The sequence below is a fragment of the Dermacentor silvarum genome, chromosome 3, assembly GCF_013339745.2.
Source record: "Dermacentor silvarum isolate Dsil-2018 chromosome 3, BIME_Dsil_1.4, whole genome shotgun sequence".
Classification (NCBI taxonomy): domain Eukaryota; kingdom Metazoa; phylum Arthropoda; class Arachnida; order Ixodida; family Ixodidae; genus Dermacentor; species Dermacentor silvarum.
The window spans coordinates 151,988,966-152,061,054 of NC_051156.1; the positions used below are offsets into that span (position 1 = coordinate 151,988,966).

General features: G+C 46.8%; 1 protein-coding gene across 1 annotated transcript; it reads right to left on the reverse strand.

Moving 5' to 3' along the window:
• Positions 1 to 11,671: 11,671 nt before the first annotated feature.
• LOC119445934 (translocation protein SEC62) lies at positions 11,672 to 52,124 on the reverse strand. Its single transcript, XM_037710239.2, has 8 exons — positions 52,018 to 52,124; positions 46,057 to 46,177; positions 41,827 to 41,932; positions 39,359 to 39,530; positions 35,236 to 35,307; positions 31,794 to 31,854; positions 24,358 to 24,477; positions 11,672 to 15,335 (listed from the first exon to the last, which is right to left on the reverse strand). The coding sequence occupies exons 1-8, from the start codon at positions 52,063 to 52,065 to the stop codon at positions 14,980 to 14,982; spliced, it is 1,056 nt and encodes a 351-aa protein (XP_037566167.1). The 5' UTR covers positions 52,066 to 52,124; the 3' UTR covers positions 11,672 to 14,979.
• Positions 52,125 to 72,089: the final 19,965 nt, after the last annotated feature.

Here is a 72,089-nt window from a genome sequence, read left to right on the forward strand (position 1 = left end):
AATTTCCAGAACGACATCAGTTTGGAGATATGCGCCATCAAACTCGCCGTAAAAATGCAATGTTGTTCCACTTACTTTTTTTTTTTTTTTTTTAGTAAATGCTGTTTCATACATTGAAGCACAAAAGTAACTGGAACGCCCATGCATTTCGTCCCGCACTTTGGGAAATAATATCTCGAAACTGGTGCCATCCTGGAAATTCATTTCAAGTGGATGAGTCGTGCAAACTCACCGGCTGCAATTCGTAAATTGCATGATGTGTCGTAAAGTAATCAACTAGGAAGTTCATTAGTCAGTTCTTGTTAATTAATTGAATATGTGCTTCGATTTCTCGTGCTACTAATGTCCGCCTCTTCGAATAATTATGCTACCTGCCGCAGGCGATATTTAAAAATTCCGTAAAGCTTAATTTTCAGCACCCTGTATATATACAAATATTGCTTCCGATTTTTCCTAATTATTGTCCACAATATCACTCAAGCTGTAGCTTCTAGTACGCTGAAATTTTCTTTGTCATTTTCACTAGCGACGTTCAAACGGCTGATACAGTGCACCATACACTTGATTGTCATCTTTTGGCGCTGAGACAGGGCTGCCTGTGCTCTTTTCAACGCCAGGGGTCGGTGAGTTCCGCGGCGCGGGTTTTGCGCCGCCTCCTTCGAGAGATGGCGCCACGCTGCGTGACCAGGCCGCCAGCGTCCGGCGCGGTGCGGATGGTTGTTTGGCCGAGACGAGACTTGCAACGGGGTTCGGCTCGAAACAGCTTCATTTCGGCTCAGTAAGTTTTCAGACCTGCGTCGCGGCACCAGTCTGCTTTTCCGGTAGCCATTTCATGCTTACATCGACTCTCGATTACGGGAGAGACGGCAGTATTTTTTCCCTATACTCCATCTCACAAGCTGGTGGCAGCACTGTGGGAGCTACACGAATTCTTAGCCCATGGGAAGGCCGAACGCCCCTCGAGATGTGCTCATCCAACGTACAGTGCCTAGATAGTATATTCTAGGCACTGTATCCAACGTTACTCGATTACCTCTTTCAGTTTGCAATCTCCGGCGCCGCGGATGTCACCCTTCCCTGTACCGGGGGCGCGCTCGTTGCCGTTTGACCGATTTGATGGAGGCACTGATCTCCACTAGGGAAACCTAGTGGAGATCGGTGGTCGGCGCTCATACTTCTGTTCGTTTGTGTGACTTCACTGACTGTCCGGGATGATTTTGCTGACGGAACATGCCGCTGGCGGCGGTCGCCGACACCGGATTTTCTGTGACACGGGACCCTTAACGCCCTGTCGCGTTAATACGAGTACATACAAATACTTTTCTGAAAGGCCCATAAGCTCACGGAGACCGAAGCCTGCGATGTTCAATAATTCGAGTATAGCGCAAGTATGGCTACTATATACAGTAACTCTAGCCGCAACAGCAGCGAAGCGCCATCCAGAAACCATGTGGAGATCAGTGGATGGAGGTATAAAGGCTAGAAGGGTTCCCTTCTAGCCTCTATAATGGAGGTAACGGAGGTGTCGGCCGGTGTTGGCGGTGCCTACAGCTTCTTGCCCGCCACGCTGGCGTAGTTAACTCAGGCGTGGTCTTGTGCCGGGTGTTTTTTGTTTTTTTTTTTTTGCCTTCAACAAGTCTAGTAACATTGCGTTCAACATTGTTGCCTAGTGATCGCAATCCCTGTGAGTCCCAGCGAGATCTATCGACGCAGCTCGTGCGGCGTGTGCTCCCGCTAAAACTTGTGATAAGAACGCACTTTTTCTCCCGAGATTTTAACCATGGATTAGCAAGCAAGGAAAAGATGGCTGCAGCAAACAAAAAAGCGCGTCTTTTGTAACTTTGGCTTTTGAAATGTGATTCCCAGTTGATGATTGTTGCATTGTTCAAAAAGTTGACAGTCACTTTAGCATACGCTAAAGAGAATGAATGCGAAAGCGTGCGCGCTCACGAGAAATTCATTATATTACTTGACATTCTCATTCGAATGCGCCGTGAGTTAAAAAAAAATCAAATTAAATTCTGATGTTCTATATGTTCCAAAACCACGATATGATTATGAGGCACGCAGTAGTGAGGGACTCCTGGTTAATTTTGACCACCTTTAACGTGCTTCCTCATACTTGTTCTTTCCCACCAAAGGTCGTGGGTTCGAGTACCTTAATTAAGTGTGCCCTAATGAACTTCTCTATAATTAAACCAAAGTTCGTGGGTTCGAGTGTCTTAATTAACTATATCTTGATTAAGTGCACCTTAATTAACTTCGCCTTAACACCAATGGTTGAGATTCGACTCCCACCAACAGTCGTGGGTCCGTGTGGCATGATTGACTATGTCCTAATTAACTATTTTAATTAATTTTGCCTTAAGGAAAACCAAATGTCCTGGGTTCGAGTGCCTTAATGAACTCTATGTTAATTAAGGTAGAGTTAACTTAGGCACTCGGAACCAGGACCTTTGTTGGTGGCACCATGAATTTAGGTGCCGTAACAGAGGACGTGGGATTTTTCGGCCCATGAGCCATCTACGTACGGTTTTCGCCTTAATAAATTGTTTTCAATTTGACTTGTGTTGTTCTCGTCGTCTTTCGCGTTTTGTAGCTTTAAAAACGGCCGGCTTTCACTGAAGTACTTCGGTATCTTGCTTTTAAAAAACGCGTATCCTGGCATTGAGTGTTCTCGAACAAGCGAGTGGTTCTAGGTTTCAATATTTTCGGCGGCATCAGATACTTATGTTCAGTGACCCACCGTAAACACGTAATCTTGTATAGAACGATGGACAGCTATGGGCTGTCCATCAGGCCCGCGAAGCAGCAGAGAGGCTCGGCCTTTCTATACCGAAGTGGGAGCGGCCCGCTACGTGCTGACGCGCGTTCCGAGGGACCGCAATCAAAAGTTTTATCATACCATCATACTGAACCCGATTAATCTTCGCAGCTGAATGAATGAGAGTCCCGCGTAGCACTAGCTAGATTGAGGCATCTCAGTCACATCTCTGCAGTGTGGAATCGCTCTAGTGGCTGAAAGGATACTCTAGTTGCACAATCGAAATAACGTTTGCTCACAATCTCGGAAATAACTCCCCTTACAGAGAATTAACTGCGTAAATTGCGTTTAACTCAGCGCGCATGCTCCATGACCATGATGCATGCGACCGGGCCAATGGAACCCTAGGCCAATGGCGTCGGAAGCACCACCTCGCGAGCGGGAACCGAAAGAGGCCACGTTTTGCCGCTGCATCCCGGCGTAGTTTGCAAACTGGCAAAGTAATCTAGTAACGGTGGCAGTGGCGCAGCCAGAAATTTTGTTGGGGGGGGGGGGGGGGGGGGGCTTACCTCGCAGCGCGGCCTCATCCTTACAGAATTTATCGAGGGATCGAATGTATTGTGACGGGGCGTCAAATAGATAAAAGAGGGACAGCATGTACAGGGACTGTTGGCCGAGATGGCCAAGATGGCTGAACGCGCGCAGCGTTTTTCGGCGATCGTCGTCTTCTTCCTTAATGCAAGGAGGCGGCCCGTAACATCTAACCGCCCCGGCGGTCTGAGCGCCGTCTCGGCGCAGACTAATTACACGAGGAGGCGACGGAAAAGTACGGCTTCAGACGGGATACGTGCACGACGTCACGAGATGGCAGGGTAGATGGTGAAGAACTGTTCAGTGGGGTGATTGGTGATTGTGACGCGGGACGCCTCCTTGCATTAAGGAAGAAGACGGCCCGTAACAATATGAATAATAACTGCGTTGCCATTGCCAATGCCATTTTATATTAGATGCTGCAAACAAATTGTTGAACGCTATGCACTGTCAAGACAAGTAAAATGTGTATTTTTTCATAAAATAATGTATTCCCATGTCCCAAAAAGTGTAGCTGGAATAACTGATATCAATGCTTCCACGTTTTCGTGTCTATTTAATAAGTAAAGAACATATCATGCGAACTTTAAACCTATATCAGTTCGAAACCTGCAAAACATTGCAAGCAGCTGATACGAAAAACGTAAAAGCCATGTAATTAACAAGTTGAGGAGAAATATTTTGATGAATCTATGTCATTCAAGAACCTTGTTTGTACATTTGGAACGGCCAATGATGCTGTCCTTCGTTGTAATGGATTGCGCAGGATCAGCTGTTACCGGTCGTGTATTGTGAGTAATTGCACTGAAATTATAGTCGCAACAGTGAGTACATATAAAAAGCAGGAGTTCTGCAAAATATACATTAGAAATGCGAAGATAGAATGGAATATAGAAATGCGAAGATACAGCTTGATAAAGGGCAAAAAAGTGTCGCTGAAACAAAGTTCACTGCTTGTATACACAAAATCTCGCAACAAGATGTTTCAATATACGTATAAGTCACCAATAAATCTACGTGTCTAATCAAACTTCACTGTATATGATGCGTCAAACAAGACAAATAAACATGTTGTGCAGTCATGGATAGTAAACTTAACGCATAGAAAGACAGACAATCCAGGCAAGAACAAAACTATGATCGCAGAAATCGTGATATGTACTTGAACCATCCTGCTCTATAAGGGTAGAATAATAGAGGAAGATGCCGAAATCAGTACGAAAATGTGTATTTTAACTGCCAGCACAGCGGCAACAATTATTCTACACCCAAAATTAAAGAAGGGTATTGCTTCGTTTCAAAAAAGACGTAAAGTCAGGTAGCTGAAAAGGAAAGAAAAGGCCAAACGAAAGCCACACATGATGCGGCAAGTTGAACTACCCAATATCCGAGTGTGTTTGTTGGGAAACGCTGCGTAGGCCGGGCTTTCAACGAACGAGGTCGGTCAAAATCGGCCATTAATGTCCTAGTAATTTTCAAATTTTCGTATTCGCATGATAATTTTAATCATGATGCTAACTATTACAATAAACGGCGAAATTTTCTGCGGTTTTAAAAGCTAATGAGCAGACATCTGTTTTCATAATTACGAGCTTATGGACCTGAAGGAACAGAGCTTGTTGAATTGATTTTTGTGGCTTCGCTATCCACAGTACAAACTTCACTCGGCAGAGAAGTTTAGCGAAGCGGTAAATGACTTCGCATACGTTGATGCCGACGTTTCTGTGGGCGTAGAGAAGTGCCAGCCTAACCATGCGTTCCTCAGACATTGTAGAGCGCAAGTAGTTTTTCAGTAATCTCATGTTTGAAAATATTATCTCTGCGCTGGCAGTGGTCACTGGAAAGGCGACTACAATCTTCAGCAGTTTGTACACATTTACATAGAATCTGCAGTCGCAGTGAGAGAGGGCATCTATTCCAGTGCTAAAACCTAAAACATTTGTTCGATGTCATTGGCATCCTTGTTTAGGTACTTTGGACAAACAGTAAGCTGTTCGATTCCAGCAATATACGTCGTTTTGTCAGCAAGTACGGAGAAGCAGCCTGCCGTGTTTACTTTTGCATCTAGCCTTTCTGTGACAATTTCACCACCACAAATTTCTATAATTTGGTTTTGTACATCTGGGTTTAAATACGAGGCATTACTGGGGCAACTTTCCAAATGGTTCTTCAGATATGTATCACCACAATCAGCTCGCATGCGAAGCGCTCTGAAAATACCAGTATTTTCAGCGGAGGCTTTGCTTAAATCCACAGGACCACTGTCTCTATGGCCACGGAGAGCCAGACCTTGTCGCCCTCAAAAAAGAAGTGTCTCAATAATGGGCCATTAACTTTCTTCTGTTTTCTCTTATTTTACTTTGCATGCCCTGATCCAGCTGATCGATCACATTGGGCGCGCTTCCTGAAAATGTTTGGAGAAAATTATCAGCTTTCAGGTGACAGTCACGGTGATATTTAGTATTTTAGTGTGTGTGGAAGATTTCGAGTTCGTGCTTCCACTTCTGGAACAGCTTGGACACGAGGGCTCCAGTGCGCGCATGTTGGCCCAATTTTATAAGAACAGTAAACACACAAAATTCCGGAATTGAAAATCTAAAACACGCCTCTGGAAATGTCAGAGCACCTTTCGCGTCAAAAGTTTGAGAACTTTATACCCATAAAGTTTCGGAACTGAAATCCATGCGCTCCGTAGATTCCGCTACCGCTACCTTGCGTTATGTGACTCCAGGAGCATGGGCATTTCCACGAAATCCAGGCCGAGTTCACAATGTTCGTTCGGAAATGTCTTTTCGAGCATGAAAAAGACATTGTAGATTAAATCCAGAATGATTGCCGGCGCCGGTGGTTGTTTTGGTCGGAGGTGCATGACAGCACGAAAAAAGTTCGGATGGGGGGGGGGGGGGCTTAAGCCCCCCCCCCCCCCCCCCCTTGGCTACGCGCCTGAACGGTGGTGCTAATTCCGCGCCGCGTCGTTTGCTTGCCATCCTGTTACATGATTGGTGAATTGACGCAAAAAATGTTCTGACACCGTAACCATAAGCTGCGTCTACATGCATGCGACAGCAGGGCTTCGCTTTACCTGTACGCTTTCCCTGCAATTACCGTGCAGCCTCCTTAGCAAGTAGTACGAGCGAATGCCCTTACAAATGTTCATCTGCGCCACAGCGTCTCCACATCACGTACCATGCTAGAGCGGCGTAGTAAATTAATGGTGCAGTGAACAATTAAGCTTTGGTGATGCTGTGGCGCCATCTGCTAACTAGAAATCAAACCAGTTTTATACGGCGCAGTGCCATCCATGTCTGTAGTCCTAGCAGCGTGAAAACGAACAGCGAATCTCAACAATTACGAAAAACATACCTAATGATTTGATCTCAGCTTGAGATCAGCGATGAAGGATTTTGTTGCTTGTTTCTTGCTGACAGGGCGGAGAGGCAGTAACGAACGAGAATTCGGATCGAAGTGAGTGGTCGGCGCTACCATGGGTTATTACAGTGATTCTCGGTATACGACGTGCATGCGCAAAGGTCCCAACATGTTACGTATTGCTGTACCGTATCATGTAGCGAGCAAAAATAGAACTCTCTAGTGAAGCCAATAATCAGCCAGTTACGCCCGGAACTATATACTGCTGCGCAATGATATTGCCTGAGTACGCCTCATACATTCGGCAGTGCTGCAACCAGCTTGCGAGACGGAGTATAGTAATTACAATCTTTGTACGTAATACACAGCTTGCTGTCGCCACGTCGAATCTTTATAGTGTTTACAGCGAAGCTGTATATGGCTAGCCGATTCATCCATCCGTCGCCTAGCTGTACGCAGAAACTATTATCATCAGCAATGGCTCGAGCATCGTCGTCGTCTTCCACAGCTGGCTCCGTTGCCGCTCATCGTTCCAGCGTAGAATTTCACTTCTCTTCTGTCGTCGTAATGGGGAGGCCGCGTTTACGGGAGTCTGAGCCATTACTTAAGGGGGTATGAGCCGTTCATTGTCTTACGTGACGGACAGATCTAATTTTTAATCAATTTAATTTTGAAGAATAGCAAGCGGCAATGCGACAACGGCGGACTGCGGGCAAACCGTCAGTGACGTCGTTTTTCTGTGGCAGCCGAACGTGTCTGTAACCTCATTAAGAAACACAAACACGTAACCAATAATTGAAAAATATTTTAATGTACCGTCGGGATTAACCCAGTGATAAACACCGGGCCGCACGTTTCAGCTTCACTGGTTAACCATCTGTACGGAGTGAATGGGCGGCGATTTTCAACAGTGAAGCTGTTCTAGCTAACCGTAAAAAGTGGCGCCTGCTGTCGCAAAACCTCGCCGAGCTATGCCGTCACTGCGTTGCCTAGCAACCACCTCGCAGAGCGGCGTGTGCTCGCCTCCTCTCCGTGCCGTGGCACGTGTTGCCTTGACATGGGACGTTAAGGAGAAGGAAGGAGAGCATGCGCGCGATAATCAGTATCGAGAGAAAATGCGAGCGGGATAGAGAAATTGTAGCAGCACCAACGAGGCAACGCGCAGAGCTGCTGTCGACGCCGCCCGCGTTGCCTAGCCGCGCATGCGCCGAAGCAGCAGCGATGACGTCACCTTGCGCTGCCTAGTAACCACCGGCGCAGGTGCGCGCTCGCTTCGCCAGACACAGACACGGCTTCTGCCTGCGTTTGTGGCATGCCAGGAACGCTGTCGCTCGTAGGCGCCGACACGTACGTCCAGCGCAAGTCACGCGAAATGTTGCGAAAGGGAAGGTACCTCCGAAAATGATCGCTCGAGAATACCTTCCCTACATGCGTAGTTAAGTTAAACCAAGTCAAGACCTAGCAGCAACCAAGTTAATACCTAGCAGTAGCAGACAGTAATACTTGAGGATTGAACTTTCGCTGTGCCGAAGCTTTGCACGACCGAGTGCAATCTTGCCCGCTTTTTTTCACGTTAACTCTGCGCGATTTAATCTAATCAGCAACTACATCACATCCGCTAGACATACATCCACTAGACACACCACTCATGATTTGAATATATATCATTTTTATCCCCGCACCGAAACGTTTAAATGCATTTTTTTTTCTTTTTTTTGTCTGCGCTCTATAGAACACTGAAATGCAGTACCCGGTCATGTCCCATCTTTATCCTTTGCTGAATTCATTTTATTATATTGTGAAACATTGATTGTGCATTGGATATTTTTTTTTCTTTTCCATCTTTGAACTTTGTACCCCCCCGGCGGAGCCCTCTCCTGCAGCCATAGGGGGAGAGGGCGAACGGAAAATAGGAGGGCTGTCCTTTCCGAGCGTCCTATCACAGCATTTAAGCCTTCATGTGAGCTCTCGCTCGTTAGCACATGTGCTTCAAACAGCGTTAGCAATGTGCTTCAAACAGCATATATTAGTTGGCGGTCGGTGACGAACCTGCCCCGCAACTGAGTGCCACGAGAGCACGTGCCCTTTGCACAGGTGGTGCAAATCCAACCACCATGAAAACAGGCTAAGAAGTCGAAGAAATCCTTTCGTAGATATAAGCAGCAGGAGCGCGGCACTAGGATATTCCTGTCGGAGGATGTCATAAGATGACTACTCATTTTTAGGGGTGTGCGAATTTTTCAACCAAATCTAATATAAATGGAACAGTACCAAAAGCCAATCGAATCAAATACTTTTCGAAGAATGAACGTTTGCTCTACTAAAAAAAATTTTTTTTCACATCCTAGTATTAGTAATGTTAGCACGTTTCTGTCATCACACAGCACATCATGACGCCTTGCTTATTAAAAGCACAAATGTAGTGTTAGGAGCAAATATGTAGTCTGTTCGCATACCTAGGACTCTTCACAGAATGCAAATTTAATTATTGTGGTTTAGCCGGTAGAACCTGGCTCCTTGACCGACATAGCCTACTCCACTATGTAACTTCTAAAGTTTTAATCGTACTTTTGCACCAGTTTTATGTTTGAGTACAGCTGACAATTCTGAAAAAGTCGAAAGCTGTACGAAAAATATTTGCATTTACAAATACTAGTGACTATTTGATTCAAAGCTCGAATCAATAAAATATTCATTATTCGGAAATTTCGAATATTCGCACACCCCTATACTATCTTTGTTGGGGTTGAACCAGGGCATTCTATGGTGGGAGGAGGGCAGCAATTGACTGTGTGGGGGCTGAAGGAAATATGGGGGAGTCGGCCATTCCCAGCATCACCGAATATATCGCAATGTATCGCCAATTGTGCAATAGTGAATGCAACTCTAGAGCATGGGTTCTCAAATTGGGTTCCGCAGACCCCTGCTCGGGGTTCCGCGAGCCACTGATAAGTTTTCCGTGGTCCCGCGCTCACCAAGTGGCTAAAACGGAGAAAACGAGGTGCGCTCGATCCACAGAACCTCCATTACTCATGCTCGAGTGTCAAAAAGCACTCGCAGCGCGTAACGGCAACGCGCGAACTGCGCAATAAATTCGCAAGCAGCTTGTAGCCACCCAACCTCCGAAAACGGGCAGCGCGCCTAAGCTTCCGCACTTAAATCTCGGAGGCCGTAATTTACCACCATGCGCATTTCTCCCGTTTGTAGATAGCGTAGGTGCCGATTGCGTGCGCACTGACGTATACGTTGGAGGAATAAAGAAAAAGAAAAAAAAAAAAAAACGCGCGGAGCATTGCAAAGACGCGTCGCAGAAGAGCAAGAACGGCGCTAGCGTCCAACCGAAACGAAGAGGCGCAGTCCGCATCGCCATGGTCCTCAGCGGCAATCGTGCGCGGCACGTGATTGACAGCAACGCCGGAGCGCTTGACTTTATTCTTGCGTTTATCGCCGCGCGTAACACCGCGTTGGTGGCATGCCGCGTGCTTTCACAAGTGCGTAGTTGCCATCCATGATCGCGTCGATAACCACCGCAGTTTCGTCGGCAGCGGTTGCGGGAAACAGTGGTTTCGTTTTCACTCGGTGCGCGCGTCGGCTGCGTGCGTTCACAACTGCGTAGTCGCCAACCATGGTAGCGTCAACAGCGACCGTGGTTTCGTCCGCACTTCTTGCAGCGAACGGTAGTTTCGTTTTGACTTGGTGCGTGCGTCGGCCGCCTGCCTTCTGAACCGCAAGGTTGCCATCCATGATCGCGTCGATAGCGGCCGTCGTTTCGTCCGCAGCGGTTGCGGCAAGCAGTTTTGCTTTGACTCAGTGCAAAGCTGTTGAAGTTTACATCGCGATGGACGGACAATTTGTTGGCGAGCAGCTGACTGGCAAAAAAATAATCGGGATGTACGCGCGCGAGGCCTTCGCCGCTGCTAGCGCTAATCAGTCATGAGATGAGAATTCCACCTTCTGCACTGGTCTTGTGCTAAATATAAACAGGATTTGCTAATTCATTCAGTAAATAACTTAACGTAGTTAAGCATTTGTCTATTGTTTTCTTGATACCCTCGATAATTCGACATTTGGTTAATTAGCTAGACATTTTAATTTGGCTAATTCGGGGGGGAGGGGGGTTCCTTGGCGCTTCATGGAGCTTAGCAGGGTTCCCTGGAACGAACATGCTTGTGAACCCCTGCTCTAGAGTATACCAACGTCTTGCGAGCGTATTTTTTTTTTCCTGTTTCAGTTAATACCTCGACCGCAGTTGAAGCACGTATATTAGTTTACAGAGTACCGAAATGCCACTCTGCGTGCCATTGTGTGCAGTAGCGCTATGTCATTCAGTGACAAATATAATTATGACCATGTTCTGTCTATCTTACAATGATGTTAGAACTAGTCATTTGTGTAGTTACTTTCTGCCCTTGTGCAAAAACAGCGACTGACACAACAAATTTCTAAGCATAATCTATAAAATTGGGCAGTGCATGGCGATATTGGAGGTCATTTCTAATGGCCCCATTCTGGTTAAAGGAGCGTCTCTTGATGGCATACCAGCGCTGGTGATCATAGTGTCCCTGTATATGGGTCCTGTAGGGAGCCAAACAGGAACTTTAGCTGCTGCCGTCGATATCTCCACTGTGTTGCTCATCCGTGAACTGCCATATGGTCAGACAAGCTTTGTTTCGCTACTTTCTCTCAATATCTTTGGAAACAGATACATTGTGTCATAATTGGTGCATTTGACGAGGTACCACTGCCAGTTTCGTTATACATTTAAAAAACTTCGAGGATGCTTAAGCTTCGCCTGAGTGGAACACGATAGCATTCAAAGATCCCCGACTGCTTCTCATGCTTCCTGGCAACTGCAGCTTTAGCTGTTAAAGCCGTTGCACTTACATGTTACAGCAAGAAACAGTGAATCTTTCTGTTTCATACAGAAACACTGCCACTCTGAACATGTATATGTACACATTTTATTCAAGTATACATTATGCTCGACACGTCGTTGCTCCTTAATGCCAGTGCTCCGAGGCTTAGAAAGTGACTTGCCATGGTAAATGTGTAAAAGGAATGCCCAGGGAGTGAAATAAAAAGAAAAGACGTTTTGTGCCAATTTCTATTTTTCCAGAGCACACCACCAGCCCACACACATTGCACAAGAGGCTGGCCTCTTTCTCTGGCTTTCTAAACACTTAGTGGCTGAGAAAGAAATGTTAAATACTGGGTGCATCAATTTGTGCTACATATATCACCAGCGTATCGAAGACACCATCAAATTCAAATGAGAATAGATGCTATGGATGCAAAAAAAAAAAAAAAAAGCCCATCATTTAAATGACAAGTCCATTGCATATGAGTGGCAAGAGAATTTTCTCCCAGAAAATAGGCAATGCTATCATAATATTGTTACGTGTAATAATTATGGTTACAAGAGTCAGGCTGCAGCAACTGACTGTGATTACTTAACTTTTTTTGAATTGTGTTAGTGTCCAAGTGTGACAAAACAGAATGATAATGTAACCAAACAAGATTACACTGAGTACATACATATTTTCAGAAACATACTTGTTAAAACATATTATAGCATCCTCTGCACAGAAAATGACTACACCACAATCAATCAAGTCTAAGCTGCACGATACATCCACTGCTGAACACAACAAATAGCCCAATCCTGCCTATAATAGTGCGCACCGTACCTGCTGGAAACCCTTTGTAATGCAACATTAAAAATTTTTAGACGACCTAGAAGAATGCATTTGCTGACGTGCAACAAGGCGACTCAAACAGAAGGATGCAAGAGCCACCAGAAATTGCAAGCTGGCAGTAATGAGGCAGTGAAAGGACTGGCTCCAGTAGTAGCTTGAAACGTACACCATAGGACAAAATGGAAATGCTTATTATTACAAAGCTCTTCTCAATGCTTTTTTATATGGTAATATGAGTAGAGGCAAAAAGAGCAATGACAATTGTATTTCAGTAACCAACGCTGAATAGGTATACAGCCTAGCACCACAGTGGAGAGGGTGTCAATGCTTGCCCACAAAACAGATCACAAGAGAGCTTGTATTAGTTGCAAATATGTACTGTCATTTATGCCTGCAAGCTGCTGGAATTCATGAGGCTAAATTAGTGTGCATCAGCAAAGCAACCTCAAAAAAGAGGGAAGAAAGTAACTTCTGTGCACTGCAAAGGAACAGCAACCACCTGTTTGAGCCAAGGCAGACAATTGCAGACTTGCAGCCAACAGGCAAAGCAGAGAAAGTAATTCTAGCACACGTAATTAAGAAAAAAGCAGTTTCTCCCTCTGTAGCATTTTTTCACAAAAGCACTATTCATTATAAGCAATAGCATTCAAGCTCTATATACTGTCCAAAAGGTCACGTGAGCAACATTGTTAAGGTCCCAGATTAGAAGAGAGAAAAAGAGAAATTACTCTTCAAATTTCATTAGCAACATTTGCATGCATGTAGAAATTTCGAAGATGCGCAGGTAAAAGCAAATCTCCAAGTGCCCCAGTTCTGGTTCAAGTAGCACAGAACTTGAAATGTCTACTTGTGTTCTTTCACTTTTCACCTGAAAGTTCCTACGCGACCCCAGCCGACAGAAGCCGGTGTAAGAACAATGTAAGAGCTGGATGTCACCGCCAGCAACTATACAAGCATAGTGGCAGCCGCAGCAAATGTGCAATGACTTTGAGAGTATGTATTTCTCGACGTGACCCTCTGAAAACAGGCAGAAAATGGAACAGCTGCTCACATTCACAGAAACTATTTCATGTGGTTTCGGATAATAAAAAATGAACCAGGTTACAAGGTACACTTGCGTTTACACGAAGACCCAAAATGAAAAATGAAAAGTGCACAAAAATAAAGCAAATAGAAGCTATAGTCTAGTGATAATAGCTACCTTTTAAATGAGTTTAAGGCCACAAAATATCTAAATGTAAGGAAAATTCCAGTGCTTCAAATGTGCTTTTTTGTTGCCCTGACAGGTAGAAAAGGTTTTGTGACAACTTTGTTCCTAGTGACCAAGCCATGGTCGATTGTCAAACAGGGCAAACATCAGCAACACGAAAAAAGAAAAAAAAAAAAAAAAAAAGCTCAGAATGCTGCTTTGGACAACGGCGCATGATACAAAAAGAAGGGGGAGGGGGGGAAAGGAAACGTACAAAGTGAGAAAGCAAAAAACGGTGTTAAAGCTCATACCAGGGAAGAAAATGGAGACCAGTGCAACCACCACAAAAGCCACCTTTATCGCCACATTTACCATACCGCACATGCCAGCACAAGCGGACCAAAATACAAGTTCTGTACGGCCTTGAAATGTGAGACATGTACTGATTGGACTTTTTTTCTCAGCATTGTGACACCTATGCTATTCAGAGGAAGATTCATTAGCTGCTGTGAAGATATTCACCACAATGCACACAAAAATTAAAAGGGGTGTTTCTTTAAAAAGCTTGCAAGAAATGCCCACAATGGTCAGCCAAAAAGAGATTAACGAAACCAATGCCCAAATGGTGCACTGTTCATTCCTATTGTGCTGCTGCTGCATTCTTATTGTGTTGCTGTCTGTGTGACATGACTCGCACAGACACAAACATGTCACCAGTGGCACTTACATTTGGTAAAAGAGTGTTTATAGCAAACAATTTATGCTAAGGACACACCAAACCAGGTTATCAATGACAAAACTGTGAAACCTTTCATACTAGCACGCTGTTCAACTTAATGATACCAGTACCGTAACTACCGTACCAATAGGGCATAGCTCACGTATGAGACACTTGCTGCCACAAAAGAAAACTTAGCAGCGTGAGTGCAAAACACTAGCAAACCCATGTTCCATAATGACACAATGCCAACCAGAGCAACTCCATTTCATTAGAAACTTCGCTGGTGCCTTCACGACATAACTGACTTCCCCTAAACTGCCTGCAGTTGTAAACAAGAAAAGGAAAAACCAGAACTAGGAAATCTACCTTGTAGAGTTACGATCACAGAGACCTGTAATGCCACAGAAGAACAACTGCTTTCTTTCCTTCCTTCAGCAAATTTCCAGTATCAAAATTGAGACACAAGGTCCAGAAGGACACAAGCATATACGGTACGGTGTGCGTCAGTGCAGCTGAGCGGAGCATTTCATTGTCCGTAGACAATACGAGCCTGCTGTCATGGCGAACTTTTCAAGCTTTTCGTGTCGACGCTGTCCCCCCTTTCGTCCCCATTCCAGCCCACCCAGCCAGCAGGGTGGCTCCCACCACATCAAGACGTCTTCTTCTTGCCGCCTTCATCTTCGACGGGATTGTCGACGAGCTCGAAGCCGTTGCTATCTCCCTGCCCGCCGTTGTGATCCGAGGACCGCTTCTCCTCAGAGTCCTCGCTTGCCGAGTGGTCCCCTTTTCCGGCGCCGCCACCTCCGTCATCGTCGTCCTGTTTCTTCTTCTTGGCTTTGCTATCTTTTGCTTTGCTGTCCTTGCTGCCAGGGCCCCTGTACTCGTACTGGTAGATGGGCCAGAAGGACTCCATGAAGCCCACATCCTCGGTCAGGTTGGGCAGCAGCCAGAAGTGGTGCCGGCCGAGCGTGCATGCCCAGATGATCACAAACAGCACTTGACGGACTGTGAAACAGAGATGGGAGAAGCTGTTAGCTGGGGCGATTTTTACACGTAAATAAAATAATTAAATGTACTTGCATTAAGGGGAGATGTGGCAATTGAAGTGGTTAAATTGATCAAACTTTTCCATTATCCAATTTATTTATTTTTCGCGATCCTCGGACCTTCATTTACATCGTGGTGAAGTATTATAACAAAATACGCAATAGAAATTGAGAATAGAGCACTTTCCTAGAGTGCTGTCATCAAAAATTGCAAAAAAATCGGGCTTTGAGCTACATTTTCTTAGCTTTCATTTTTTCTGCAGTTGCTTTCAGTCATCACAGCGCCATTTCACAACGAATGAAGACAAACTCATTCTGTCGTTTGCACTTAGATCCTGAAACATTGATGAGTGCAACAAAGCTGTCCATTTTTATCTGCACCTCATAAAAAATTTATAACGTCTCTTTTTTTGCAAAGGTCGTTAGTAAGACAATATGCATAGGAAAGTTAGAAAACAACTTGGTGCTCATTTAAGCATTTAAAAAAAATTTACCAATAGCTTTATTTCACAGAATGGGCCTTTGTGAACATGCTGACGTGAAAATCTTGGAGAACTTAAGTGTAATGAATTAATTAAATTGGGGATGACCATTAGAGGCTGTCAAGTGTTGCAACTCGAAAAGTATGATAGATAGCACAAAACTGATTTCAGTTATGATATCAGCATAACAAATCACATCTGCATGCCAAATATCATCAATTTATAACCCATAAATAAATTAATAAAAATTTCATTGCCCCCCCCCCTTAACTCGACCAATCACCTCGAGCCAAGACAACACAGCATTGCATCTAAGGCAAGCAGGCAAAAAAAGGTAGGGGTGTGCAAATACTCGAACATCAAATAGAATAAACAGTGAACGCTCAAATAATTTGATTGTTGAGTCGAATATCTACTATTCGATTGCTCAAACGTTCTGTATATTCGGCATAGAGACCAGTGCAGTGCTGCATTCCCGTACACCGTGGAGCCCCTCATGCTCGATGCCGCGCAAGCGAGTGCCTCACTTTGTTGTTTTTGGGATAAGCGCACCAAAGACGGAGCCGCCCCAGTTCGGGCTGTCACGGACTTTGTCTCTACATCTTCGCATATTGCTAGACGCGCACGTAATCGCTATGCAGCAAAACGTTGTGCAGTAGATGAACCGTTGTATAAATTAACTGCTTCACAACAGCTTCACATGACAGATTCCAATTTGTGTGTTGGAGGATCTGTATAATTTTCTTACAGATAAGCTTATGTGTCCACTCACATCAAGGAAAGAGTGTTGTAGAAAATCAGAAGCTGGCATGCTTACCAGTTGCTGATTTAGTTGAGCCGATGGCCAAAAACATGAGAAAGGAACCACACATACACAGCAGTTTGTTGCAGCTACAGCTAATCCGTACACTGTGCACCAAAAACCACGAGCTCTGCTGCTCATCTTCCTTTCTGTTGTGCTAGCACTACAAATATTTCTTTGCACTGCATTTCACATATGCTTATGAAAAAAAGCGAAACTAACATCTGCCATCGTGGCAAAAAAAAATGCAAGCGTTCATTGTTATTAATTTAAGAGTATTTATCATTTAGCAATCCTAGCCTATTGCCATAAAATAAATTAAGACTTAATTAACGATAATCTGGAGTATGATATGCCAATATCACTATCTGATTATGAAGCATGATACAGTAGTGAGGGAGCCCGCATTAATTTTTACATCCTGGGGTTCTTCAGCATACAGATACGTCTCAGTACACAAGCATGTTTGCATTCCGCCTCCATTGAAACGTGGCAGCCACAGCCAGGAATGAACGTGTGATCTCAAGCTCAGCAGCACAATGCCATACATAAGATTAAAATTGAGAAACTGTCTAAATATCAATGACATCATTAGAGCGAACAGCACTACGGCAAAACCTTGTTAATACGTACCCACTTAAAACGTACGAATGGTTAAGATGTAGTTGTGACTGAACTCCTACACAGTCTCCATACAGCCTATTGCATTGGTACCATACTAATTTTTTGTCACATAGAGACCAATTTCCCCCCCTTAGACTTTTTTTATTTGGCTGGGTTGCCACATGGCATAACGTTGCCTATGCTGTGGTGCAAAAAACTTCCACCTTTTTGAAAAGTGCGATGACTAAACTACAGTAAAAGCTCGTTCAATCGGATTTCTAGGGACCGGAAAAAATGTCCGAATTATCGAATGGTCAAAATAAACACAATAAACGCACGAGTTTTTTCAACATACCTTTACTGCACAAAGTAATCACGGATGCTTGTCTGTTTTCGAGCAGAAATCCGCGTGGACACAATTTTTCTGAGTCCTTCAAGGTGCTCAGCAGCTCGCATGCTGTCTGCAGTGCCAAAACAAAATTCTTCAAGGACGACGAGGGCCTCCGCGGCTTCCTGCACAGTGCGAGGGGGCCTGTGTGGCTGCTCCTCTTGAAGCTCCTCTTCATTCTCGGATTCGTCACCATGTATGACCTCCTTGACGATTTGTTCATCAGTTAGAGAGCCGGCAGTGGTAACGCCATCATCAATGCCGATATAATCGTCGTGTGTCACTGCATCAGGCAGAACACTTCCGAAATCCTGCCCGTCGTCGGCACCGTCGTTTGGCAACACTTCGGCCGCAGCAGCATCGCTGGAGTCGGGCACAACAAAGCCACTGTGCCTGAAACAGTTAGTGATGACGTGCGCAGGCGTATTCTGCCACACATGCGCAAGAATGCTAACTGCGCTCAGGAGACTCACGTCGTATTGTTTGCCGACTTCATGGCACAGGAGCATACTTTCTAACACGCACCGACAGGACTTGGTTTTCACGTATTGGATTATGCCCTGGTCCATGGGTTGAAGCGCCGATGTCGTATTCGGCGGCAAAAAAACAACTTCAATGTTGTTCAGTCCGATGGCAATTTTATGTGCACTGCAGTTGTCCAGCACGATTAGCACTTTGCGGTTCTTGGCAGAGAACTGTCGATCCAACTTTTGGATCCAAGTTGCAAAAATTTCACCTGTCATCCACGCTTTTCGGTTGGCACGGTAATCCATGGGAAGAGTGTTAATGTTCTTGAAGCAGCGTGGCTTTTGCGCCTTTCCAATGACAAGAAGCGGCAAGCGCTCTGTCCTCGTCATGTTGGCGGCTAAAAGTACGGTCACTCGTTCCTTACTTCTTTTTCCGCCGACACAAGGATCCCCTTTCATAGTCACGGTTTTGTCTGGCAAAGCTTTGAAAAACAGTGCCGTCTCATCAGCGTTAAACACGTTATTCGGATCGTAGGCAGCAAGGTGCTCCAGCAGCTGAGCGCTCTTCCAGTTGTTGACCGCGTCTTCGTTCACGGCACCTCTTTCGCCGCAAACGGTCTTGAAGACGAGGCCGTGTCTTTCTCTGAAGCGTGCACACGATCCTTCTGATGCTTGGAAGGAATCGATGTCCATCATCGCTGCAAACTTTTCAGCTTGTGCCATAATCAGCGGTCCACTCAACGGCAGGTTCGCATTACACGCACTAACCACCCACTGAAGAAGGGCTTCTTCCAACTTTGGATGAGCTGCTGTTCGTAGCCGCTTATCGATGCGCCGAATTTCTCACCTTCAAACGCCTGAAGAATTTGCTCTTCATTTTTAACATATGTACTAAGAGTACTTCTTTTAACATCGTACTTCACCATTACTTCTTGTCGAGAGAGCCCGTTTTTCAAGGCACGCAAAATTTCTACTTTGGTGGCCAATTCCTTGGCCTCGTACTTGGGCCGCTTCGCCGGCATTGCCATCAGTGGAGAGTGCGGTCACACAACGCTCAGCAGGAAAGCACCAGCAATGATCAAGCTGAAGGAGCCGTACTGAATCGTTCCTCGATAAAACGGCGTTCAACGATGCAGCACACCAACGTGAACAAAGCAACAAAATGGCACCGACAAAACCAACACGCAAATGAAAAAAAAAAAAAAAAAAACAGAGAAGACGTTCATCCAGCCTTAAGTCAAGCCAAGTCGATAATTGATGCCCATGGCGATGCTCCTTTTCAGCTTCACTGATGTTCCCAGTACTTCTGTTTTTCGTTTTCGAGCCTGGCTACCGGCCCGAAAGTCGCCGAATTATCCGATTTGCGTTCAAATCCGTCCGAAATAACGAGCGCCCAGTCTCGTAGAGTGATGCGTATATTTAAAGGGACCAGATGACGCGTCCGAATTAACGAGATGTCGAATTAATGAGCTTTTACTGTACCAGTGATTCCGACGCAGGTGCAGTGACGCATATACAAGTGAACATTGAAATGTACTAAGGCGCGATGATGGCAGCCTAAGCAAGGAACTACACAGATGCTTGTATATACAAATGCTAGTGCAGTTAGCTGGCAACCATGCATGCATACAGCAAATGTCCCGGCACAAGAACGGCATGAACTTAATACAGTTGACTTCCATTAATTCGATCGTGACGAGACTGACGAAACTGATAGAATTATCCGACAGGTCGAATTACAAGAAGCAGAAAAAAATGTTGCAGAAAATGCCTGCTCAGAAAATGACCGCTCCTCTGGAACATGCAGCAACCTTCCCTGAATGGCTGCTTTCTGCAGCTGCCGGTAGGAGGCCACACAAGTTTACGCTGGCGTTGTCTTGGCAGCAATTTGCATCCCCATAAATGAAGGCCACTTTGCATTTTTTCTTATAAACCAGGCAATTACCTGTGCTAAGTTTTACACTGACAACACAGACTCCAGAATGTGACCTTTGTGCGATATGTGAGCAAGAACACGTAGCAGTAAGCACAAAATCTTAAGCGCAATATGCGAAATATGCACGTCCGTGTACGTATAGGTCTCCCACTTCCAAACAATTACATTTCAACCTGGATGTAACGAACCGCTATGTAACGAATTCCTGGATTTTACTAATTTATTTCATTCCCCCATGCTACCCCCATAGAAGGCCATGGAATTGTGACCTCCGTGTAATGAATGCACTGTGGCGATTGATGTTGATGTAACAAATTTAAAGCCCCAATCATTTGTTATATTGCGCTGCAGCTTCACTAAAATATGGATGAACAATGCGCAAGTTTTGTATTTAATAAATAAAGCAAGTGATCGGCTGCGAAAGAAACCCATGTGATTGCAGCAAGCGCAGTGTGCCGCGATGATGAGAGTGTCCTGAGAAAAGCATTGAGGTTGATATACAACAAACACATCAAGAGATTCCCCAAGAAATTACTACACCAAGTCGAAATTCTTACCCTGCAGAATAGAGCCAAGCTAGCATGCCTCGAAATTCTGTACCAACTTTTATCTAATCAATTAAGCATTAACACTTCAGAATACTTAGATATATCCAAAACTAGACTAACATGTCATAAGCATTTTCTAACTTTAATGGGATTACCATGCCACACGAACTGTTTTTAATTGTAATTTTTTCCACAGACAATCCGCGAGTGGAATAATTTGATTGAAAATGTTACTTGTAGTACATTAGAATGTCTTATATTGCTTCTTGAGCGTGAGTTGGGTACATCACAATTGTAAATAGCAAGTGTTATGTTTCTTCTCATTACACTTTTCTTTCACCAAACTCTTCTTTAATTTTCCCACTGATATTGTGTCTAAGGCTGTATTGAACGAAGAATACTTCACCCTATTTAGACAAGGCTTGTTACTCGAGTTTTCGAGTATAAGCTACAAATACAGTAGGCTTCTGTTAATTCGACCCTGACGGGACCGATAGAACTGGTCGAATTATCTAGAGGGTCGAATGAAAAAAAAAAAAAAGAAAAGAAAAAACGCCGAAACATGCCGTTGATTCACTTGCCAGTATTTGCCTTTAATGTTGGCTTTACCAATACAGCCGTGTTATGCAGTGAAGCATACCATGCAGGGGAAGGTGCCACTGTTGCGGGACATAGCACGTGTTCCTTAATTTACATGCGCACATGTGCCGTCCCAGGTAACAGTGCAAGCACCGAGGCACCTAATAAGTTTACTGGCAGGCCTTCGGAGTTTTAGACAGAGCCCCGCTCTTTTGTTGGCCCTAAACGTCCCCTCGACATTCACTTTTTCATCTTACCACGTTCCCTTTCACTAGCTCTCCCAAAACACATATGACTTTTCTCTGTTCCTCAGTGCATGGCGCATGCACGCATGTATAATTAAGGAATGCATACTAGGCCTCGTTAGCGGCCTCATATAGGAGTTGCACATGGTAGGAAAAACAAGGGCTCAAATCGTCACAGAAATGTCAGAAACAGCTCTGAATGGCTGCCAGTATGCTTATTTAGATTCTATGTGCACATACTGCGACCGGAGACAGCATATGCACGAGTGCATAAGGAATGCGTACTGTGTCCCGTGATAGTGGCCCCTCTCCATTCTTGGTATGCTGCACCACATAAGATGGCTCTACTGCGGCGAAGCTGACCAGTAAAGTTCGAGCTCTCTGGCGAAAGCCAATTTTGAGATCGAAATAACGAAGTTTGGGCCCACAAAAATGTATGGGCACCCGCTGGAACCTTCGATCAGTATCGAATTAACCGGAGTCGAGTTAACAAAGGTGGGGTGGGGTGATGAAGTTAGGAAATTTTCAGGCGCAAGTTGGAATCAGCTAGCGCATGACTTGGAGATCGCAGGGAGAGGCCTTCGTCCTGCAGTGGACATAAATACAGTAGAACACCGCTGATACGTTTTTCACAAGACAGTAATAAAAATTTAAAAAACGTAAGAGCCGGGAAATGCAAGAGCCAAGTAACAGGAAAAATTGAGAAATGAGAGTAGTGTTGAACTGCACACAATTTTACTTTAATTTTTACGTGTAAAAAAAGTCGTAGTTCACCCGAAAGCCGAAGAATCGATTGCGATAGCAAATTGACAGCTATACAAAGTAAGGATGGTAGTTTTATAGTCCATATAAACTTGTAAACATTCGCTTCTTAACTATATTAACAAGCGTGGTGTCAGCGCGCACAGGCAAACATGAACACATCACACTCGATGAGCGCAGACACACACTGTCAAACGCTGGCGTGAGGAAGCGCCGCAGCAGCAGCGAGCGATGTGACCTTCACTCTGTTGTCTATCACTTCAATGTAAACTAAGCGCCGAGAACACACAGCACGCACAAAGCTACGAGCCACCAATGCACCTACACTGCCTAGACTCTGCCCCCAATGCAGATCACTTTCAAGATACGGAACGCGCGCCGCCGTGCAGGATGCAGTTGATGCCAGAGTACAACGCCATCCCCTATTCCTTGCTTCCTCGCCGGTGCCTCGAGCGTGACCGGAGGAAGGTGCGCTTCCTCCCGGCTTTTCTTGCGCACACAAGATTTAGCCGCGGTCTTCGGCTCCCCTCGCACGCTTTCACTTGCACATTTGGTATGTGGCGCGCGGCGACAGCATTATCGCCCTTGGACTTTATATGGAACATCTATGCACCAAAAACAATTTTAGGGCCACAATGAGTCATAGATACCGTCTTTAAATAGCAAACACGGATCTGGAAGGTCATGCTTTTGCTGGCGGAAACCGAAAATATGTCATAGGTGTCGCCCCCGGCACTTTGGGCGGCAAATCCCATCGTCAAGCCACCAAGTCAAGCGACACGAAAAGTCAAGATGGATGCTCTGGCCGGTGGCAGTTCGCAATGCATGATGCGGGAACGGTCCCACAGTTGCGATGCAACAGCGGGGTTACCAATGCATTTGGTCCTATGGCAGCTATGCCGGAACCGGCTGAAAACGACGTAACAGCCGGGAAAAAGCAGCACCCGGGAATGTAACAGCAGGTTATACTGTATATAGGATGATGATGATGAGTTAACAAGTCTACTGCGTAGCAGTACCAACGAGGCAACGCAGTGAGAGATGAGACAGAGCTACTGCTGATACCGTGTGCATTTCCCTACGATCATGCCAAAAGCGCGCAGTGCCCTTGACTACAGCCAGCGCCTCCGACGGTGGCTCGGCAAGTTTCTATCTTGGAAGAAGAGTTGGGTTCACTCGTCAAGGAGCGTCAGAAGTTGCTGCTTCTTTTCGCCTCGCAATGGTTTACAAGATCGTGTTGTGGATCTGTTTACTTGCATTTACGCAATTGTATCACGTGAACTTCACGTCACGGGTCCAAGGTTTCGAAATGCTGCTTGACGCCGCCCGTCTTTTATATGTCACAGCTGTGCAAAAGTGCCTGAATTATTTTTCTTTGCTCATAACCATCAAACAGTGTCAAATCAGTTTGCGCCATCGTGGGTTGCGATGATACGAGAGAAGTGCCAAGTAATGCAGCGAAGAAACCTGCAATTATTCCTTCATCAAAGTGTAGTAAACTTGCGTTCCAAGTTACCAAGGAACAGCAATTTTCAGCATGTATGAACCATACTTTTGTATGCCTGTAGCGATAGCATGACAGTGGTCGAAATACACACTGACCAGGTTACATGCAAGCAAGCGCATGTGCCTGCTGCAACCATTGTCAAGCTTTTTTGGCAATCTTGTTGAATAAAGACACTTATGTTCTGTCAAATATGCTATTTTTGGACCCCCAATTACTAGCGACTGTTATTGGCCAGCGACTGCATGTGCAAAGTGTGTAATCAAACCATGACAGAAAATGAGCTAGTGTGTAGGCTTCTATCATTACCAATAGGTGGTCATGCCATTGATACTCTTGTTTCGTAGCCTTTGATTTTATTTATTTATTTAGAGCAGGTAAATATTTCATTTGTCCGAGTATTGGGTATTTTTCATGTTTGCTACAGGTGACATGACTGATTTTTTCTCCCACACATCAAATATATTTTCAACCAGTGTGGAGTACATGCAAAAGAATTCACCAAAAAATAAATTGCTGACGTTGTTGTGCTGTACGCTTTCAATGATGCTGAAGTCATCAGGAAAGTGCTAAAAATAAATTTTCAACAGATAGAAAACATCTTCTGGCTGAGAAACATATATAGGAGGCCACTGTAAGGCACTGCAGAGAACACACACACTTACAGAAAGCAAGGGAGATGATGATGCCTAAAAGGAATGCAGTGGCTATGCTCAGGTAGTAGACGTAGTCCCGCACTGTTCGTGGCCACAGGGGGAACAGACACACAGCCACAGCTCCCACCACTGCAGAAAAAGAGAACACATTAACAAAGTGAAAGATCCTTTAGAATGGAGGATTAACAAAAAGGCCATAGAAAATTATTCTTCAGCTGAACCTCAGTACTACCATTAAAGGCCAACTAAAATGAAATTTTCGACAGCATAAAAAGCTTAGTTTTAGATAGAGTAGGTACAAAGCAGCCCCTACGATCTGATACAGAAATAGGTATGCCATAAAAAGTTTACAAAGAAAAACGTTTTTGACAGCGAAACTCAGAAAAATGCTACCATTATTACTCGCCAGAAATGACGCAGAACCTGGAATGCCGAGAAGCAGTGCAGCGCCCGAGCATGACCTCCGAGATAGGGCGGCACCAGTGGTGAGCTGAACATCTCGGAGGCCATGTTCTGCTAAGCACCAGGTGCCCGTGTCATCTGCTAAGGTACTGTCTAAAAGCTGTTAAAGAAACTTTTGACAATTACCAGCCTTGCAGAATTGTCAAGACTGCTTTGATTACATGTATGTTAAAAATGTAAATAACTTTTAAATATTAAAACTGAAATTTCGTTGCAGTTGGCCCTTAACAAATATAGCTTTTGCAACAAATTTCTTCACTGGGCTTGAGGACACACCATCGCGCCGTCTCTTGGAAGCACAGCCACTGTGCCAGAAGTACAATTTGCAGTTGATCACAGTAAGCGGGATGCCAGGTTTGAAAAATGTGCAGTAAATTTGGACCTAGAAAGTCATGCAAATCCAGACACTCTCGTTTTAAGCAGAAATTTTTGATGTGGGCAATGGCGACACATTATTGTGGAGGCTGGTAGATGAATAAAGTGCAGACTAGATTTAACTCAAACAGACAGAATGCACTGACAATGCCGATTAAAACACTCACAAAAGGTCCATAGGCAAAACACAGGGCGCAATGTAATCGGCCAGTGTCACACGTACAATGATTTTAGCAGACATACCTAACCTAACCTATAAGTGTGAACCAGCATGAATCTTCAGAGCTTTAACATTGCCAAATATGTTTACTATGGTGCCAACTTTCTGTTTACAATGATTCCTAGTAGTTATCTATGTTGGGTGAAATTGTAGGCATTTTTGCATTGGCTTGACAGAAAAAACTGAATAGCAATCACAGTGTCATTAAGCTGAGACAGTGTTTGCGGAGAGCAGTAGTTTCCTTTTGATTCAGTACAAAGCGTGTGATGAGCTCTTTCCTGTCCTGTGGTTACTTCGTATCATTTCTCATCCTTATGCACCATAACAAGACGGGATAACACAGTGGCAGCCACCAGCACACATGGTGAAAAGCACTGAGTTATACAGTAGCCGACCGATTTTCCAGACTTCGCGGGGACTGAAAAATAGTCCGAAAAATCGAGCAGTCCGAAATACCGAACAGTCCGAACAAATCGCCCCCCTCCCCCCCCCCCCCAAAGGGGAAAAAAATCATGAGGCTGGCTTAAGAAAAATGTCGCAGTTTCGCCCAAAAGGCGGAGCATCGATTGCGATATCAAATTAATAGACAGCGATATGAAGTAAGGATGTTAGTTTTATCGGCCGTATAAAGTTGTAAATATGCGCTTACAAACTAATTAAGCACAGTGTCACGCGCGCACGGGTTACATGAACACATCTCTCTCGATGACCGTGGGCAAATTGACCTTCGCGCTGTCTATTCTCTCGCTTCAACGCGAACGTCGAAAAAAAAACGAAAAAAACATCGCATACAAAGCTACTGGCACTCGGCGCACGCCCTTTGTACCCATCGCAGATCGCTTTCAAGACGAGTCCCCCGCGGGCGCACACTTCGGCCACATAGCAGATCGCTTTCAAGATACGGTGCCTGCGCGGCAGCTCCGTCGGCAGCAGCCGCAAGAGCTGAACGCAACTCCTCATCGTCTCCGTCGCCGCCTTCTCCCCGTGCCCCGCGAGCGAACGAAATCCGCGCGCTTCCAGCCGCCTTCCTCTCTCGCTTGCGCGAGATTAAATTGCGGTTGCCGGCTGACCCTCGCAAGCTTTCACCCGCACACAGCGTACGACGCAACCGAAACTTGAAAAAAAAAAAGCAAGTGCCGCTTTTTGCAACGTTTTGTCGGCCAAGGAAGAGCGGGCATGGCCTCGGAGACCAGAGGATAGCGTGTGTGTACTAATCTTGAAGGCTATACAAGGGGGCACTGGAAGCCAAGCCCGGCCAAGCCAGCGGAAAATCAAACATGGCGGCCCTTAAGATCGGGTAGCGTGGCTCGGAGCAAGCGATTTAATCCGGAAAATCGAACATTGGCACCTACATTCGTCCAAAAATCGGTCGCGAAAATGCATTAGCTCTATGGGAATCCTGACGGTACATCTATGAAGTCCGGAATATCCAACAAGTCTGAATTTTTGGAGTCCGAAAAATCCGTCGGCTACAGTATATAAAACACAGGCTAGAGTCATAGAACTTCATTCAGACGTTTTGGGGGGAAAACGAAAGACCAACCGGGACGTAGCAACCAGGAGAATGTATGATCAAAAGTCAGTAAAAACCTCGGCAAACTGAACTGTAGTTGACATCTACACAATGCGAGGCACTGCACAAATTGTTGCAGCACGAGATGCCGGCACACACCTATCTGGTGGAGCCAGAGTTTCTCAAGACGCGCATTGCCGTTTTTGCGGCTTCGGCAAGCTTACAGTCGTGCACCTCGAATTCGGCCTGGGTCAAAAGCATCTTCGGGCAGAGCATTCTGGCGGGAAGTTTTGACCTGCCTGAGGATCAAATCGTTCAGGCACAAGACACTGATGCACGTCAAGCTCATGGGGCCCGAGCGACTTGAGACATGCATTGTCATTTTAAAACGGCGATGAGAAACCGAAACAAGATCAAGCTGGTAGACAATGCTGTACAGTGCAGTCCAGTTACAATGATACCACATATAACGATATATCGGTTATAACGATGAGTCGACTTTAGAGTGTCAACTTACACATTAGGGCTATGAGAAAAAAAACCTATATAACAATATGTTATTCACCACATATTGGATATAACTATCAATATTTTGCTTCTGGGAGGTGTTTTTCATGCAGAATAATCGCGAAATTTGAGTTCCTAAGTTGCCCTTAACCGAGACCGAGCGAAAAGTTGCCTTCGCGAGTTCGTATCTACCGCCATTACCGCATAGCGCATCCCGCCCGCGCGTCTGTGCGCGCCGATTGCAAAAGCTACGGAGACCATCGCAAGTTGGCACAGCGTGCACAAGATGGCGCGAGCTGCTTCGCGTCTGCAGTCGCCGGCAGTCATGCGAGCGTCCATAGAAGAGAAAAGAGGAAGAAAGCGAAGCGAGCGGCGCCTGTGCTCTCCCTAACCCCCTGTCTCTCAGCGAGCGCGGAAATGCGCCGTGGGAGCAGCGGGAGGTGCGCCAACAAAGCGCAAAGCTGTGTCGCTTGAGACGAAACTGCAAATTTTGCAAGACTCGGAAGTACGAGCTTCCGCAGTCGATGATATCGACGATAATGAAAACCGGGAGCCCCACGATCGTGAAGGCTAGAAGCAGTGGCTATGCCGATCAACACAGAAGGCGGACTTTGTGTGCCAGGACGAAACCCCCATGGGTGAAACTAACACAGTGGAAGCCACTGACATTACCGAACTCTGCGAGCACGTCACTACTGACGATGAAATAGGTGGTGCTTCGATGGAGGAATTTTTGAGTGCAGATAGTGCTGCCTTGTTCGGCAAAGAGATCTCTGATGGGGCAATCGTTGTCGCGACAGATGGTGCGGCGCTGTGCGACGTAGGCGAGCACAGCAGCGGCAGTGACGACGAGATTGACAATGGCCCGTCTTTGACACCGACCCCGATGTTCAACCAAAGTGCAATGTCGTCGATCGAGCCGCTCATTGATTTCATGCATGCTAAATTATAGCCGCCAGTGTTCGCGCAGCAGCTGGACGTGATGCACACCGCGGTTGTGAACCCGAAACTTCCGCGAAAGCAAGTGCAAATTTCTATTTCAGCGCGCCTAACGATTGAAACCCCATTCAAGAGGTATAAATAAACGTTTTATTTTTCACAGCCTACTTCCTACAACAACAATTTTTTATCGCAGGTGGCAAATTTGGTTTCGGGACTACAAAGGTATACTCACGGCAGCGCCCCCTTTTTTTTCGGCAGTCCAAATATAGCGATGATTGGTTATAACGATCGGATTTTTCGTTCTTGATGTCGTTATAAGTGGACTGCACTGTAATATGATGCCATGCTGCCGCTAGAGTGAAAAATGACGCTCACTTCACGCAGCCTGCAGCAAGGCTGTGGGTTTGGGTTATTGCCTATTGAAAGCGTACAGTGGGCTTCATATGCCACACACACTGTGAAACAGATATATGAAGATGGTTATCACAATGGGTTGGGTTGGCAGTGACAGCTGTGAACGGCAACTTGCCATGTCTCAAGAGGGGGTTTGCAAGTACCGGAATAGAAAACTGAGTGCGTGGCAACATTTTCATGGTAGGCGCTCCTGTGGGGCCTACCTCTCTTGATCACATGTGTGCCTCGCACATTTTGTTGTTTACATGGGATCTAGAGGCTGGAAAACTTTTCATAAAATCAAAATTTAGCGATATACTAAATGATGGTGCTGAAAGATTGTGTTTTCCGGGAACGTACTAACTGGTAAAAAATAAGTGTACAGTCGCCGACCGATTTTTCCGACTACAGTGGAATCTCGAAGATACGATCACGGCTAATACTGAATTTCTGGATGATACGAATTTTTCTGTGGTCCCGGCCGAGCCCCATTACTTTGCAACGTGCTAGAGAACGGTTGTTACGAATCGATTTTCGACCCACCTCGGTTGATACGAATAAACGCCGCCCCACCAACGGTCGCGAAAGAGAACAGCGCACAGTCACGCGCTTTCTCCCTTTCTCTTTTGGTGCGGAGGCGCGTACGCGGCGCCGGACAGTGCGGAGGCCGCGATTGGGCACGAAGAGTGAAGAAATGGCGCTTTTGTTGCTTTTGTGCTTTTCCCCACGCAGGCGTGGGGAAGCGCAGCCACCACAGCGAGCGAAGGTTCGTGCGGTCTATCGCTTCAACGGAAACTAAGCAGCGTAAGCACAGCGCATACAAAGATCAGAGCCGTGTGGAGATGGCTTTCAAGATACGGTGCGCGCGACAACACCGACAGCCGGCACAGGCGCAATGTACAAGAACGCATTTGTTGGTAGAGTAGAATCCGCCCCCCCCCCCCCCTCCCTCCCGCTTTGCTCCTTTCGTGTGGGAGATTGCGTCGCCAGTTACCCTTGCGCCCGGTTGCAAGATACGCATTTGGTGCCGCAGCCCAGCGTCGCCCCCCCTCCCTCCTTCCCATACCCCACGGCCTTTCGCGCGACAAAAGTCGCGTTTGCTTTCTGCTGCGTGTTCGCTCTCCGTGAAGGCGCGCGTCCCCGCGCGCTTTCACTCGCACATACGTATGGCGCACGGCGACGATTTTATCGCCCTTGGACTCATGCTCCACAACTCATGCTCCTCCTCCGCGTCGCCCTCGATGATCTCCTCTCCCATCGCTGGGCGCACCTCGTTGAGAAGCGTGCTCGCTATCGCCCTTGTCGGCAAGATTTTCCCGCGGAAGCCGCATTATAACTGGTATTTCGTCTCGCGCGGCTGCACTGTAAGCGGTATGCGTATACATGGAGTTCTATGGGAGGGTAAATGGGAGTCGGAAAAGGCCGCGTTGTAGCCAGTTCTGCACTATAAACGGTTATGTTATAAGTGGTCTATACTGTAAATGCCTTTTACGTATGTGTGCCTGAGTGAATTCACCTCTGACTCTTTAATTTAGCTAGTTTTAATTGTGTTTTGATGCTACGAATTTCGGCTAATACGAATATTTTTCGTGACCCCGTGAGATTCGTGTCATCGAGATTCCACTGTATTCCGGACTTCATAAATGCACCGTCAGGGTTCTCATAGAGCTAATGCATTTTCGCGACAGATTTTTCGGACAAATTTAGGCTCCTAAGTTGGATTTTCCGGAATAAATCGCTCGTTCCGCGCCACGCTACCTGTTCTTGAAGGCCGCCATGCTGGATTTTCTGCTGGCTTGCCCAGGTTTGGCTTCCAGTGGCCTGTTGTATAGTCTCCAAGATTGGGAGACACACGAGTGTGCGTCATCTTCCGGTCTCGGAGGCCATACCCACTCTTCCTTAGCTGACAAAACGCTTTAGGGGATGGCACTTTTTTTCTTTTATTCGGTCAGCACTATCGTCAGAATCACTTTGCGAAATCTGTTTTTTATTATTATTTTTTTGTAAAAGTTCGGTTGCTATTTTGCACATGGTGTATGCACCTCGGAGACGTGTGCGGCTTCACATTTGTGTGATCCGCTTCACCTCCTGTGCCTTCGCGAGAGCCAAGTTGTGTGAAGCGTAGCCTCCGCTATCTGCTCCGGCAGCGCACCGTTGCTGAGCCGTTACAGAGTTAGCAAGATTACACTATCTGCCATTTTGTCCTAGCACATGCATCTCCTCCTCGCCTACCTCCATACACAGGCCACATTTCATATCCTGGAGGTAGCCTCTCCGTGGCAAGTGCAAAAGTGGAACCAAGACGGTTAGTGCTTTGGTGCGCATTGGGTTGCGGCACATGTAGTGTTGGCGGTTCCGTAATCTCAATTTTCCGAGACACTGGTGCGAAGCGTTCACTCACGGTGACAGCGAGTTCGTGGTCGTCGAGTGAGATCTGTGAATGTTTGTCTGAGCACGCTTGACACCGATAAAACAATGAACCTTAATTCGTGCAGTTGTCTCTTTGCTATCGCCATCAATGCTCCGCTCAGCTAGTGCACTTGTAACTTTTTTTTTTGTTGGCTCAAGATGAATAGCCGCACCATTTCGCACTTTTATTTTTAATCTGTGGGCACAAGCTGCAGGCACTAAGCGCGGTCAGCCGTGGCATCCAAGATTTACGGCACCGTGTGACACAACACACGCAAATTTCGGACGCCTTGAGCCATGCCAATGCTGCACTGCTCTCGGCGCGATCTACACCGCATGTGCTGGAGCTCATAACTGCGCTATTATGGCCCGACCTTCTTGCGATTTGTTTATAAGCGCTTACTAACTAGATACTACCCACTGGGAATACTTTGGGAAATTGTGAATTTGTGTTTTCACTGCTGAAACTATAAAAGCTCGAATTATTGACAGTCACAATTTAAAAAATTTTCCGTTGCAAGTACAACTTCCTTATATCGAGGTTTGACTGTATGACCCCAGAACATGTCAGAAAATGGCCCCTAAACAAACAATGCTAGCAAAACAGCAAAGCACATGACTCACCCAGTAATGTCCCAATAATCCATGTTCTCAGTGGCACTGGATCATATATCCACACGTACGGCTGGCACAAAGAATTGGTAGAGAAGAAAAAGAAAATGAATTGCAGCAAGACGGCAAGCCACAAGTCGCGCTGGTGGCAATTTTGAAAGCACACTTTGCTCATCACAGTTCTTGCTAACGAAAGAAATCGACACCTTCGCACTTTATACAAATAAGCTATTTATACTGACAAAGCATCTCTAAGAAATCTGATGGAATACACACGTTACAGCATAACATGGAAACAGCTGTCACCAGGCTGCTTGACTTCTGCTTCCAGTACCCATTAAACAGAATCTAAATATCGGGATTAATGTCCCAAGACAACACCGGAGCTATAAGAGACACTATAGTGGGGGATCTACAGGTTAAGTTAGACCACATGGGGCCATTTAAAGCAAACATCAATTTAAGTACATGAGCGTTTAAGCATTCTGAACCTATTGGAATGCTGCTGCTACATTGGATTGGACCTCGGGTATTGAACCTGCAACCTGGTACTCAAAAACAGAATGCCATAGCCATTATGTAACGATGGCAGATGTCTGATACATATTGAGATATGAAAACTGTTGAGTAGACGAGCATTCATCTACAATGACTCTGTTGCAGAAGAGTCGATTTGCCAAAAGCCAGGAATAGAATCTGCAATGCTGATGCTGCACATGCCACAATGAGAAATGAAGGCCTTCATTCTGCAGTTATGAGCCCGAAACACAGCAAGAAGTAATACAACATTTACAGTGCACGAACTAAAACATGAAATTGCCAGCCAAATGGCAGCACAACAAATAAAAACAATAGATGAAAGTGGTAACTGCATAGCTGCTAAAAGCGAAAAAAATTCTACAGCAAACAGCTGTTAAAATGCTGCTTTCTGAGACAAGGCTGTTCAGTCTGGTTCCATCCACAAGAAACCCTTCTCACCATCTACACTCCTGTCTGCTGCACTGCTTGCGAGGTGAGACGATTACCATCATCATATGAGGACGACAATAGAACAAAATATGAAAATTCACACACACAAAAAGAATAATATGCAACTGATCTCGAGCATTTCCTCTATAACAATGGCATTTACTCAATAATGTTTGCTTTTCTTTGAATAGATTTCTTGTAGGGTAACAGCTTCATAAAACAAGTTAACAGCCTGAAACACAAAGCTTCATTTGAGCAAGAAGCACAATGGTAGTTCAACTCCATATGCATATTACAAAGAAAACAAAATCTACTTAAATTTACAAAATCTGATTGACTGAGTGATTGAATACATTTAATGTCCAAAAGCAACATCGAGGCTATGAAGGACGCTGTAGCGGAGGGTTCCAGAATAATTTTGGCCATCTGAGGTTCCTTAGAGGGGCCCGAAACACTTTTCTAACTAATCGCAGAATGACCTCACTATGAAAGACGTCGCCTCATGAATCTCGTGCCGCAAAATTTTTTTGTAATCCTTCAACTATAAAGTATAAGTGGAGTTAGACGTAGTTATCGCACCAATAATTGGCTTTCTGTCTCCTTTCGTCTCCACTAGTGCACTGAAAGCTACACAGGATGTGGCAAGGGGGCAAAGCTCCGCCCAAAAGCTGAGCCTCTTGCTCTGCATTAGGGCTCGTCACCCCATGGCAGCAGACGCTGCTAAGCACAACTGTGTGTAGACTAGCAATGCTAAGATGAAATGTTTTTTCTGTGTTTTTGAGATCGCAGATACTCAACATTAGCCATAATAGTACTGCTGAGAATGTTCTCGCAATCACAAAATCAGCCATTAGCTATTGGTGGGCTTCGCTGCTTGACAAGAAGCCCACGGCAAGCATAGGCAAAAGCAGGCGATCTTTTACGGTTTTTGACATGACATTGTAAATTTCCTGCTGCATGCAGTGCAATAATATTTGGCGCACAGGAGCCTCTTCTACAGATCGGCAACATTTTCTTACTATATGTGGTCGTAGTCACTGAAAGATCAAAGTGGTCGCCTCGCCCGATGGGCATTATGCCTCCAAGAATACAACATCCGCGTTGTGTATCGCTCTGGTCGGAAACATTTGGACGCAGAGGCCCTCTCCCGTTTGCCCCTGCCTCCCGACCCTGTCTGCTTCACAAATACTACCTGCAATACCACTGCTCTCGCCATCTCTGACATGCCATCTGAACAGCGCAACAACCCGTGGATTGATTCCATTCTAGACTTTCTTTCTGGTCGGAATCCTGCTCCCACTTCTCGGACGTTGTGTTGGCAAGCTGAGCCCTTCACCACTCGGGAAGACGTGCTGTACCTCTGGAATTACACTCCCGGTAGCCATAAGTGGCTCCTCGTCATTCCCCACCACATGCTCCGAAATCTGCTCCACTTTCCACGACGACTCACAATGTGGCCATGCAGGTTTCCTGAAGATGTATTCTCATATTAGGCTACAGTACTACTGGCATGGCATGTACAGTTTTGTTACACATTTGTTATAGTGAGGCATAAATTAATAAAATAAGAGCCTCTGCCCGCACCATAGTTTTGTTCAACAGTATGTTCAGTCATGTTCCACGTGCCAGTGACGCAAGACTCCTCCTCAACACGCCGCGGGCACCTTATGACCTCTGCCATGCCCCGCCTGACCGTGTTGGCATCAACATCTACGGTCCCCTTCCCAGCACAGCAGACGGTAACCGTTGGATAATCGTTGCCGTCGATCACCTCACACGGTATACTGACACTTCAGCTCTTTCGTCGTCTACAGCAAAAGACGTTGCCACTTTATTCTCCACAATCTCGTCCTTCGTCATGGAGCTCCTCGATAGTTGCTGAATGACTGTCTCCAAGGTCATCGCAGCATTGCTTCGTGAATGCCCCGTCGTTCACCGCACCACTAGTGCCTATCATCTACAAACAAACGGGATCACAGAACATTTTAGCCGCACCCTAGGCGACATGCTCCTCCACCACTTAAAATGGGGGCGTTGGTCTTCAAGCAGGCCTGGGCGTCGCGTTGCAGAAGGCTATTCGAAAGGCAGGTCTGGCTACTGGCAAGCACGAGCTAGAGCATCAACAACCACCACCGATCATCGTAGTCTTCTTTTCCCAGACATCGAAGCGCCTGTAATTCGCCTTCAGTACATATGTTCGAAAGGCATTTCAGAGCCCCTTAACATGCATCTAAATCCAAGTACACCAAGCGTTTCTCAATTTGGCCGCATCATAATTCAGGCACTGCGGCTTGAAATCGAAGCTACAAACTTGCCTTTAGCAGGAGAATGCGATGGCTACTGAACAGGTACAGTGAGTTACTTAAAAAATCATTTTCTTTTTTGACTATGAGTACTTTCGGCTCGTGACCCCAGAGATCAGGAATTTTCACTTCCCAGCAAGAACTGAAAGACCATAAAAGACGTACGCAGACTACCCACATACCTCGTTGGCATCCACAAAATACTGGTCCAAATGCATGTCCAACTTGAGCTTCTTCTTGATTTCTTCTACCTCCTGGGTACATAGTGCAACGAATAAAAAAAAGGAGAAAGTGAGCAAATCTGAGGAAACATGTCAATAGTAACTCACAATCCCCATATGTACAGTAAAAGCTCGATGATACGATCACGGCTAATACGAATTTCCGGATGATACGAATTTTTCTGTGGTCCCGACCGAGCCCCATTACTTTGCAACGTGCTAGAGAACGGTTGTTACGAATCGATTTTCAGCCTGCGTCGGTTGATACGAATAAACGCCGCCCCACCGACGGCCGCGAAAGAGAACAGCGCGCAGTGACGCGCTTTCTCTCCTTTTTTGGTGCGGAGGCGCGGCACCGGACAGCGCGGACTCCGCGACTGGGCGCGAAGAGTTTGAAGCGGTCGCGCTTCAAGAAATAAATGCTTTTTACGTACATGTGCCTGAGTGAGTTCACCTCTGACTCTTTAATTTAGCTACAGTCGAATCTCGTTAATTCGAACACGCTTATTTCTAACATACCGCGCACCGACAATGCTCTTAGCAGCGCGCCAAATAACGCGGCGGCGCCTCCGACCGGCATTGCTCCGACACCGCCATAGAGCAAAAGCTCAGGAGAGGCCCCTCAATGCCTGCGCGCGATGGAACGGAAAAAAAAAGAACCCGCGGCGGAAATTCCCCCTCTCTCAAATTGCAAGGTCGCCGTTTCTGCATCGCGCCGGAACAAGCGTGTACGTGCCGACGTCTCAGCCACGCGGATAAAATGGCAGTGAACCCTTCTCCTCTATTTTCTAGTCACATGTTGACCTTGCACGCTGCGGCAGCAGCGCAGAGGGAAGCAGCGGCGGAGGCACAGTCGGGCCAACGAAACTGCCACGCCCGCAAACGCTCGCTTCCCGATAACGGCAGAAAACGAAACTTCAGGGGGCGGCTAAAATAAGCTGGCGCCAGCACGGCGGCGGGCGCGCACGGAGATGTGCGCACGGAGTCGAAGGTGAGAGAGCTACGAGGGAGTTGAGAGGGAGGGCGAGGGGAGCCACCGAAGCGGCGGAGTTGACGCGGCCAAATCCGCTTCCCTGGCGCGCCCTCCTCCTTCACCTTCGACGGTCTCCGCGCGCGCCTGTGTGCCGGCGCCGCCCACTCGCTCCCTGAAGCTTCGTTTTCTGTCGTTATCGGGAAGCGACCGTTAGCCGGCGTGGGCAGTTTCGTGGCCCGCGCTTGCTATGCGCTTGCACGCCGCGATATTTCACGACTCGCACCGTTCGTGCATCGTGCTATGGTGCACGAATACTTCAAAAATACGTCCTTTTAATTCAAACAAATTTTCGGGCCCCTTCGAGTTCGAATTGCCGAGATTCGACAGTAGTTTTAATTGTGTTTCGATGATACGAATTTCGGCTAATACGAATATTTTTCGTGACCCCGTGAGATTCGTATCATCGAGCTTTTACTGTAACTAAACAAAGCAGGGGGACTAAACTTTTTGGCTCGTGGGGTCAGATTTCAAGACGTCCCAAGGAGCTTGTATATGTTCACACTCTCCATATTAAACAGCGATAAAGAGCACACACACAAAGACACCCATGTGAGCTCCACCGCATAACCAACCCAGCACCCCGCAGCAAACACGGTTGAAATACTTTGCCACACGCCTTGTCAAGATGTGCGTAATCACTTTAACTCAACTGAAGCCGAGGTGAAAAATGTGGTTAAGTTTGCAAGAAATCAATGTTCTACTCCCTAGAAACGTCTTGTTACGGTGACGTCCACTCATTTTACAACCACACACTATACTGGGTGTTTCTACAAAGACTAACTTATATTTAAAAATAGCCATTATAAAATAAAAAGACAGTTCCTTTGGAGACATGCCGTCAGTGGTGGCGATCATGGGGTGACTGGTGATATGTGGTAACACGGCACGACGATCTGTGCAAGCAAGCGGGCATGCAAGAACACAGCACAGTGTTTCAGCGAGATCGCGGCTTGTTAAAGGCGCTCGCTTACACCTCAATGGTGAGGCGTAAACAGCCTGTGACTCATGGGCATCTGGTAGAAGCGCAGCAGCTGCCCTTTCCCAGAGTTCAGTTTCAGTTTTCAAAGTGAAATTGTGCGGAATTCATTACACTGCAGAAATTAGCAGTGACAACTTTTTGCATGTCCGGAACTGGTTATGAACTCCTCGAATAAAGGGCTTTAAATCTTGTGTTAGGACCAATCAACTATCTTGGTACCAAGCATACTGCCTTGGCATAGTGCCAGTAACATATTGTTGCCAGTAACGGTGTTGCACAATTTTGTTCTTGCACGGTGTACGGCACACACTAATGGGGACAAGATGAACACTGACCAGGAGTGAGAACAAAGACACAAACTGACACGCAGAAGCGCTTCTTCGCGTCAGTTTATCACTTCATTCACCGTCAGTGCTCATCTTGTCCCCGTTATGTGCCGTACATGGTGCAAGAACCATACATGTACACCAACTAGCCCAATTCATCACCCAGTAGCACTGTTGCCAGTAGACGCCAATGTGTTCAGCGTTGAGTCATGCTAAAGTGATCGACCAAGATTATTACTGTCGCCATTTTAAAAAGGCTCTATGTGGTCTTTGAGCGGCCAGCTACCTCTCTGTACATTTTTGTCTGAGGTCCATTCCCTAACTGACTTGGACAAATAAAGCATTCCTTTTTGTGACATTGCTTATCTCGAAACTCTGCTTATCTACATTTTTTTCGTGTTCTCACAGCTTTGAGCTAATGGGATTTTACTGTGCTTCATATATCACACCTACAAGGGGCCCTGAACCACATTTTATCAAAGTAGAGAAAGGCATTTGAAGTGTAAATGGGCTGTTTCAGAAATACTTTGCCGCAAGAAGTACTTCAATGTGTTAAGCAGAAGCGAAGTTATTGGCAATCAAACACGGCCCCCGCTGTGCTCCCGTTCTTTCTTCAATGCCTTGCACTGCGAAGGCTATGGGGGTGTGGAGCGTGGCCACAACGCTCTGCTTTTTTCGTCTCAAGCGCAAGCGCTGCACTACGGCTAGTAGTCACACTAACGTGTCACTCTGCTAACTTGGTGGCAAATAAGTTCAGATTTACGACACCTTCCACGTAATAATTATGTCATGTTTTGTTACATGAAAGTGCTAATAATATATCAAATTACGTGACGCATACCTATATCTTTCTTTTGTATATGATGCACTGTGTGTTCGTTGCGAATGTGAACAGTACGACGAGAAGCCTTTGTGGTGTTGCCTGCTATGCATGAAACGGAGTAAAAAAGCACACAGAGGGCTTGGCCGCAGAGATAAGGAGGAAGAGAAGTACAAATAAATTGTGCAATTGCAACGGGGTGGATGAGATGCACCCCACTCCTCCCTATGACCCTCCAAGCATTGCTAGAAATATACACAATGGCACGCTGCCTTGAAAACAAGTACAGCGAGAAAGTAGTGAGAGACAACAGGCGCCATATGATGCTAGCAGGACAAGTGTTTCTGTGTTATCTGAACGTTGCGAGATCAGTCTTGAATCTTCAATGCAATGTGCATTGCATTTCTAGAAAACGTTTACTAAAAAAATTAAACACACGTTATAATCGATTAAGAAACCAAAAGTGCAAGAGCAACAAGTTATCAGCATCAAAAGCTGCTGTACGTAATACAAATTAGCTGCTGTTACCAAGATATTGTGCCCTTTCCGTAAGTTTGCAAGGTTGTCACGGTCTGCTAGAAATGCCAGCATCTCAAATACTGTGAACTGAACCAAACACGAGATACTCTGAGCTGTTAATAGTGATAAGGAAGCCTTTAACAACAATAATGAACGACGCCTGCTTCTCAGTGACCCTGACGCATAATTTCTTTTATAAGCGAGAACAGATCCCCATTGAATGAACAATGAACAAGGTCAAGGACATTGTATTTTGCACTTTTTTTTAATATGACAATTGGGGTGCATGTAAAATTGAAGGCACTGTATTTTTCATGCCTGGCCATAGAAGTCCAGAGTCTAATAAATACAGCCTGTTCTAACCGCAGTTTAAAATTTCTCTTCTTGCTCTCCTTACAGCCACACACCTTTTTCTCTTCAGCTCCTTCCTTGGAGGCAGAGCCATCTGCTTCGTCCTTTTTCTTCTTCTCCCTGGTGGCTTTAGGTGTGCCACCTCCTGTGTCATCGTCGTCCTTTTTCTTCTTGGGCTTGGTCACAATGATCTTCTTGGCCCGGTGGAAGAACTTGTGCTGTAACAGCCTGCATGGTGCAGGAGAGTATACCACTGTACAACAAAGAAACTCACAGTGGTAACATGAATGTCGACAACGCCGGCTTCTGTTCGTGACCTTTCCCCCTTCACGTCTACACTCCAAACACGCCAACTTCATTTATGAAGGTGCAGATTTTCATAATGTAAATAACAAGCACTAGTATTTACCTTAGATACAGTCAAACCTCGTTATAACAAAATTGGTAACAACAAGCTAATGGATGTAATGAAGTAGTTGTAATTTCCCTTGAATTTCCATCAAAACCCAAGCATTCCAGAATCTCATCTTAACAAACCAAAGCTTCCTTCAAATGAACACAAAACACTTTTAGTTCAAGGGGCCCTGAACCACTTTTAACAGCAGAGCTGTTTATAAGCTCTTGGTTGTACCACGTAGTGTGAATAAAAACTGCTCCTGGCGATGACATCACCACGCGTTGCATAGCAACCACCTCACAGAGCGGCGTGTGCTTCACCTCCTCTTTGTGTTGTGGACATGTTGTCTTGACATGGGACATTAAGGAGCGGGAAGAAGAGGATGCGCGCGGCGCGCTATGCTCGGGAGAGATAAAGAGAAAATTAGAGCGAGAGAAAGAAATGGTAGCAGTACCAACGAGGCAATGCACAGAGCTGCTGCCGATGCGATCCGCGTTTCCCCGCGTTCGCGCCGAACGTGCGCAGTGTCCGTAACTGCAGCAGGTGCCTCTGGCGGCAGCTCGGCAGGTTTCGACCAGCCACGCCCCGGCAAGTGTGGAGGCGCAGCTTGGCCGTGACATCACCGGGCAGATAAAGCTCGGAGCTACTGCGACGGCAGCAGAACTCTCATTTATTCTGTGGCGAGTACATGTACCCTCGACATGGGACGACCAAAGATCCGGACACCCGAAGAAGAAGCCGCTCATCTTAAGCCTGTTGCGCGGCCAAGCGATGCGCATCTGCGGCGAGCCGATTCGGAATACCGTGCCTAGCAGCACTTAGCATTTCCTAGCAAAACTTAGCCAAGCCAGGGCAACTTAAGTCACTCCGCCCCCACGTGCAAAAAAAAGCTGTTGTTTTGTTTTCTTTACTAAGCTTTTTTTTACATATTTCTAAGCAATCCCTGCCTTTCTTTAGCAGTATCATGCATCTTGTTTGCCATTTTCAAGCGACTTACAACTCTACCAGGAGTCGCAAATCGCACGCGACCCAGTCTTCTCAGATGAGCAAGATCGACAGAATTGGCTTCCATGGGTAGCCGTATTTCTGTATTCCCCATGCCATCCTTCAGTTTTCGGCCTCCAATGACAACTTGCAACTTTTCTACCTTGGAACACGTCAGATCGCAGGATATGAAGTAGTTTAGCCGTCGCAAATTCAAGTAAAAATTTCCATATCTGGTGCAAATCAAGTCCTTATCACCATCAGGCAGTAGGTAGGACACAGCAACAAAAGAAACTCAAGATAACCAGGCAGATCGTTAAATCTCTGCCTCGAAACAGTTGAAGTGTGTTGCTCACTGCTGTCAAAATGTGTGCAAAAGTAGCGCACCCATTATTCAAATCCGCATCAGCTAAGAGAAGTGCTCCCTGTGCGCCACATGCATACATTAAACTACGACGCTAGTTTTCTGTTCGCACTATTTTTTTTTATCTGCATGCAGAAATACGACGCTGCGACTATCTGAAGCTCTGATCTCTCATGTTTATGGCGATACCAAGATAGCGGCATTGCATCAACGAAAAGCGGTGCAATCAGTGGTGCGATAGCACCTCCAAAATGCCGATTTTCTTCCAGATTTCGAAGACAACACACTAAAGAAGTGCAATTTTTCTCACACACTGCTGCGTATTTCTTCATAATATTTCACAATGACATAAAGGAAAGTCTTAGGATTGTGGATGAAAATAACTTTAGAAAATAGAAAGCTCCGATCAAGTTGGTTACTTCTCGATTTTCTTTTTTTACACTTTTGGGTGATACGAATTTCAGGCTACAAAAATTTTTGCACCATTCCGTGAGATTCGTATTATCGAGATTCTACTGTAACAAAGCAAAACCCTTCAACTTCATTATTGCAAGGTTTTACTGTACCATTAACGGGCTTGAATATTGATATTTTTAGGAAGACCACGTGAACTTTAATTACAGTACAATTAATGGGAGAGGCAACACAGGCAACTACAATGTCAGGCAACCTCAGTTTCAGTAACGGCCTGCTTGAGGTTGTGGCGAAAATGGCCAGTTGAAGCCTTTGCTAAAGGCGAGAGAAATTGTGGCGTCAAAAACCCAGAAGCAACGACTCACGTGTTCATGAACTCCACGACAGACTCTCTTGTGGTGAACAGCTGTTCCACCTTGGGCTTCCCTGTGGCCCACGGAGACTCCAGAAGGCAGTCCACAGCTTTGGCAGCTGCATCAAAAATGTCAGAATTTCACCACATGGCTTCCAGCCTTTAGCTTTTCCTTACAACATGGTTTAACACACCTTCTAATGTTAGAGGAAAGTCATTAACGGTGCAAAACACTAAAAACAAAAATGTGAGCCTCGGTTTAACAATCTTAGTTGCAGCCAGAAAGCCTATGTGCATTTTTGACCTTCGAATTGCTATACCCAGGCACGGCCGGACTGGAGAGGCGCGCGCGCTTTCCTTACGGCCTTCGCTATCGCTTCAGGCACAATGGGAGCGCGTCTCCGCGGGTAACGTCACGGCTCGCCGCATGAGGGCGCAGCGACCCTGCTGTAGTTGTAGTTTTGGGAGCTTCTTGCTACTGCCGTCCTGACATTCTCTTTTTATGTCATGTGCTGCATTGTTCGACAGAGTGGATGCTGCTAGCCAGATACGTCGTGATTTGAGCACCTTTGACTCGTAGCTTTTGCATTCTAAGGGATATGCCTTGCAATGCGAAGCAGTGAATCGGTTGCTGTGGACCGGCCAGCGAGACCATGGTGTACTGTTGCGTACCGCACTGTAAGTCGCAGTCAAGTAGGACTAAAGGCGTTTCCTTTCATCAATTCCCGAGTGATGCAGAACTGGTGGCTAAGTGGCTGAAAAACATTTCAAGGGAAAATTTGGTTGTCAACGACAAGTCGGCGTCAACTGTCCTTTGTAGCCGGCATTTCCTCTCCACTGACTACGTGCCTGGGTGCCGAATCAGGAAACTTCTACCTGGTGTTGTGCCAACAGTGTTCGACGAGTACCCAAGTTACCTCGTGCCGAGTGCCAAGAAGCCTCGTAAGGAGCCCGCATCTAGATGTTCTGTCCCTGCTCCAAAACCAAGTAAGCGAAACGCGGAGCCAGAAGGTGCGGTCGACCTTCCTGAATCGCAGGACGACTTCGCTGACAAGAAACATAGTGTCTGCACTCACACGGCAAATAAAGACGCCCAGCGAGTAAGTGCGTATGTTTCGCTTATCGGCAGGCTTCGTAAACAAGCTGCGTACCACCGTTCGAAGTGTAGCAAACTCCAACAGCAGCTGGACGCTGCAAGGAAAGCAAACGCTTTCTATCGGGAAAATAAGAGGCATTTCTCTGTCAAAGAAGTTGTTGCTGATTCTGCAAAGGGTGAAAAGAAGGCCATCTTTCTCCTTCATCAACTAGACAGTTATGGGCAGAAGCGACCGTGCTACCCAGAGGAGATAATCAGAGAGTGTGTCGTGTGGCGCTTTCTTTCGCCTAAGGGGTACGATCACGCTCGGACATCCCAGCTGCTGACACTGCCAGCAAAGTGCACGCTGCAGCGGTACATGGGACCAAGCCCGACAACGACAGGGATGAGTCCTGCGATGAGAGAAAGACTGGTTTTTGAAGCTTCCTTACTCAGCTCTAAGCAGCATATGGCAACGCTAATCATTGACGAGGCTAGCATCAAGCCGAAATGCATATACGATAGGAAATCGGACGCAGTCTTTGGCTTGAGAGACAAGCCTAGCAGTGACACACCAGGTGGCTCGAAGGAAACCCTTGCAAACAGGGTCCTGTGTTTTGTGCTTCACGGCATCGCTAGCTCCTACAGAATTCCCTGCTCGTACTATTTCACTAAGCAACTTAGCGGGAGAGACCTGTTTGCATGGACTAAGGAAGTGATCAACGCTGTTAAGTCGTGCGGATTTTTGATTGTGCACATTGTGACGGACAATTATTCCGCCAATACTACAATGTTTAAGCTGATGGGAAATGGCTGCCTATCGACTGTAGTGGAGCATCCACATGATGACAATCGGGTGATCTTCCTAAGCTTCGACCCATGCCACGTACTAAAAAACGTTCGGAGTCAATTTCTTGAACGAGAACTGACAGACGGCGTAGGGGACATCTCTGGCATATTTGTCCAAAAGCTGTACGAGCACCAGAAGGACATGACAGTCAAACTGGCAAGAAACCTAACCAAGAAACATGTCTACCCTACAAACCTGGAGAAGATGAATGTCCTTCGGGCAGTGCAAACATTCTCTCCACAAGTAATTGCAGCTATTGAGCACCTCCAAGAAAACACAGGCGGTGACTCTACCCTCTACGTGTTCAGCAAAGCAAGTTCAACCATTCACTTTATGAAGACAATCAAACGATGGTTCGATATCCATGATACCACGTATGCCGGCAGCGGCCAAAAGAGCCCGATATCAAATACAGACGACCCTCGGCTGCTGTGGCTTGCAAACGAGTTCACCAGCTACATAGAAGGCATCCAGGAAAACTCGAAAGCACGGGGAAAGGATGGTTTCACTTGTGAGACATTTGAAGCCTTGCGCTTTACGACGAAGTCTACAGTCGAAACTGCACGTTTTCTTCTGCGGAATGGTGTCAACTGCGTCCTTACGCGGAAGCTGAACAGCGACCCCATTGAGGCCATCTTTGTAAGAATAAGATTCATGTGCGGAGGAAATGACATGCTCGACGCAAGGGCAGTGACGACTGCGCTTGATCACATTATCAAGTCTGAGACCTCAATTGGCAAGAAGCTCACAATACCTTTGGTGATGCCGAAGAGCTGGCTGCAGCGCTACCACAGTCTCTGACTGAGGAGTTGAATGACCTTGCGGAATATCCAGACACCCCATCACCCTCTGTCACGTACTCTGGTTTGGTTTATGTCGCTGGATACATCGCCAAGCTAATAAGTGACTTTGAGTGTGACGCTTGTTCAATTCTCCTTGAAACGCACGAGAGAAGTGATCCTCTGTACACGCTTCTACAAAGCCAAGATTTTAGCAGGCTGCACTATCCAAAAGCCGAGTTTGTGGCACTGTTGGACAAAATTGTGTGCTTTTTTGAGAAAGCTATCCTGCACCTTCCACGGACAAATGTGCTGGAAGTACTACGAATCCTCATTCAGCCACATCTTGAAAACTCGCCACTGCTACGTTGTCCGGAAGGCGTCGACAACAGCCACGCGATAAGGTCTGCCGGCTTGATTTCCGAGAAGTTTGTCAGAATACTTCTGATCAACTACACCCAGAAGATAACCGACAAGAACGAGAAGTCAATAACTTATGCGCACAAGCCATCCAGGAAACACTTTAGGCTTTGAATTTGTGTCCCAGGTGGGAGTTATTTCAACAAGAAGTGATGTGCTCGACATGACCGTTTTCAAATAATGCGGTATTAGTGAAGGAAATGCTCAGTTTGTTTTTAGTTTCATCGTAAATAAATACTTGTTTTCACCGAATGTGCAGCACCATCCCTTAATTGTTTTTAATGTGAGTGGTGCTCAAACAAAATACCAGCACTACGGCTTCAGAGCTATGACGCAAATCCAAGCCTGGCGTTTCGTTCTGTGCAAACACTGCACGTTGCGCGGAAATTTATTTGCCAACTCAGACCCATTACTAGGCAAGACAAAACTGCGCGGTGGTTCTATAGGAATAAGGGTCAGAAAGTTTTTATCAGTGCATGGCACTTCCAAATAATGCGAGCATGCACGGCCGAGAGGGGAGCGAGCGCACGCTCGCCTTCAGTTCGCGCCGACGGCGCCGGCGGCAGCAGTAGGGTCGCAGTGCCACCACGGGTGCGCGGCGTGAGGGGGAAACAGCCGCAATGAGAAGGCCGTAAGAAGGAAAGCGCGCGCGCCTCTCCAGTCCGGCCGTGACCCAGGTAAGGCTGTATAACATTTTCTGCACGCTCCCTGCTCTTCACGAGACAATTTGCCATGTGAAATATCTGTAGACTAGTTTCGTCCTCATGTTTCACAAAGAAGCCAAGTTGCCTGTGGAACACTAGCTATCCTAATTAAAGTAATTTAGCAAGTCGTAATTTCTGCTTAAATTTGCAGATTAAGGCAAGTTAAATTTTCAGCAACATAATGCCAATTGAATATAATGCCTGCTAATGAGTTATTTTGACAGGAATTGAAGTTATTTCACTTTGGAAGAAACTCAGGCACAGAGCTAGCAGGAACACCTGAAACGCCCGGCACCCCAAAGCACTAACAGAAGTTTGGAGTCTAGATAACCTGTAGGTTTGCAACAAACATTCCACAAGCTATTGCAATCACTGAAGCATCCCAATGTTCTGCGCGTGACATTCACAATCTCACCATTGAAGTACTCGACTTTGTGACTCAGCAGGGTGGTCTTCTTGATGGGCAGTTTTTCCCTGAGGTAGCGAGCCACATCGTACTCCACCTTAGCCGGCTTCTCGCCCACTGCCAGCTCAGCCTGTAACCGTGGCACACAAGACAGACACTTTCAGGCAAGGTTGTGGTGGTGCAAAGCACTTCAACTGGCCAAGCTAAGACAAGTCCATAGACATGTGCACAAGGGTCCATGGCCCTTCCGACCTCCTCAAATAGTATTCACATGGGGGAGAAATTCCTCACTTCGAAGCAAGGAGTGCGCAGCACTTGACGACAATGTCCAGTATTTTTAGGGGTCAAGGGTCTGGCATACACATCACTGGAGGATGGGAGGCGTTTTGCTGCACCAACACAAAACATCCCCTCTCGGCGAGGGGGGGGGGGGGCGGCAGCAGGGATCTTGCTGACTAGTCTAGCAACCTATCTCACCAGGGTCACGGCTGCTTGGCAGTCTTGAATGTTTTTCAGTGGCACAAGCATCTGCTGAGATGACAAAACTCAGTAATGTAATCACTCTGCTTTTAATCTCGGTCACCACAGCATACCCGGACCCCCATGTACGTTCTGTGTCAAAAGCATAGGCCGGTAAAGCCGTCGGCCAATGTTGGCACCCCTCAATCCCCGCACAGTCCGCGTGTGCGGGGGGGGGGGGGGGGGTGCAGCAGTGGGAAGCAGCATGATGGATTATGATTTCACGCTCCCCTTCGCGTCGAGAGCTCCCCCCCCCCCCCCCGTGTGAATACCATTTGAAGGGCAGGAGGTGCAAGGAATAAACAGTCGTTAGATAAATTTAACTCCTATGAGCGCCTTTGATGGCTCATTTTGCTTCTTGGTGAGTATGTTGCGATGTCTACCAGATATGCTTCGATCATTCGGCACTGATAAAAAAGAAAATGCAGGCTTTGCTTTAAACAGGTGAGGACAAGATGTACAAACGCTATAACCATTACCCAGATTAACCACATTTGTTAGCACTTTTAGCTGTTAGTGCCTACTGCTTTGAAAAGCCAAATGCAAAGTTTTTGTGCAGGTTGTTTCCATTTATAGACAGATGTAACTTTCTAGTTGTCTTTGTTTGCGCTAAGGAGAATTCCAAAAGGAACCCTACACATTTATGATTGCGCGACAACACCTTGTTGATTTTTTTGTATAAAAGGGAAAGCCATTAATATCGCTTCTATATAAAGAGAGCCAGGGCAGCTGGAGTCTGCTCACAGTTCAAGTGTTCTTGCTCATTGAGTGCAAACACTAGGACAACTGACAAATTTTAACTTTTTCTGGCTGAAATGTTACATTGGCTGAATACTAATATCATGACTAGAGACCGGATTTCAGGCAAATGCCTTCTTTGTTCCTTGCGCTCCTACCGCCCCATTTTGATATGAGCATGAATTAGAGGTTAAGAAGGGCTTTTATAGTGTTTTTATAGTGCCTATAAATGCCTATTTTAGCGTTTGTGACTAAATGCATATAAATGCCTATTTTCAATATCGGCGTCTATATGAACACTATTTAGCCTCAAGTTTCGCTTTCGATTGCAGTTAGAGACCGTTATTCATGTTACCGGGCAACATTGACTGTTCGGAACTCTATGGAGTTCAACCTAGTCCTTTAGTTCAACCAACTCTCAGAAAACAACTGCTAGCAGCATTGAAATGGGACGCGCCGGCCAGCATATGCCGCCGCGCTGACATTGCGCGAGCGATTGGCGAATGCGAAACTGCGGAGAGCCATCAGGGGAAAGGAGAGTGAAGAGCAAAAGAAGAAAGAAAAATGTGATATGCACGCGGCTTTTGTTTTGTTTGTAATTTACTTTTTAAGGTGTTTACCGCCGGTGGGCGTTCCTTCTCAGCGTACGAGATCATTCTCAGTGACAAGAGGCACAATTTTGAATCCAAAAATCTGGAGATGGTGGTAGTTTGCTATTGTTTCCACAATATTCACAGTGATTCTTAGACTACGTTCGGCATGCTCTCCAAACAGATTTCTTCAAACATGTGCACTTCAAATGGGTGGAAGTGTATTTGGCAGTGTTGGGACGTCTGGCCTGTACAATTCGGATAATGTCATTGTATATGAGCGAATTACGAAGAGTTGTACTTATCAGTCCTCATGTAAGAACATGCTAATTTCTTAATAAATCGTAGTCTCTCTTGCATTTGTTATTTGTCTGTTTTTGTTGTGCCTCAATTTAATTGCGTCAGGCAGACATAAAGAATCAGCTTTTTTAATCAGTATTCCCAGCTTTCAAGTACTCTTTCATGCCTGTTTCACTATATGCGACGCTCGAGTACAGTGGCCATTCTACATGAATATGAGCAGTGTGCTTATTGAATGAAGCCAATTGATCGTCATTAATCCGGCAGTTTTATGGGACAATTACACGGCTATGTTCAACTGTTGGCGCCTTTGTGCAATCACAGACAATAACATTTCTTGTTTTCCTATCGTAGATATAGGCCGCGCACGTTTTTGTTTGAAATTATTTGCATTTATGTAAAAATTTATTGTGCTTATATTTACAACGTTGGAGGCCTAAAATGTTGTTTTGTCAGTGTTTTTGGCGCCTAAAACACGCTTTTTTAATGCCTAAACATCCGGCCTCTAATCATGACCCCCTACGAAACACCCCAGGACGTTCAAGTTTCAACCTAATACCAGTGACAGAAAGAGGCACATTGAAAGGAACCCGCAAGGCGAAATTAGCCCTCTTAAATTCATACGAGGTGGGATGAAAGCACTTCCTATATTGTCCACTACACGCTAACGTTTCCTGGTGCCGATGGTAAGAAGCTGGCTGTCCAACTTTTGAGGCATCATCTACACACCAGCAATTAAATTTGCAATACCTCATTGGTCAAGACCACAAAGTTTTTTCAAGAACAAATGCTCACAGTTTCACTAATTAACTGCTGTGGGCTTAGATATGTTTTGGACAACAAGTGTTCCATTTCAACATGAAAAAAAAAAGGTGGGGGGAGAGGGAGAGAGCTTTATAAAATCACACGTTTGCGCCTTTTTGCAAGATGATGTTGCAGTGCATAACGCTTTCCAGCCCAAGGAAAAGGTTCGCTCATCCAGGTGTTCTTTCTAAAATAGGACAGCGATGAGTCGCACTCGTCCGAGGTTTCTTTTTGTCTACTGAGAGTCACAGACGTGTGGCAGTCGTTAAGTCATTTTGATGTGCATGCTGCGCTATTAAATGGCACCAGCTTCCCAGAAAAATTGGCAGAAAGAAAGTGGAAGTCTGACTCCCCCGGGTTTTAAACATGGTGGCATGGACTGAAGCCCGCAGCAACAACGGTCGCCGGTCAATTCCCAAATCATGGTGTTTATGGTCATTTCATCAGCTCAAGCAAACAATTAGACCTGGACTGCTCTGGTGAGCCGTGTTCAGAGCTTCAGCTTAGTACTATCAATAGCGAGAAAGATTTAGCACTTCTGGAGACCTCTCTCGCATGGGCACGGCTCCAGAATAAGTTTGCCGCCAATGTCTCTCTGATTTCTTTTCCACGTAAATGTTGATGATGCGTCACATGGAGGATAACAAAAGCATATCTGACTTCTGTTACAAGAAATATTGCGCTTCATATAGACTGTTTCTGTGGCTTGTCTATCTGCAATTCAAAAACATGAAAAGTATTTGACTGTAACAAGAGAAAATAACGAATGAACTGCTGTTATTGTAATAATAAAAGCTGTTCACAATGAATCAGTCATAAAATTTTTAAAATTTCTGAAAAAAAAAAGTTGCCATGGAATGGTTTAACTCGTGTACTTAAGACATGCCAAACTAGAATTTGAAAAATCCAACAGTCGAAGCCAAAACCTACAAAATATGTACGAGAAATGCTAACTATTGTGTTAACACTCAAGATCATGATTATAAGTTGAAATGATCCACAGATTTTGTTCCATGGGGACACCATGAGCATGCACACTGCCCTATTGAGATGAAAAAAGAAAAATGGAGATATCACCATTTGATGGAGACGGGTACTCCCCCACCCCATACTATAGTTGTAGTTAGAATGACATGCACAACAGACAAAAAGAAATATTCAGTGTATTCGTGATATGTTCATGTAACAGTATCTGAAACTTTGGTAGTCTATATACACTGTTTTTTTAGTAAGTGGAAGCAAATCCGAACAGTCAAACAGGTCTCAAATATCGGGCTTTGAAAATTGGTCGATGACAGTATTTGTATAAGGAAATCAGTTTTGAGTTGAAATGAATGCAAACATCGCAATATTGCTGGTGTCCATACAACAATCGTAAACTAGTTCTAAAGATCCAGCATCTTACAATAAAAACGTAAAAGTTAGCAGGTATATATAGCCTCCCGAATTTACAATAATATTTCACGAGTGTCGACTGCATCGAATGCCTTATAATGTTGAGAAGGGTCGATATTTGCAATAGCGGGCGCAAGCGCACGAAGCACTGTTCAGTTCAGGTGTGCACATGCCTTGCCTTTGTTATCCATGTCGCCCTATTGCTCACAGACAATACCTTGTACGTGCTGATAACTTCACTTTTAATATTATTTTTTTCATCTTAATTCAATGGCACATATGCGGGTCCAGTAGTATGAAAGAAAATGAAAAGCGCATTACAGATGACACATCTCAGTTGTGCACATGTTCTGCTTGACATAGGCTTTTTGTAAACTGGACTGCGCAGATAATCCTGGCAGGGCATGTGTCCTCCTGAAGTGGACCATGTAATAACACTTGCGGCGGAGTGCTTATTACACGCATGTGCATATTATCGCCAATCTCACCATAAGGTGCTGACTTGCTGTGCGGTCAACGCTTGAGCAAAATTATAAGAAACTTGGAAAGCTGAACTTAATTCAAGAATTCAACACCGGAAAAGCATGCCCCATGTGGCAAGACAGTAGTCCAAGATTTCTTGGCACTCCAGTAATAAAACTGAAGTCCCTTCATTACGTTAAGTAAACATACGACTGACCTCTTCCCTTGTGTGCCACACATTCAAGACCCAAGATTGCAGGTAGCGAGTGGAACTTTTGACACTCAGTAACCAGAGGCTTATGTGACACGTTTAAATTCATTGAGTGAAAATCGGACAACAAATTTGGTCCGTAACGTCTGCCATGTGGTGCGAGGCAGCCCGACTGTCCTATCGTTTAAAACATGCGCGCCCGGCGAAGACAACTCGTAGTTAACGCTAGTCCAGTGACGACATGTCCATCGTTCGCGTGTAGCTGACGTGTACCATACGACGCCGTCGACTTGAGACTCTGGAGGCGGATTTGATAACTTGTGTTGCTCTCGAAGCTTCAGACAAGTGCAATGATACACGGAATACGTTTTCTTTTAATGACCGGTGCTTTTCCGAGAGTCCTACTCGGAAGTTTTCTTTCCGAAAAAGACCGGCGCTTCCAACGCACGACGACGACAAAAAGACAGCACAGTTCACAACCTCGACGCAGTGACCTGTCGCGCTCTGAATGCCTGCAAGGCTAAAATATAAAGCAACAAAACATACATGCTGAAGGAAATAGGGAAAGACGTCGTGTTCCTATGAAAAATAAAACAACTAAAGAGTTGACTCTACCAGTCTGACGACGTGAGCGCCGTGCGCTTGAAACCGGCGCAGGCTTTAGCGGCGAAAACACAGCTATGTGCTGTGAAACGGACATGTCAGAGCAATGTGACCGTTCGCGACCTACGTACGGCCTCTTCAAAGTCACAATACCGTGACTGTTTGTCTGGCTATGTCTGATGTTCGGCAGTCAAGCTGTCACGCAGAGTTGACACATTGCCATGAATTGTAACACTGACGCAGCTGCTGCGGATTCAGTCCCTGTGCACCCAGAACAGGCAGACGATGAGGCGCTCGTACTGCTATATCGTTTTCAACGTCATCCACAGGAAAATAAACGATACTTACATCTTTTTCTCGCTTCTTGCGGTTCTTCCTACGTTCTACCTGCGCCATTTTTACGTGGACAACACTGTCCCCCTTGCGGCAAGAAGTTGTACGATCGTATCGTCAAAAAGCGCCGCATGGGTTCGTGCGTCATCGAAACCGAAACAAAATTGCGCAGGCCGTCATGTATTCCCTCTGCGGAAGTTTTATGAATGATCATCCCAGTGACTACAACATATTAACTCTGGGGATTGTAATGACTACCAATAAATATCCAGTTGACATCCAAAGCCAGGACATGAATGCCCCACGGTTGTTTTGAATACGACCAGGGGACGTTCCTCGCTAGGGAGCCTAGATGCAACGCCGTTTTAAAACAGCGCTTGAATGTAGGTTCCCTATTCCTCGCACGATCGCTCCGCCGCCCTGCGGTTCGCGAACATCCCTGGCATGCCCGCGAAGGACATGCTGTAAGGACCGTTTCGTATAATTACATTCGCAGCACACTCTGGGTGAAATATGCAAACAGGTGCAACGGGCAGAACGCTGACATTCAACATGACATGAAAATATAGTGTGTACACGTACACGCATGCGCAAGCGTGGAAGCACAGTGTATTCCTAATTCTTCAAGACCTTTAGCCAGGCAGAAGGTCACGTTGAACTGATTGAAGTTTTGAACGTAAACTGCGTCAGAGAATACGCAAAATACGACGTATACATGAGTCGCAAGCATATATATAGCTTCGGTTTATAATTAGAACTTACGACAAGACTCAAAAGTTGGGCAAATTGGACAAACGGACAGAAGAAAGACAAGAACCAGCGCTCGTTCTTGTGTTTCTTTTGTCCATCCGTTTTCAAGGTCGCGCTGCTTTTCCCAATGAGATTTCTTCTGGGACAACTATTCATGTGGAAACCGGAAAAATTGCATGTGCAAGGTATCCGAAATTGAATGTTCGGCTGGTTGTCTCCGAAACGATGTATGGCATAGTTTTAGAATAGGGTCCCCAAACGTTTTGGGGCCCCAGAGAAATAGAGTCGAAGTCACTGCACATGCGCGCGAGATGCGAATTGCATTCGGGTTTTGCGTCGGGCACGCTAGCTATATATTTCACTAGATATAGCTTTAGAATTGGGGCACCAATCGCCGTGGGGCCCCAAGAAGATAGCCGGCCCCAAGTGATCATGTGCAGAATGCAAGGCAGCCTTGGGTCATTGCCTTCGCGTCAACCCAAAGACCCTAAACTCGAGAAATAGCGTGGGTTCCCAATCAGTCTTTGGTGGCTCGCGCGGGTGACGAGTAGTCGCGTACGTGATAGCCAGGAGAGACATACGATCGAGCCGCAGTCATCCAAATCTTGTATCGCTCAGTCAAGTTGGTTGCAGAGCAAACTTGACGTGTTTCGGCTGAATTTCGGCATTTTTAGTGTATTTAGAGGCATGAGAATCAGGGCAACGCAAGAAGACGCTAGCTGCGCTCGAGTCAGCGTTCTTCGATCCCCTCCCTTTGGCTTAAAAATGGCACAAACAAGTCGCACAAATAATAACATAGTTATTATTATTATTACTACAAACATTCCCAAGCCTGCTTTTAAATAAAAGAAATGCATTCCTGTGCACTTCACTTGTAAAAAGACTCTTCTTGCTTTCTGGCTTTCAAGCGCCTTCAAACCAACGCCGATCATGTCCCAATTTTAGGTTTGTTCTATTCAGAAAAGGTATCATCATCATCATCATCATCATCATATATTTTATGTCCACTGCAGGACGAAGGCCTCTCCCTGCGACCCGTCTTGCGCTAGCGTATTCCAACTTGCGCCTGCAAATTTCCTAACTTCATCATCCCATCTGGTTTTCTGCCGACCTCGACTGCGCTTCCCTTCTCTTGGTATCCATTCTGTAACCCTAATGGCCCAACGGTTATCCATCCTACACATTACATGGCCTGCCCAGCTCCATTTCTTGCCCTTAATGTCAACTAGAATATCGGCTATCGCCATTTGTTCTCTGATCCACACCGCTCTCTTTCTGTCTCTTAACGATTAAACAAAGTTGTTTCTCTCTCTCTGTCTCTTAACGTTAGTCCCAAGATTTTTCGTTCCATCGCTCTTTGTGCGGTCCTTAACTTGTTCTCGAGCTTCTTTGTTAACCTCCAAGTTTCTACCCCATATGTTAGCACCGGTAGAATGCAATGATTGTACACTGTTCTTTTCAGCGACAGTGGTAAGCTCCCAGTGAGGATTTGGCAATGCCTGCCGTATGCACTACAACCTAATTTTATTCTTCTGTAAATTTCTTTCTCGTGATCAGGGTCCTCTGTGAGTAATTGACCTAGGTAATTAAACGTAATCCTTTACAAACTCTAGAGGCTGACTGGCGATCCTGAATTCTTGTTCCCTTGCCAGGCTATTGAACATTATCTTTGTCTTCTGCATATTCATCTTCAACCCAATTCTTGCACTTTCTCGATTAAGGTCCTCCATCATTTGCTGTAATTCGTCTCCATTGTTGCTGAATAGGACAATGTCATCTGCAAACCGAAGGTTGCTGAGATATTCGCCGTTGATCCTCACTTCTAAGCCTTCCCAGTCTAAGAGCTTGAATACTTCTTCTAAGCATGCAGTGAATAGCGTTGGAGAGATTGTGTCTCCTTGCCTGACCCCTTTCTTGATAGGTAACTTTCTACTTTTCTTGTGGAGAATCAAGGTAGCTGTGGAATCCTTGTAGATGTTTGCTAAGATATTCACGTATGCCTCCTGTACTCCTTGATTACGCAATGCCTCTATGACTGCTGGTATCTCTACTGAATCAAATGCCTTTTCATAATCTATGAAGGCCACATACAGAGGTTGATTGTACTCCGCAGATTTTTCGATTACCTGATTTATGACATGGATATGATCCATCGTGGAATATCCCTTCCTGAAGCCAGCCTGTTCTCTTGGTTGGCTGAAGTCAAGTGTTGCCCTGATTCTATTCGAAATTATCTTGGTGAATATTTTATACAATACTGAAAGCAAGCTAATGGGTCTATAGTTCTTCAATTCTTTAACGTCTCCCTTCTTATGGATTAGTATAATGTTGGCGTTCTTCCAGCTCTCTGGTACGCTTGAAGTTGTGAGGCAGTGCGTATAAAGGGCCGCAAGCTTTTCAAGCATGATATCTCCTCCATCTTTGATTAAATCTACTGTTATTCCATCTTCTCCAGCAGCTTTTCCTCTGGTCATGTCTTTCAAGGCCCGTCTAACTTCATTGTTAGTTATAGAAGGAGCATCTGTATCCGGTTCATCACTGTGTATCCGGTTCATCAGAAAAGGTATACAATATCACGAACGAAGAGGTGCAGGGGGTGCAATTATGGTGTGCCAGACTGCACCGCGGCGGCATCTTGCCCGTGCAATCGAGCACGGGGGTGCAGGGTACACCGCTGCACAGTAGCGCACCCAGGATTTCTGCCGGGGGGGGGGGGGGGGGGCTCACATTTTTTTTTTGGGGGGGGGGGGAAGCAAGCACTTTTGCATAATATGCAATTTCCTTGCTTTAGCCAGAGGAATCCAACAGCAAGTAAAATGCCTAATGATTATAATAATAATGACACCAAGGATGATGACGATGTTTATATCTTCAGCGTTTTACTCAAAGAAATTTAAAAGTGAATGAATAAATACAAGACAATGATAGAGCGTTTCTTTTTAATCAGGAAAATTGGACCTCAACCCACCTCCTGAATTGTATTGAAAATGTGAACAGAGCTCCGAAGGTACACGTTGGACTGGTGGGGCTGGACGCGTGGTGTGGGGGGGATAACTCGGCCTCAGGGAGGGGGGTGGGGGGGGGAGTTAGAACCCCCCCCCCCCCCCCCCCCCGTCGTTGCGCCACTGCCGCTGCACCTCGGGGAAACGAAGGCCTAGGGGCACTGCGCATCGTTAATGGGTGCAGAAGGTGCAGAGAAACTTGGCTGAATGGAATAAACCGTGTAGAACCCATGCTCCTCCGAACCCAAGAGTAACCAACGCAACACGGCTTGGGGCCCCAACGTCTCTACTGATTCAGCTAGGGTGCCTCGATGTCCTCCTCGCCCGCCGCTCCGTACAGGGTGGAGACATTCTTTGACGGCGTTGGTGCCGCCAGAACCGGTTCGTTCCAGCCGCCGCCGCCATGTTCATGCCCGCCGCGCACGCTGCCCGGTGCAGGTGGTAGGACATCGCTGCGACGAGTTCGCTGGGTGTCGTCGGTACAAAATGCCTGGTCTAAGATCTACGAAAGACCTGTGGCAATTGACACCTCCTGACAGCTGACATAATAAAAACCTGCATGGCGACTGAAACGTCATGACAGAAATCACGTGTCTACTCGTCACTTATTGACCTCTTTTTTTTAGCACCGGCATTTTTTATGTAATAGGAATTTCCAGGGCTGCATAAGAACATGCTGACAAGCAACACAGAAGAAGAAGTAGTTTAATGATTTGAAAATGTAGAGAGGTCAGCCGGAAAATGGAACATCTGGCCTGCTACTCTACGTAAAGGAAGGGGAAGAGGGAAAGAAAGAGGGTCACATTGGGGGAGGACAATGGGAGGAAAGAGGTGAAAGGATACATTGCATAAATTTTATCACAATCGTGAGTCCAGGCCCGTGTCGCCTAAGAAACGTGAAATAGCACGCATTGTCTCTATCGTCTGCCAAGTCTGTGGCCATGCGCCCAGCAAGAGGTCTTCCGACAGTGGTCCATTGTATAAATGCCTCAAGGTAGCTGCCAGTGTCAGTCTTGCGCGCGCATACTCAGGGCACACCACGAGCACATGGTGTATAGTCTCTATAACACCACACACTGAACAGTCCGGGGAGTCTGTCCGTCCAATGATGTGCAAGTATTTGCGCGTGAAAGCGACGCCTAATCGCAGTCTGTGTATTAGGCATGTATGAGGGCGTAGAATTCCACGCAGAACAGGAAATTGCATATCGGGATCCAGCCTTTTAAGGCGGACGTGACGAGCGTCTGGCTGTGTCGTCGCACTCATTAATTTTGACAGGAGGCATGTGATGTCCGGTCTAGATAACGGCACTACAGTTCGTAGGCCATTGCTGAGGGCGCGCTTTGCTTCAGCATCGGCCATCTCATTATCTTTGAGCCCACAGTGTCCCGGGATCCATTGGAACACTATGCGGTGGTGTTTTCTTGAGCGCATGAAAGTAGCTCGGTAATCTGTAGTGCCAGAACTTGATATGCGGTGTGGCGCAGGTAGCATCCCAAAATTTGCAGCGCGGGTTTTGAGTCCGTGAAATGCACCATTCTTGAGGTCTTTCCCCGCAGATGTGGCGAATCGCTTCCCGAATAGCCACAAGCTCTGCAGCGGTTGATGTTCAATTGTGATCTATAATGAAGCCTCGAGTCATCTGCTGGGCTGGTATCACCACAGGTGCTGTCGATGCATTTGGTGACGCGGACCCGTCTGTGTAAACATGAACATAGGTCTGGTATTCTGACCAGGTGTATGCCAGAGCAAGTTGTTGTAGTCCGCTAACGGGAACTAATGATTTCTTTAGTATGCCGGGGACATGCACGCATACCGAAGGTTGAACCATCACCCACGGTGGTTGGACGGGGTGATATGGAAGGGCATAGCCTGTTGTTATGTGGGGTAGATGCCAGCGGAGTGCACTTGTGAAATTGCTGTCCGGCCGCAACACAACAACAACACAGCAACACAGGTTCACCGCGTAACTGCCCGAATAACAGCAATGCTGGCAACGTAGCAATTTTTGCATTCCTCTACGAACGCTTGTGTTAAAAGCATTATTTCCCACTCTGAAACAAAGTCAGTGATTGCCGCGCAACCTAATTTCTGTATTTACAGCTCGTAAACAAAACACGCCACGCTGATGAGCGGTTGCAACGCGTTTTACGAGGGTATTTCCAGACGACAGCATTAAAGCGCCACTAAACAGAAACTGGAAGTTCAGCTGGAATAAAAGAGGGGTCTTACGGAATGCGCACAGTTTTTGTTCGGTGCAAAACGATGTCTTATTAGTGGAGAAATTCGTAATCGAAGTCCAAATATCTCTTCCTCAATTTCTGTCGTCCCTGATTCGGTATTGTAGGATCCTTCAGTTTTTTGCTGTTTACTCGCTTATTAAAGCTCTGTTCGCAGTAAGAATGACACGACTGTAATCGTAACAGGACTGCAATCCACCAGTATACAGCTCAACTTCCGGTTTCTCGTAAGTGTCCCTTCAAATAACGTGACGAAGATTATTTAGCTGTTCCGTTAAATCGGATGCCATAAAATATATTGCTACTTTACTGTCATGACGCGTTAGTGCCTGTTTGAAGTGCTGTCGTCGACAAAAACAGCGCATTGCTTCCGTCAAACCGCTCATCACACGCGCGCCTACAACGCGCCGCTCGCAGCGGGCAAGAACATGGCGGACGCCGTAGCAGACGACGCAGTTGTCTCCACCCTGTACGGAGCGGCGGGCGAGGAGGACATCGAGGCACCCTAGATTCAGCGGGAGTACAGTGCCCTAGAGCACATGTAGCGGGAGCCCCAAGGCACTGAAGCGGGAGCCCCCCAAAACTGTCTCAAAAGCATGTCTCATCAACAAACATGGCGGTACCCATCGAAGCGACGGCTCTAACCCAGCACCAAACTGGGCTCGATTGGCCGTAACGCGTGAAGTTTGTAAGCTAGGAGAAGTGACAATATAGTTATCGCTTTCGCTCAACTAACGTGTGTAATGAAGATCGATTCATTAGACGCCGCCGATTCCGAATTCGATTGTGGATTTCATGGCTCGTAGGCCTAACACGGATTAACTTGGCTCATGAAGGCACGTAAAGTTGATTACTCAAAACCAAGCGCAACCAAGTTGCTTGCTGCTAATAGAATGACTTCTAAATTGTAATCAAACGCGGAAACACGAAAGTTTAAATTACTATTCGTATTATAAAATGGTATATTTTATTTTAATATTAATAATAGCTTTTCTTTGATGCCGTAGTGGCACTGCAAGCGCAATATCCGCAAACGCAAAGCCATATTTAAAACTCTTCAATCCTGCACACGGTTCTTAAACCGTGACCCTGCATGTCCCAACGCGAACACCTGCGAAGCTCTTTGGGGCTCCAAACTTTCGGGGCCCCTTTTCTAAAACTGAGACATGTGTGACTTGCGTGTCCTACTGCCGAAGTGTTTTCACTAATATTACGCTCGGCTTTTGTTTTTTTTCGCCCCCCCCGCTTTTTTTTTTTTCTGATGCCTCCAGTTCATATAACAGCGCTCATTCCATCAAGCAATAACAAAACTGACGCTCTCCCGAACATGTGCATGCACTGGTTCCACAGAAGCACATAGAACATTCAGAGTCGGAAGTAAAACAGTAAGGAATAGAAGAAATCATTCAGAACAGAAGGAATTAGACCCTGTCTTAATTGTCTTTTTTTCAAAGGTGTTTCTTTTTCATTGTAAGCGCTGGAAATCGCATGTAGGTTCCAGCTAGCCCAGCTATTTAAGTTCTACGCTGAGTCATTATATACAGCATAAGTTAATTAAGAACGAAGTGGCAAACTATTTCAAACCTATTTGTGTTCTTTCCGGCTCAGAGCAATTGGCTCGTCATTCATTTGCGTAGCGATGTACAGGAGAGCCACGTGTGTTAAAAAGCTTCCGTTCGACCCTCCGCCGTAAACTAATTATACGTGTGCGGGCAGGATAAAACCATCCGCTTTCGTAATCTATCAGCTCGACTGCACGGTGTCAAATCGCTAACTATATATATATAAAGAAGCATCGTGGGTCTGTAGTCACATGGATTTATTGCCATCGGGCATTACGGCCGCTTATCTTGAAACACGTACGCCCTGAGCGTATTAGTAACTTCTAGCAATGCCGTGTCATATGGTCACATTTGAGAAGGCTGAAAGAGGTTTGCGTGTCATGGTCTATGATTGGTTTCACATTCGTTCTTTAATTATCCCAAGTGAGCGAAAAAGTAAGCTGAAATCCGTCTGCACAAAATAGGCTGCGTATTTGTTTACGGGCTAAAATTGCGAAGTAATTCGCGCTCGATATAAAAGCGCAGTGTGACGCGTTCATAGTACAGAGCACCGCGTCGGGAACACTTGTTGCTTCTGCGTGCACTTGAAGAGCACACCGAACTTGGGCCAGTTCATGACAGCCACGTTGCACCGAAGCCGAGCCCACAGAGCAGCGCCTCGGCCGCTCGAGAAGCTGTTGGAGCTGAGCCATCGGTCGCAGAGATGGTGGCAGTACCGCGTCAAGAACCTCATCTCCATCTCTGGCGACACACTCGACAAGAATCTTGCCCCGAAAGCTCCCTGCCCGGCCTCCAGGGCGACTTGGAACGCAGCCGTTGACAGGAGCAGCGCCTCGAGCAGGCGCGAATTTTCGTCGCGGGTGTCATTAGGGTAGACGGGCGACTCGAAAGCGTTCAGACCAGCGGCCAGACACGCTTTGACCCTTTCTATCGCCTCCGTAGCGTTGGTGTTGTCGCTGCTGGGACAGCCGTCGCCACCATCGCGATCGACGCAGAAAGGTCCGCCGACGGCCCTCAGCATCTTGTCGGCGACAACGACGCCTAGAGTGGCATAGTTGAGAAAACGGTCTCCACAAGTGAACGGGGCCGCCAGAGCAGCTCTCGGTATGGTCAAACCACCACCGATTCCTCCGTCCTCGTCTTTCTGCGATGGCCACGTAGGATCGCCGTATTCGCTGAAAAAGTATGCCGAAGAACCATTGGCGTCGTGAAGACGCCGGAACGCTAGCAAGTTCTTGTAGAGATTGCGAGGGTCCATGATCCTCCATAGGGATTCGGCCGTGAGGCCCGATACCGATGGAAGTGATAAAGTGGTAGCGTTGGCCTCCGCCATCTGCAAGTTGTTAATCTTAGCGGTGGCGGCACTCACGTCGGCGTAGTCGGTGAAGAGCGCGCTCGCGACGATCCTCCTCTTCAACACCGCGGCAACGTCCTTCGCTACAGATGTCAGCTCTTGCTCGGCTTCGACAATGCTCTCTGATGCCCTGACAGTATACCACGCACTCCCAAAGACGCGCCGGACAAGTCCGAGGCAGGACGCCGAGGCGTTCTGTCCGTGGAAGGCGTACGCGTCGAGCATTTCTTCGGGCAAGAGCACGTGAGCGAGTGAGTAGACGGCGACGTCGATTCGGTCCATGCGCTTGAAGAGTGCGGTCAGCGCTTGCCTGAGGTTCTCGAACCCTCGTACCTTCACACGAGACGTCAGGTAAGAAGGTGCCGAGGACGCAGCGCCGAAGAACCTCTGCCACTCTTCTTCCGTCACTCTCGGTTCGATGTCGACCAAGTCTTGGAAGGACACGGTTTCCACGCGACCCGAGTAGTCCCATCTCCGCTTCAGCTCTCGGTCGATCGTCGCGAGGTCGCTGGCGGTGAGGCGCTTAACGCCAGCGTCGGCTACGTTCAGAACGTCGGCGGCACTGAGGAAAACGTCGACGATGGCTTTGTCGTCGAGGAACGTGGACAGTGGCCAACGGACGTCTAGGAAGTGCTCTGAAGCTCTGCTGGGGTCGCTCCAGAAGGTAAGGTAAGACGGAAGGCGTTCCTCCGAGAGGAATGCCTGCGCCTCCAGGATGGCCACGGGCGTGTCGAGCTTCTTTAACGCGTTGTCCAGCCTCAGCTTGAGGGCCGCCGGAATGGCCTTTGCATTCTTCCTCACAGGCACCTTCGGCGAGGCGAGTGAGGACAGGCAGGACGCATACAAGACGGCTGCCGTCTCGGTCGCGTTGTGGCCGCGTCGTCCCTTATTGTGGGCTACGCGCTTTGAAGTCTTCACGACGCTCTGCTCGAGCGGCGAGTATACCCGGTTCAGGTCGCAGACGAAAGCGTAGAAGTCCTGGCAGGCGGCGCCGTAGCCCGCTGTCGAGGCCAGCAGGCGCCCGATGTGATCAGACTCCCAGTCGCAGTGCTCCGAGGTCCTGGCCCCACCGCCCGGCTTCTGTTCGGCGTGCTGCGGGCGCTGCTGGGGCGCAAGCCCTTGTGCATGTTGGAGTAGACTATGAGGAAGACCACGATCGCTGTGGTACCGCCGGCGGCCATAGCGCCGGAGCGGTGCATAAATCGCCGCGTCGCTGCGCGGTTGGGGTTGGGGCCGCGGAACGTCGGCTGGCCGCCGTCGGACGATGGTTCTCGGGCCCGCGTAGCCATAGGTCCAGGTCGTTGAGTGTGGGGCGCGATTCGGCGCATCCGGAGATAGGAACCGCCTTCTTCTTCTTCCCTTTCTCGTGGCGCACGCGTTCACGTGCCTTCACGTGGCTTCATTCTTTTCGCCTACCTAGATGTGGCGCCCACAGCGGTCAAATCGTGAACTTGGGGCTAATGAAATAATAAAGCAAACAAAGAAGTAGTAAGAATGAATGAATTAATAATTTTATTCAAAAGGGGATTCATCAATATAACAACATTCGTTTTTGTACGAGCTGTTAAGCTTAAAATCACGTACAGCGCGAAGGACGAGGACTTGGAGAGAAGACAAACATTGCGCGGTGCGTGTCGTCTCTCTTAACTCTTGCCCTTCGCGCTGCACGTGGCCTGGCCGGCATAAATGAATGCGGTTATGAAGTTAAACGGTTTATTAACGTCTCAAAGTAACATACGAGCCACGACATACGCTGTATACGGGGGGCGGTAATGGAGGCGATTCCGGGTTGATTCTGACAATCCGGGAATACTTATACACGTGCACCCTAGAGCACTGCACGGGCCGATTTTTGAGGCCCGGGCCCGGCCCGGGCCTGTTTTTACATTGGGCGGCCCGCCCGAGCCCGATCAAAACTTTTATGGCAAGACCCGGGCCCGGCCCGGGCCCGGAAATAATCTACGTTACCCGCCCGGCCCGGCCCGCCACCCCTTTGCCCTAAGCCCGAGCCCGGCCCGAGCCCGACTCGAAACCGGCCCGAACCCGGCCCGAGACCAAAAAATACATGTTTTTCAGAGTTGAGAAGCCCGAGAATAACTCGCAGAAAGCCCGAGCCCGGCCCGGGCCCGCGTCAAAAAACCCGAGCCCGGCCCGGGCCCGGGTCAAAAAGCACACGCCGTGCCCGAGCCCGGCCCGAGCCCGTGAAAAAACTCCTCTACCCGGCCCGGCCCGGCCCACGGGCCGGGCCGGGCCCGGGCTTTCGGGTAAGCCCGAGCCCGTGCAGTGCTCTAGTGCACCCATCCAAAGCGCGGTACACCGGGCGCTTCTATACATTCGGCTCCATTATGAATACGGCTGTCGATGTCGGTAATCGAACCCAGAAACTCGTTCTCATCAGCGGAACGCCGTAGCCACTGATCCACGTACTTTGTGCAACATGCACTTTAACATGAGTGCATTCAAGCGTGCATATGCGTGACTTTCGGCTCTCTACCTTCTTGATGCATCCGTATAGCTGCAGTTCCACTGGCGCACGGTAGTGACTAGGAGCAGTTTAGCAGCATTACAAAGGCAAGAGCAGACAGCGAGAAAACGCCTAGCGCTGAATGTTGTTCTCTGTCCTTGTGTTTATAGATCTACTAAATTCCCCAGTATAATAGACTAAAAGAAAGCAAGCTGTTTTACAGCCAAGCTGTATAGCTCTATCTCCCAGTTGGTATGTCGTCTCCGCGTGCAAACACTTGGGAGGCACGCGCCGCCTACGCCGCTGTGTTCCTTGCAGCACCAGTAGATGGCGCTCGGCTCCGCGCATCCTTGGAGGCGTACAAAAACAAAGTTCCCAATAGGGGTTCAGAAAGTTTAGTGATAAAAATTAGTCGCGTTCTCTATTCTTTTTTCTTTCTTTTTTTGTAAAGATAGGTATGTAAAAATAGATAGGTAAAGATAAGATCCATTCATCCGCTGCAGCGGCGCCGCCGGCCGTGCAGGTAAACGAAAACAAAAGAACCAGAAAGCTTGCTTTCGCGCACAGCGTTGGCCGCAAGCGTTTCCGGCTAAAGATTACGGTTGCATAAGCTGCAGTTGCCGGGAAGCGCTTCCCGACAACTGCAGCTTATGCAACCGTAATCTTTGCCGGGAAGCGGCAACTTAGCATACGAAGCAGGGAGTGACGCAATTCCACTTTCGTATGTAAGAAGCCGCCTAGCAACTGATTTGTGGGGAAACCACACTCAGACCGGGAAAACCACACGCAGACACTTTTGTGGCCACACTGATTATTGGTGCCCGTTCAACACGAACAGAGGTAATCGAGCACTTTTGCTGAAAAAGAAAATTGATGGCTTACTGGCTCATGCGTCACCAAATTTGACTATGTTCGTAGCTTCCATTCATTTCGAACTTGCTTCTACTCATAATAACAGTTTCTTTAATGCGTCTGAGACGTCAGCTGAAACGTCACTTCAATTTTGGCGCCATATCGCCGGACGCTCGTCGGACTTTTCGGCCCATGAGCCACGGCCGCTGGATAAAAAAAAATTGTGGCAGTTTCATCCGAACGGCGAAGCATCAATTGCGATAGCAAATTAGTAGAGAGCTATATGGAGTAAGGCTAGTAGTTTTATCAGCTGTATAAACATGGACATGCAGCAGCACCAGCAACGCGCAGAACTGTTGTCGACGCCGTCGGCGTTTTGCCCGCTTCGCACCGAACGCGCGCGGCGTTGGTGACTGTTGCCGGTGCCTCTGGGGGCGGCTCGGAGGTTATCGACGAGATCAGATGGGACACTCGTCAAGCAGCCTCGCAACGTTTTTATATAAATACGCATCTGGTGCCGCAGCTAAACGTCGCCTCCCCTCCCTCCCTCCCGGGCCCCCCCAGGGCCTTTCGCGCGACGAAAGAAGTCACATTTGCTCTCTATATATGGTGATTGTAAAGGAGGAAAGAGACGCCTAATTCTGCAGCCCTTCAGGAAGCACGGCGCAGAACGCGCGCTTGCTCTCCGACGTGCGTTCGCTCCCCGTGAAAGCGTGCGTCCCTCGCGCCCTTTCACTCGCACACACAGCGTCCGGAGCGCGACGACGATTTCATCGACGTTGACGTCATACAGAACCTCACGGCGACGGCGACGCCGACGGCAGAAATCCGCTTTTGAGTGTCCATATAATTGCTATCGCAATAAAAAAGGTGCGGCCTACCGCGTTCGGCGCGCTGCAATGGGAGCGAACGTGACGGCCGTATACATAGTTGCATTGTCGGCCGCTTGGCTGGGCCGAACGGCGCTAGCTGACGGGGATGGAACGCGTCGGCTTGCACGCGTGACGGCGTTCCAAGCGTGTTCCTGACGCATTTGCTATGCCGATGCGAGACAACAGCCCCCGACGTGTGGCGCCGTGGCGAATCACACCGTTTTCGATGCACGCGGCAGGCCACACCTTTTTTTTTAGGAGCGAAGCTCCTTATAGCGGCACCCGTTCCGTCCCCGTCGTAGTAGTAGTAGTGTGTAACCAGTCTGAGAAAAATGAGAAAAAAAATTCCGAAGTTGTGTCCGTAGCGCGGAATCGAACCAGGGACCCCTCGCTTCCGAGCGCGCGGCGTTAGCCCACTACGCCACGAAGCGCTCATAGACACACGCACCACGATGGCAATAAATACCCAACATTAACGAAAGGCCGCGTTTCTAGCGCGTTTGTGCTAGCGCGTTACGGCCCGTGTAAGAAGCTGGTGTAAGACGCTGTGGCCTCTCCGCCTTACCTTCAACGCGTTTCGAACGCGCTGCCCAAGGCGGTGGCAAGTCAAGTTCAAGTCGAGGAGCGTTTATGAATACGGGGGGTATACTCTCTCAGCAGTCATGTGATGGCGTCGGCAAACGCGGTGCACGTTCCGGCATGTGTAAATGGCTGCGTAAGACGCTGTGGCCGCTCCCCCTTACTAGAGAGTACTGCACGTTTCTAACGCGTTTGTGCTAGCGTCCCCTTAAGCGGGAGATCCGATGATTTCCTCCGGAGCTTCGCCCACTCATCATCATTCACCCCGTGGATATGCTGTGATTTTTTTTTTATCCAGCGGCCGTGCATGAGCCATCTAAGGTTTTCGCCTTAAGCTAGACTGCCGCTATTAGACCCACATATTCTTTTAAAAGAGACCCACCCTACCAAAAAAAAACCTCATATGGCACATGCATATGCCACATATGGAATAATTTCTATATCACGGTAACAGAACCTACATGGGCGTGCAACACGTTTTCTTCAGAACTGAAAATGCGCTGGAGTGAGTGCGATAAACTTCAATGAATTCATTCCCGAAGAAAGTTTTGAAAATTACAGAAGAAAAATTATGGACGCCTTTCTTGCTGTTTTAGTTTTCATTAGTTATTATAGTTAGCACGAGTTAAGTCGTAGGCTCCGTTTGAGCGGTGACATTAAATTTTATGCTTAAGCGTCAAATGACACATTGAGTGAAATGCAGCTCCACTAACGTGAAACCTGGGGAGGGGCGAATCATGCAGTGATGCACCGCTAATGGGTTCATACTGCCTTCAAGCAATTGCCCATAGCCCCGTAAACGCGGCCTCTCCACTACGACGACAGAAGAGAAGCGAAATTCCACGCTGGAATAATGAGCGGCAATGCAGACAGCTGTGGAAGACGACGACGACGACGAACGCGGCAGCGCTCGGCACGCGGGACGCTCACGAGCGCGTGCCGCTTGCGTACCGTGATGGCGACGACAGGAGACGCCGACAGCCCGAGCGCGTAAGGTAAGAATGTGCTCTCATTGTTGGTCCAACGCCTCCTAAATAAACTTTATAGGAGGCGTTGGTTGGTCGTATAGTGTGTTATCGCTTTCTTTTTGTTGTTTCCTCGCATGCCATTCTGACCGCGGAGTGTTTCTATGTTCGTAGTGAGCGCCGACGGACGCGCCACTCGCGGCGGCCTTACTAACTACACTCGGGAAAGGAGACAGCCGTCCGCCGTACAGTTTTCTGCATCGTTGCTCACGCTTCTCTATTTGATTCACGTTTTCGAAGCGAAATAAGCAACACCCATCGCATGTGTGTAGTGGTCAGAGGTTCAAGGCATGTCGAAGAACAACTGTTGCGCGGTTGGATGCTCAAATACCTGCAAAAGCTTGCTAGCGACACGGTTCTACTCATTCCTAGCGAGGACTCATGTGCAGGAGCGAAGGCAGCCATGGATCGCCGCCGTTAGGCGGGAAACTTTTTGTTCCCACGCTTTCTTTTGTCATCTTGGTGTTTGTAGCACTCGATCATGTTTACATGGGTAAGCGATGAAGTTGATGACCGCCTACCCATGTTTTGGTTCGGTTTTCCCGCAGGGTAGCATGCGGGTTAAAGGCATTTCGCTTAGGTTCTGAATGCCGCTTACCTCCTCTACCGGTCGCCGCTTCTTTATACCGTGTTGCTCTTTATAGAGTGCACGACTGTACGAGTGAATCGTGTTGTGTGTTAAAGCTGCCGAGGCTTGCAAGGACTGATTTTGTTGTTTTTATGCGGCCCGTTAGACCGTAGCACGAGCTATCACGCAGTTCATGCTCTTGGATCTATTTTATGCGTGTCTTCGCGCACGTTGAACTCTTAACTTTTGCTATATGCAGAACTGTTGTTCATGCTTTTAAATACGAGGTTTTCGCCTCGTCTGGTTTGTAAGGGTCTTAAATCACGCTGTCTTTTATCGGAATGATTACAGGCAAGTGCTCCTTTGACAGCTGTATTCGTTTCACAGAGGACAACTCGGATAGTATGGTTGCTGGAGAAATGTATTAGAAAAGACGTTGCTCATGGCGAGGGTAGCTGTTAGCTGCTGCATATATGGTATTGCTGTTCGACTTTCGCAGTAAAATTCGCTTCATGTTTGTGAAGTCGTTACACCTTCATGTTGTTTGAGCAGGCTTACCTCGCAGAGTGCCTTTTTGCAGTTCATGTTGTACTTAGTTGAATTCTTTATAGTTTTCTGCGGCATAGGAGTCCATTGCCTACTTTGTGAAGGACTGCAGCCGACCTTATCGCCAGCGTCCATGTACCTTGGCGCTGCTTGCATCAGCCACATCCTGTGGCTTTTTTGTTTATTCCGTAAAAATCGAAAAAAATACTCATAGGTTGGTGAACCTAGCATTGTACGCTTCCAAACAGGTCACTAAGGGAATTTCCGATTACGAAAACTACAGCGGAAGAACTAGTTCATCGACGTACGCAGCGGAAATGGATCGGTGGTGCAGCGCTAACTCGGGGTTCTATTCACCCGTGCGTTTGGGGACATCGTTGACTAGCGTACGCATTTCCATTAACGAATTCGTAATTACTCTTCTCGAGGCGACTTTGACGGCACTTATTTGGCGATGCCATGCGTATTCATCGGTAAAAACATCACTACAATGTTTGCTGGCATCGTGCCTTGCGGAGTCGTTTGAAATATAAGTCTGCACCAACGGACGTGTGCCTATTATTGAGGTAAAGAAACAGTATTACGGCATGGGTAGAATTAAAAAAAGAAAAACGATTGAGACATTGCTTTCGTCAACAAAACGAAGCGGCTACTTCACACGAGCTCCACTTTGTATAAGTGGGCTTCGTTGCGCTATTCTGCGGGACGAACTCGGCACGTAGGCGGACTGGTTTGTTTCAAATTTCGGTAACATTGTGTATGTACAGGTCCTCTCTCATAGAGACATGCGGCTTTCCTGCAGCTGTCACCACTGATGTAGCAGTCTAGCACCCGAAAAAAGAGAAAATTCAGCTATCCTTGCTGAAAAGTGTTGTCGTCTGCTACTGCATCCCAAGCGCACTTTCGAAAGCGCCCGCAAGGTGGCTATCAGTGGCGCCTGCACTAATTCCAGTTTACTCCAATTTTACACCTCTTTTACTATAATTTATTTTGTGCTACACGCAGAACCAACTCCATCGTCATGCATATAGTCCGTGACGAAGCTGTGAATGAATCAAACCCTTGTGACGGCCACGAATTAACGTGGAATGCAGAAGGCGCAGTCGGCGCGTGACCTCCATGACATCGGACACGCGGGTGATGCTGCGTCCCCACCCAGTGGATTCCGGGCAATTTAGTGACCGTGCATGGAAACGCCTTCAGCTAGAGTGTTTGCATTGCATAGCATTCCGGGTAATTTAGTGACGGAGCATACAAAGGCCTTCAGCTAGGGTGCTTGCATAGCATTACGGGTAATTTAGTGACGGGAGGACACAAATACATTCAGCTAGAGTGCTAGCATGACATTCCGGCTAATTTAGTGACGGAGCATACAAAGGCCTTCAGCTAGGGTGCTTGCATGGTCTCTCTCACCCTATACCTTCAGCGGCTTCGCGCCTACCGTGGTTTGGGACGAGCAGTTCTCACACGCGGAGGGAATAAAAAGGGCGCAGCATGTTAAGGTGCTTTCTCTCTCTCTCTCTACTTCTCATTCTACAACCTGAGACAAGCAAACCATTAGGTCGGTTCGATTCACCTGCACCAATCTCAACCAGTTCATGGCGGTGCACGAGAAATTCGGAAATTGTGCAGCTCGATTTCTGTGGCGAAGGCACAACGCGACACTCGAAACGAATACCGAGGTGCAGACGCAGCGCAAGCGTCATGTGTTGGTCGGCTAATGTGCATCGCGTGCGTAAGTTTGACGGTCTCGAACTGCCGGTATGATCGGCTTCTGAGACACTTACGTAGAGACAAAATATACAGACGCGCGTAAGCGGGGTTTCAACGACGCTTGCACCAATGTGCTGCGTCATCGACTGCTTCGCACCTGTACGCATGCGCAAAGTCGGCACCGACAGTGGAGAGGGTGCAGCAGGGTGCATTCTTTCAAGTGGTTTTATAAGAATACAAAACGGACAAGAATCTTCCCGTCTAAGCAGGCCGTGTCGATCTCAGGGGCCTGATTTTTCGTACTAATTTTTCGTGAAAACAGGAAAACGACATACACCATTTCGACAGTTAAAAAACGAGCATTAATAAATATTAAAAATCAGGTTAGCACAAAGCGAGTTGTGTCAATATATTTGTATTCGAACTCATCGCTTTCTTTTCACATTTGCTCTACTTACACGATCTGCGTGGCGGCTACAGTATTGCGCTGCTTCGCACGATATCGTGGATTCGATTCACGGCGGTCAGACTCCGATAGATCTTAATGCATAAAAAGCCGGCAGATCCCACGCCCTGTGGGAATCGATGTTATGCGAAGCAGTGTGCTGGGCGCCTACCTAGTTAACAAAACGACCATGAGAGCACCAAGACGTAGGCAGCTCTTTCATTACCTACATGACACGCATGTCATGACATTCATGCCATGAGTCCTCAGGAGTCCCTTTAGCTACACCTCTTTCATGACCTAGCTACATGACACGCATGTCATGACATTCATGCCATGAGTCCTCAGGAGTCCCTTTAGCTACACCTAAGAGACCTTAAGGCGGAATCATTAGTCATGATCATGACTATGACCTCGACTATCAACATTTAGCCTTTTCCTTCACTTAGTACCTCATCCGTACCCATTTTATTGTTTTTGAGTGTTAATCTTTTTCGCTGAGTCATTGTCATTTTTGCTACGTCATGGTCATGACTATGACTTCTACCACAATCATTTAGTGTTTCCTTCACTTAGTACCCACGTCAGAACCCATTGCAGTGGTTCTTGAGTGTTAATATTTTTTTTGCTGACTCATAGTCATTTTTGCTGAGTCATGGTCATGACTATGACTTCTACCACAATCCTTTAGTGTTTCCTTCACTAAGTACCCTCGTCAGAACCCATTTCAGTGGCTTTTGAGTGTTAATTTTTTTTCGCTGAGTCATTGTCATTTCTGCTGAGTCATGCTCATGACTATTATTTCTACCATCATCCTTTACTGTTTTCTTCACTTAGTGCTCTCGTCCGAACCCATTCCAATGGTCTTTGAGTGGTAATCTTTTTTCGCAAAATCACTGTCATTTTTGCTGAGTCATGCTCATGACTATAATTCTACCAGCATCCTTAAATGTTTCCTTCACTTAGTACCCACGTCCGAACCCATTTCAGTGGTTTTTGAGTGTTAATCATTTTTTGCCGAGTCATCATTTTTGCTGAGTCATGCTCATGACTATGACTTCTACCAGCATTCGTTACTGTTTCCTTCACTTCATACCCACGTACGAGCACATTTCAGTGGTTTTTGAGTGTTAATCTTTATTGCTGGGTCATTGTCATGACCTACATGACACGCATGTCATGACATTTATGCCATGGTCTATCACTTATGTTCATCATACACTCCTGCCATACTATGCCAATTTTGGTACCTACCAAGTTAACTAAACCACCATGAGAGTACCAAGGCGTAGGCGGCTGTTTCATGACCTACATGACACAAATGTCATGGCATTCATATCATGGCATATCATTTATGTTCGTCATATACTCTTGTCATAGCATGTCAATTTTGGTACATACCAAGTTAGCGAAACAACCATGAGAGCACAAAGACGTAGGCGGCTAGATAGATAGATAGTTACTGTCAAAGTAGCAAATGTTCGCCAGGGAATGCTTTGCATTTAAAAACGCCTGTGTTCCATGCTTGCGGTGAGCAGTCAAGGACGTCAGGTGGTGAAAATAAAAACGGCAGCGTTTGCTTCGGCGTCCCTCATAGTCCACTTTTCAGCTTCTGGACGTTAAACCAAGCAATTAACACTTTGCACATTACAGTGCACTGGAAGGACTGCACAGCTTTATGCATATTTATCACACGCAGGATAAAGGAGAAAAATAATGTGAATGATCTGCTCCTTGTGCCGTGACACATACATGTCGTAAACACAAACACTGCACACAGAGTAATACTTAAATCACAGCCTTTCGGCCCTCATAGCGCGGAATCTAAATTCAACAAGCAAATTAGTAGAGATCTATTCGGAGTAAGGATAATAGTTTTATCGGCTGCATAAACTTGGACACATTTGCTTACTAACTGAATTAACAAGCGTGGTGTCAGCGCGCACAAGCAAACATGAATAGATCACACTCAATGCCTGCAGACAACCAATGTCAAAATACTGGCAGCAAGCGCAGCCGCCGTCACAGCGAGCGAACGTTCGTGCGGTCTATTGCTTGAACGGAAACTAGGCGGCGAATGCACGACGCATACAAAGGTCAGAGCCGTGTGGAGAT

What these genes read in the sequence shown, in the direction of transcription:
- LOC119445934 (XM_037710239.2), bottom strand. Translation starts at nt 52,065, where the DNA reads ATGGCGCAGGTAGAACGTAGGAAGAACCGCAAGAAGCGAGAAAAAGAT. An exon ending in GCAAGAAGCGAGAAAAAGAT is followed by an intron (nt 46,178 to 52,017) that starts GTAAGTATCGTT and finishes CCACGGTTACAG; the next exon opens with GCTGAGCTGGCAGTGGGCGA. An exon ending in CAAAGTCGAGTACTTCAATG is followed by an intron (nt 41,933 to 46,056) that starts GTGAGATTGTGA and finishes TTTTTGATGCAG; the next exon opens with CTGCCAAAGCTGTGGACTGC.